The sequence below is a fragment of the Pseudonaja textilis genome, chromosome Z (genome assembly GCF_049901715.1).
Source record: "Pseudonaja textilis isolate UNSWEBS1 chromosome Z, rPseTex1.2, whole genome shotgun sequence".
NCBI lineage: Eukaryota > Metazoa > Chordata > Lepidosauria > Squamata > Elapidae > Pseudonaja > Pseudonaja textilis.
In genome coordinates this window covers 73693235-73765323 of record NC_142008.1, presented here as the reverse complement: position 1 = coordinate 73765323, position 72089 = coordinate 73693235, and positions in this window count along the sequence as shown.

The window sequence follows — 72089 nt, the reverse complement described above, 5'->3', positions numbered from 1 at the left end:
CAATATTTTTGTTCCTCAAGTGCTTGTGCACATTTCCCCACTGGGTTCTGTTTCTATAGTTAGGGCTCGCAGAGAGAGAAGGAGCCAGGTGTGGGTTGCTGTTACTAGAATGGTAAAATTGTGAGCAGGGATAGGTCCCTACTATGGTTCCCCTATTTTAAATCACACTTTTTAGTGCCTAGCTTTATGTATTTGTTGTGTATTTTAATACATCAAAGTTGTTATTGCCTTATTTTATAAAGCCAGAAGTATGCATCCTTTCTCCCTTTTTAATACATTTTTCTAGGTGAAAGTATGATAGTAAGGGTAAGGAGATTTTCTGCTCTTAATCTCTTAACATTGAGAAGGGTCTCAGGGATAAGGAGTACTGATCACTATGCAAAGTGTTGTTGAGCTTAGTCATCCTGGTGAGGTCAGCTACCATCAGGAAGAGCAACCATGAATTTGCAGGGCCCATCGATGCTAAACCAAAGCCACTGTGCAGATTTCAGAAACATAATATGTTAATAAATTTCAGAAAATGCAATATGATAATGTATATTCTGATATGACAAGCCTCTGCCCTTTGGAAAACTGTCACATGTTGTATAGTCTATTCTCATCCCTTTTGCTTTTATAGCATTTAGCTCAGGGAGTCCAGCATACTTATCAAATGAGGCAAACAGTTATGGTGATATTCTGTGACCGCAATTCAGCATCTGTCTTTACTGCCTTTAATATATCTAGACTCTAGAGTCTATTGTTGCTTCATTGAAAAACTCATGCTTACAGTGTTTTACACAGAGAACCTGTTCTTCCAGTTCTTTTAAAACTTCTGCCAAATTTTTCTTCATTCATTCTATAACAACTGAAGCACTATCTGCCTTATAATGCCTTTTAATATAATGCTAATGCAGATAATTCCTAAATATTGTTGCTGAAACATATCTTTTTTAGAGTCAATAGTAAGAAATTTCCTAGATTCCTTCATTTCTATTTGTGTTTGATGAAATTCTTTTCTCTAGCTAATGATTAGTAAATATTCTTAGTCTTAGGTCTGAGATAAGGAGAAAAGTTTTGCCTGAAGCAAATCTGTACAGATCTGCATAGCCTAATTTTTCTTCTTCTTCATAAAAGACAAAAAGCATTTTCCATTCAGTATCAGTTTGGGCATTAAATTGGAGCCTCTAATGTGCTGTAGTGACAGCTTATATAATGTCCCTTTTCCTATTTTCTTTAAATTCAGTTGAAGTAAATGTACAATTATTATCCAAACTAACATCACAACATTGGATACCCTTTACATTGCAAATAATTTAAGTAATATAGTTATTGTAGCCAGGGAGTTTTATGCAGCTATTAAAATGATTTCAAACCATTTAAATAAGAATCTACCACAATGAGGAAATGATTCTTGTGTAATGGTCCTCTGAAATGTATATGAATTCTTTATCAAAGTTTCTTAGTGAATTCCCGATGGGAGCTAAATGCTCTTAGAGTCTTATATTGCATAGCCTAGAAGGAGCCGCACTTCTTTACACATTATTGAATATCTGAATTGAACTCAATCGTACAGATTGGCCACAGATATCTTGCCAATACCTTCTTACAAAGAGTTCCAGGATATGCTTTGTAAGTCCCAGATGACACCTCCCTTCTAAAATTATAATGTATTTGCTTCATAATTGTATCTTGAATAGGCAGATCTTTTAGAATTGCATTAATCCTGTCTTGGAAGGGCATATACTACTAGCACAAAAGAATGGCATGGAGAACACTTTTTCAATGTCAGATTTCTTTTTTGACATGATGATATGGTTTGTTAATTTCAGAAAGTTTTTTCAGGAATTGTTGGAATATTTCAACAATAACAATTACAGATTTAATATGTTTATCCTATAAAACAACCTAGAAGAGTCCTCAATATTTGGGTATTTCACTTGCTGCAACTAGCTGTCAATATTAGGTCAGACTAAACTTTGTAAAACTTAAGATCCAACAAGAAAAGGTGTGGTTTAAATACCTATTCATGATACACTTATAAATCTCCACAGAGACCAACCTTGTATTGGGCTTTAATAATGATAACCCGCAAGGAAATCTCTTATCCTGACACAGAGGAAATCTCTAACCTAGGAGTACTTAAAGAACACCCATAAAACAGTGATGCAAATAACAATGCTCTTATCAGATTACTATGATCGTTCATGATATTTAAATCTTGTTTTTAGGCAAAAATGTATTTTCAGTAATATCACAACTTCATTAAATGAGAGACCTGATTTTGACAAATATTTGGGACTGCATACGATAATCATTTCTGTTAAGGATTTTTCATGTTATTTGCCTTTAGGTAAATATAGACTATTTTATGTAGAAATATATAGACAATTAATACCCATCTACTATAGACTGTGCACTTGCAGGCATACAAAGAATTCCTAGTTCCTATAGGAGATAAAAAGTTAAATCGATAGCATGGACAGGAGAAATACAGATAACATCTTAATATACTCTTTATTCAACTGCCAGTTATAGTAGGAAAACATAATAGAATGACCAAATGCTTTCCACCATTTCCAATTACAGGAATTCAAAAAAGTGAAATGATTAGTAATGTTTAGCATCAGTGCTCTTAGCATACAGCATAAGAAGCTAAAGCAACATAGACAATATTTACAGCCATCACAGAAAAAAGAGAATTTTGGGAAATTATCTCTTGTTTCTGGGGGATGGTTCCAAAGCCATTGGTAGGATTCAACCAGTACGAATCAGTTTGGGAGAACTGTTTGTTAACTTTCTGAGCAGTTCGGTGAACTGATTGTTGGAAGAAATCTCCTTCCAACAACCTTTTGTTTTTCCCACTTCAGGGCTAATTCTGTCAGGAAGGCAGGAAGGAAACATTCTGGTATGCCTCTGTGTTGGTTCTAAACTAATCCTTATCTTTATTGCCTTGCTTAAGTGTTTTCAGGAATTGCCTGTCCAGTTAAGCTTTGTTACATTGTAACAGTTAATGGTTATTGGCAGTACGCCCACATACTAGCTGGAGCCGCTTCTCTGGAGATTTTTGTTGGTTTTGCTGTTGTTTGCTGGTACTTCTATTAGGAGGTTGGCTTTTTAAAAACTTTTTATATTGCTTAGAATGTACTTCCAAAAGGTAGGATGCAAGCTTGGCACTCTGAATTTTTTACTGCCTTTCTGGGGGCATGTAAACTTTCTTTAAATCTGGATGATTTCCCTAGGATATCCTCTGAGGTGAGTGAGACCAGCTGGTATCTTTAAGTGGTGGAAATTGATCTAAGAATTGCTTCTCTAGGCTGTGACTGGGATGCTTTATCAGTTCATTGAGCACAGGAATGTGTCGTCTCCAGGGATTCTTCAGTCGTCCAGGTCATGATTGTCCCTAAGGTGCTTTTTTTCAAGAGCGCTGGAAGAAATATCCATCTGGTTCAGTTCCAAGTGGGGAGAAAGGCATTGGAAACATGGAGGCTCATTGAAAAGATGATTTATTGGTGAATAGGACTACATGGGTTTGAGGTCCTGAGCAGCTGACCAATTAGTTTGATGAGTACATGAATTTTTATATAGTTTGTTCTACAGCATTTTGTAATTTAGAAGCTTGTTTTGTGTGTATTGTTATTTGATTTTAATTAGTTTGTCTCACAAAAGCTGGCAATGAGTTGGGGTGTTTAATCTTGTTTAACAAATGTAATTAATCCTAGATGCTGGCTTGCTTGGGGTTTTAATCCTCTTGAATGGATTTCCAAATCTGCATTTTTAAAAGGTGATCGCCTCAGTTTCTTTGGGGCTATTAAGAAAGGCTAGTCTGTTTCCTACCTTTTAAGAACATGTTTTTCTACTTCTCATTTAGAGAAAATAGAATTTTCTGCTTTTCTAATATTTCTCAAAATATTTCATTCTTGGGGGGGGGAGTGCTAATTTTCTACAAGGGGCAACTGGACTTTCTTCGTTTCCAGAAAGTCCAGCTGTCTCTTGAAAAAGCACCTTTGGGACAGGAGTTTCTTTCATTGCTTCTGAGTGGCCAAGGCACATGATTTGCACACTGACTGATAGTAAGATTTTTTTTAAAAGAGGTAAGGGTGTGGATCCTTCAGTTAGTTTTAGTTTTCTCTCATGATAATAAGGCTTAGTAAATGGCACCAGGCTTGAAGTTTATTTAGATTGTGGCATGTACTAATTTTATTGTGATCCTGATAAGCTTGAGAGGGCAGAGATTTGAACTTGGGTCCCCGATATACTTTGTTCAAAGTTACAATGGCACTGAAAAAAGTGACTTATGATCATTTTTCACACTTATGACCATTGCAGCATCCCCATGGTCATGAGAGGTTGGGTGAGGCAAAGCTCCCCTCAACATGAGTGATGTCACATGACCACTCAACTGGTCATTAGGGCAGAGAACCGGTTGTTAAATTATTTGAATCCCACCATTGTCCAAAGCCCAAAATGCAAATGCCATACCAATATCCTGCTTGGATTTTGGGGTGAAGTTCCCTTCTGCCTATAGAAGGGAACAAAACTGCAGTGTTAGGTGAAAGAAGGAGAAAAGAAGCTCAGATGGGACTTATATATACCCCACTCCCCACACCAGAAAGAATGGCAGACAGTTCCATCCCTTTAACAATCCATCAGGTCGCTTAACAATGACAGCTTTCTAGGGAGAGCCAGAATTGCAACTATTCAACAAGGAAGCCTCGAGACACATGGGTGTCTTGTTTAACAACTGCAATGACTTACAATCTAAATTCCAGATTGAATTGTAAACTGAAGTTGACTATCTGTATCTATAGCACATTTGGAACTTGCAAGGTGAGACACTAATTCCCACAGATTAATATGTAAGATAACATGAAGAAAACCGTTTGCTACCCAAGTGAAAACTGCACGATCCCTTCTTTATATTCTGCATCATTTCCTGGAGTTGAGGAGCTATACCAGATCTAGAAAATCAAGGTGGAATGATGGAACCAAACACATCCCTATGTATTACAGAAATAGTATCTATATTCTATGATCAGGAGTTAGTTATCAGTGGGGCAAAGAGTTGTAGCAGTAGGAACAAAAGTGAGAAGGTCTAGCACTATTGCTCCATTACTGTGAATGCATGAAGAGCTTTCATTCAAAGAACTGGCATTTGTGAATGACTAGATTGTGGCACAGTTTAGATCCTCTGTAGAATTGAAAAGGCCTATACACCAAGGGTGGGAGTCAAATTTTTAACAACCGGTTCTGTGGGCATGGCTTAGGTGGTGGGTGTGGCTTGGTGGTCATCTGACTGGGTGGACATGGCTTGGTGGTCATGTTATTGGCTGGGTGTGGCCAACACAATGACACTCACATCAAGGCACGCATCTCCTTGCCTGGCCTCTCATGACTGGGGGGATACTGCAACAGTCGTAAGTGTGAAAAATGGTCATAATTCACTTTTTTCAGTGCCATTGTAATTTTGAATGGTCACTCTACACAAGCAAAGTACCAGCAAAGGAGGGGGAAAAAACTCCAGAGACGTTCCTGAGACAAGAAGTCAAGTCCTGCCAAGAATGTAATAAGGGTTAACGGAGGCAGTTTCTGTTAGCAACATCAGAATGTTTCTTTCCTGCCTTCCTTACAGGATTAGGCCAGTAATTTTTTCTAACAACCGGTTCTCTGAACTGCTTAGAATGTTAACAACCAGTTCTAGAGAATAGGTGTGAACTGGTAGAATCCCACCCCACTATACACCCAAGCATCAATAGGGAGAATTTGCAAAGAGAAGGATATGATATACTGGTAGAAACTTCACAAAACTTAAGATCCAAAAGATGTTGTCTATTCCAATGGCATCTATTATACCAGCATTCTGTATCTCAGTTAAAATGCAGACAATTTCTTTCTACTTTCATCTTGTTATCCTCATTCTGGATTATTTCTATTTTCTATCCCAAATGATCTCTCAGAATGCAGTTTAATTTGTGCAGGTTCCTTTTTCAACTGGATTGTGAGATGAATATTGAGAGAATAGTTGTGAACCAGGCCATGATTGCTCAGTGCTTCCTCTTCTCCTGTTTAATTTCTCTAGGCAAGGTGACTGTTTTCTCTGGCTTTGCTGCTATTTCCCTTCAACATATCATTACCCAAGAGAAGAATTATCTATCAATCTGGAAACTGCTTTATGAAAGGTCTGGCCTTCTCTAATCTCATTTGGCTCCCCCTTCTGACCCACCTTATATTAGCATTTCACAAATTAATATAAGTTGGAAACAAATAAATATATGAGAAGACAAAATAGAAGAAACAACCTTTGAAATGAAGGAGGAAGATACTATATCACAATGAGGCCCAGAAGGCACCTTCAAAACTGCTTGCTTTTCCTTTTATTCCAAATCTAGCATACACAGAAACCAGTGGAGGGAGTTCCTGTTGTTGCTATTGTTATTGTTTTATTATTGATTCAATGCTCATTTTAAAAAATATTTATTTTATTTTATTTTAAAACAAACAATCCATCTGCCATTTAAACAGCATCTCATCTGGGTACAAATATCTTGTGCAATAACAAATACAGTTTACATATGTTCATTGTACTGTTATTGATTTTCTATTCTTAATACTGATATACATAATATGTCTAATTATTATAATAATCCCTATCTTAATTTATTAGATTCTATTAGCCTGTTTTAATTTCTAATTCCCATATTTATTCTCAAAGCATCAATAAAAAGATTCCCATATCAAATAGTATTGTTTGTTCCTTCTCTTTAATTGCAAGTGTTAACCTATTCATTTCTGCACATTCTAATGTTTTCCAAATAACATTCTCATCAGTCAGAATCTCTTCACTTTTCCAGTTTTGTACAAATACAATCCTAGCTCCAATTAGTACATGAATAATGAAACATACATTCTTTTTATTATAATTTTCAGGTAGGATCCTCAACAAAAATATTTCAGGTTTTAAATCAATATGTTGCTGTATCATCTTTTCCAACCATGTATTTTTGTCCAATACTTTTCAGATTCTGCGCATGTTCACCACATATAATAATATAATCCGGGTATCTGGTGGCATTTCCAACATTTAGCTGATTTATCTTTAAACATCCTTGCCAATCTTGCTGACAAAAATGCCATCTATAGAACATCTTATATAAGTTTTCTTTTTTTAATAAATTTTTATTGGTTTTTAAAATGAACATAGACAAAAAAAACATAAAAACATCAAGCCACCTTCCCTATATATACATACAGTGTGCCAGTTGGTTTACAAATTGTTTTGTGCTTCCATTTCATAGTCTTCAATTACAATTACATTGTATATATTCTCATATTTTCAATCAAGTATTAAATACATTAATATCATTGTTAATCATTTGACTATAATTTTATTCATTCATGTTTTACAAAATAATCATATTTAACTTAAATTGTTTCATGACAGTTCATATTATCATCTCAAATCTATCCTACAATCATTTCGTAGATATAATAAGAAAAGAATACCTCTTTATATATTTATTATTTTCTAAGAAACTATATATTTCATTACCATGTTTTATTGTCTAACCATTGATAGAATAGATCCCAAATTTTATAAAATTGTTTATCATCTTGTTCTCTGATTTCAAATGTCAATCTACTCATTTCAGCACATTCCAATATTCTCTTAATGATTTCCTCCAGTGATGGTGTTTTCTCATTTTTCCAATTTTTAGCAAATACAATCCTAGCCACTGTTAATACATTTACAATCAGGTATTTCAATTCTTTACTATATATTTCAGGTAAAATTCCCAATAAAAATATCTCTGGTTTCAAATCTATATGCTTTTTTGTCATTTTTTCCAACCACGTGTGGATTTTAGTCCAATATTTTTTAGCATCCGCACAAGTCCACCACATATGGTAATATGAGCCAGGTACCTGATGACATTTCCAACATTTTTCAGATTCGTTCTTGAACATTCTTGCTATTCTTGTCGGGGGGAAATGCCACCTGTAAAACATCCTATACAAATTTTCTTTATATGCTGTTGACATTGTCATTTTATAATTTTGAGACCACAATTTTTGCCATTTCTCTCGATCAATCCCATATCCAAAATTCAAGCAATCATTGTTTCTTTAACTTGTTCTTCTAGTTTAATTTCTAATAAATATCCATACAATTTTTTAATCACCTTTTCATCAGTCCCTGTCAAAATCTTATCTAAATCAGGCAATTTATCATAGAACCTTCTGTTTTAGAATCTTCGTCATACCTTGAATGTATTTGCGCATATGAAAACCAATTCATCTTTATACCTTGTTCCTCTAATTTTTGTACAGATTTAAGTTCATCCTTTTCATTCAATATTTCACCATATCTAACTGTTTGTTCCTTTTTATAGGATAAGAAAATGCTTCAATAGTCGATAGCCAGACTGGAATTTTCAAATAACATTGTCTTTTAATCTTCTCCCAGTTTAACCACAGAGACTCCCGTATATCATGTCTTCTAAAGTACCCCTGTGTTTTAGTTCCTTTATACCATAAAAAAGCATGCCACCCCAACAACAGATCATGTCCTTCTAATGTCAACAATCTAATATTTCTTAATGTTATCCATTCCTTAACCCACATCAAATTTGTAGCTTGGTAGTACAACTCCCAATTAGGCAAACCAAATCCTCCTTTTATTCTAGCATCTTGCAAAAGTTTTAGCTTTATTCTCGCTTTCTTACCTTGCCATATATATTTGAACATAATTTTATTTAAATCTTCAAAGTAATCTTTTCCAAGCCTAATTGGAATTGTTTGGAACAAATATAAAATTCTGGGTAATATATTCATCTTGATTGTTGATATTCTCCCTATTAATGACAGCTGTAAATTTTCCTATTTCACCAAATCTAACGCTATCTGCTGCTTAAGTTTAATATAATTATTCTCTCTTAGTGTACTGCATCTTGCTGTCAAATGTATCCCCAAGTACTTAATCTTATTCGTGATCTGAATTTTCAATAGATCTGTCAGTTCTTCCTTTTGTCTTGATAGCATATTCTTTGTTAAGATCTTTGCCTTATCTTTATTTAATTTCAAACCAGCCACCTTTCCATACACCTCTATCTTTTCTATCAATTTTGATGCTGTTTCTAGTGGATCTTCTAAAATGAAAAGCAGATCATCTGCAAATACTTGCAACTTAAATTCTTCCTCTTTAATTTTCATCCCTTTTATATCCTTTTCTTCTCTAATATTTCTGTTTAGCACTTCCAAGGTTAATACAAACAACAGAGGTGATAGTGGGCACCCTTGTCTTGTTCCTTTTCTGATATCAGTAGAGTCTGTCAGTTCTCCCTCTATCATTACCTTTGCTGTTTGGTTATGATATATAGCTTCTATTGCTTGAATAAATTTTCTAGCAAAGCCCATCTGTTCCAGTTGTAATAACATGAATCGCCAATTCACATTATCAAATGCCTTCTGTGCATCTAGAAATATCAAAGCCATTTGTTTTTCAGGGTGTGCCTTGTACTATTCCAAAATATCAAAGATTACTCTCATATTATCTTTAATTTGTCTCTTTGGTAGAAATCCATTTTGATCAGGATGGATAAAATTGTTTAAGTATTTTTAAAGTCTTTCTGCCAATATTGAAGCAAAAATTTTATAATCTGTGTTTAGTAAGGAAATAATTCTTGATTTGTAATGGATCGGCCTCCTCTTTTGGGACAAGTGTAATATAAGCTTCTGACCATGATTTAGGTATCTTCTTCTTTAATATAACTTCATTCGTAACTTCTAGCAATGGAAGGTTCAACGATTCTTGTAGTGTTTTGTAAAATTCTGCTGGAAGTCTATCTGGGCCTGGAGCCTTTCCATTGTTTTGCTTCTGGAATGCTTCAGTTAACTCCATCATCGTTATATTGCTTTCTAACATTATTTCAATCTCTTTAGGTATCTGGAGTAAATTACCATTCTGTAAATACTGTTTAATTCTTTCCTCATCAATATTCTCTTGTGTGTATAGTTTCCCATAATAGCCTCGTATGTTTTCGTTCTTCTCTTTACTACCATAGCAAACTTGGCCTTGGTCATCTATTAATTGCAATATTTTCCTTGATTCTTTCTCCTTTCTCTATTTATATGCTAATCATCTACCTGGTTTGTTTGCATCTTTAAAATAGTTCTGTTTTGCACCTCTGGTTTTCTGTGCTATTTCTTCCTTTTCCATTAGTCCCATTTTATGTTTGATTATATCCATTTTTAACTTAATGTCCTTTTTCTGTGGCATGTTCTGTAGCTCTTTTTCAAGTCCTTTTTACTTATCCTCTAATGTCTTAGAGGCTAGTCTTTTCATGGTATTTCTTTTCCTTGTATAGTCTATTATCAAGCCTCTGGCATATGCCTTCATTGTATGCCATACGTTCTGGATTGATGTATCTTCTTTTTTGTTTTCTCTAAAGAAGAAAGCCAGTTCTTTCTCCATCCACTGTGTGAAGTCTTTTTCCTTTAATATAGTATTATTTAGCGTCCATCTAGTTCTTCTTCTTTGTCCTTTCCATTTATTTGTCATTGGATTGTGATCTGCCCAAGTACTTGTTTCAATATTTATTTCTTGAATATTAGCTAACAATTCTGTTGACATCCATATCATATCTATTCTGGACCATGATAAATGTCTACTTGAATAGGTGTATTGTTTAGTCTTAGCATTTCTTTCTCTCCATGTATCTTTTAAATTTATTTCATCTATCATTTAAAAAAAAGATTTAGGGAGAGTCTTTCTGCTTTGCTTTGTTGTTTTCTGTGCTGTATAGTCCAGTTTGTTATCTACAATTCCATTAAAATCTCCCATCATAACTATATTAGCATAGTCCAGTTCAATTATATTCATGTGTAATTTTTTATAAAATTCTTCTGGATTGTCATTCGGGGCATAGATTGCAATCAGGAGTGTTTCATATTATTGTCCATTATTTCCACCATTAGTATTCTTCCATCATCATCAGTATAGATCAATTTCGCTGGGATAATATCTTTAATGTATAAAGCCACTCCTCTTTTCTTGCATTGTGTCAAAGACATAAATAATTTCCCTAACTTTGGCTGTATCAACAATTGTTCATGTTGCTTTTTGATATGTACTTCTTGTAGGCAGATTATATCAAATTTTAATTTCTCTAATTTATGGAAAGTTTTCCTTCTTTTAACAGCTGAGTTAAGTCCATTTATATTAATTGTAATCAGTTTTTTCTCTTCCATTGTTATATTTTGAAGTTAGGTTTAGTAGCTCTCATAGATCTTGGTTCACATTGTTCTTTGGCTTCCACCTTTTCACCTACTGCACCTTCTTTTTCAATCACCATTTGGCAGTCCTCTTGGAATTCAATTAGTGATATTTCTTTTTCTGCCTCTTCCTCTTTCCCTCCAAAATATTCTGTGTAAAATGATTCAGCTTTCTCAATTGAGTCAATTCTATGTCTCTGTTCTTGCCATGTGAATATTAAACCTTCTGGAATCAGCCATCTATAATTCATCTCTTTTTTAAGTAGAATTTTAGTCAGAAATCGGTATTCTTTTCTCATCTCTCTCACTCTTCTGGGTACTTGTTTCAGAACCACAATCTCCTTATCTTTATATTTCAATGTTTTCTCTCTTGCCACTTGCAATATTTGTGTTTTAATGCTTTCTTTGTAAATCTAATGTGAACTTCTCTTGGTAAGCTATTTCTCATTGCATATCTTGTGAAGACTCAATAAACCTCGTCTATTCCATCCATCATCTTCTCTTTAGTTATTTCCAAAGATTCAGCCAAAATTTCTATCATTGTCTCAGCTAGGTTTTGTCCCTTTTCTTCCTCTATGTTTTGGAATCTGAGGTAAAATTCTGATCTGTCCATCTCCCATCTCAGCATCCCACTTTTATCTTGTTCAACCACAGTTAATCTGCTATCAATGTCTTCAATCTTCTTATCTCTTTATTTATCTTCTTCAATTTTTTGGAATCTCTCATCATACTTCATCATCATATGTTGAATGTTCTCCACTTTTTCATCAGTTTTCCCTGTTCTTTGTTCAATGTTCTCTGTTCTCTTTTCAATATTCTCTGTTCTAATTTGTATTTTTTGAATTCCTTGCATAATCATCTGCAGGGTCACTTTTTCCTATTCTTTTTCTTGCTGTAACATTGTATTGAACGTTGTCCTCCAGATGGTGAAGAGGAAGAAGTAGAAGTTGAGGAACCAGGGGCTGTTAGTTTCCTACTCATTTCAGAAAATTCAAAATCTTCAGGTTCTTCTAGACCTTAATCCACTTGTGAAATAACCAATTGCAATTCCAAATAAAAATAGTGGGGAAAAAGAAGCCATAATAATAATAATAATAATAATAATAATAATAATAATAATAATAATAATAATAATAATAATAATAATAATAATAATAATAATATTTAATCTTACCTTAATCCAATCGATTTGTTAGATAGCAGTAAAAACTCAAAAATGGAAGAAAAGAGCATAAACACACTCAAAAAAGAAAAAATTGTTAAATCCTGGAAAAGGCAGAAATGTAAAAGGTAAAAAACTAAAATGGAAAAAAGAAAAGTTCTTCAGGTTCTTCAACAGGATGCATAAAAAAAAGAAAGCCACAAAAATAAAAAACAACAATGTGTAAGGTAAATAGAAAAAAAATACAAGAGAGGGAGAGTGAAAAAAGTAAAGAGACTACTCCCTTAAAAAAAAAGGAGGGAAATCAAATACTGAAGCTTTTCCTTTAAAATAAAATGCAAACATAAAATTTGACTTCAAAAGACAAAAGGAAAGACAAAAATCAAGTTCCAAAAGGTCAAAAATCCAAATAGTTATTACGAAAAGTAAACTAGTAAGGAGGGGGTTTGTTAAAGTAAGAAATAGCACAGCTTAAAAAATAAAAGAGCACACTGCACTTTGTTAAATTGTCCAAGGCTTTTGTTAAGATTTATAACTCTCTTCTCCAGAATCTTGTCACCTTTTTTTTCTATAAGCTTCAACATCAGACTCCAGCTGCTGATAGAAACCCAGAAGAGCACCTGCAATAATACTCTCCCATGCTCTTCCCTCTATCTTATCAAACAGGCAATGTCCTTGAAAAGAAGTCTCAGTTCTTTCTCAGCTTTGTCTGGTTAAGAAAAAGAAATAAAATATTTCGAAACCTCTTGTTGGTGGTGTTACAGAGTTTCTTTTGTTTTCACTTTCCCCCTCCTTTTCTAAACAAAATATAATGAAAATTAATTAAAAAGGGAAAAAGATATTTAAAAAGATAACTAAAAGGGAGTCTCTATTATAAAATCAAAAAGAAGAGAAAGAATAAGTGGAAGAAGAAAAAACCAGTCCAGTTTCAAAATATAAAATTGTATGTAGAAAATCCAACAATAAGAAAAAAAAATATTACTTTGACATTCCTGTTTAAAATCGCCGCTTAATCACTTCTGTCAAAACTTTTACAGATTCTTTCTTTTCCTTAGGGTGTCCTTTCAAATCTTAAAATAAAGAAAAAGTTCTCACCAAACTGGCACACTTTCTCTTTTCATTCTCTTTCATTTCGGAGCTGTCCCAACTTCAGCAGCTTTAGTGGCTGCCCCTTTGCCGCTGGCAAAAAGAGTTTCTCCTGGATCTACCAGGGACTTTGTGGTATCCCTGGGATCGACAGGATGTGCTCTTTGCATTCACCATCTCTTCAGGATGGTTTAGATCCAAATGGACCATCCAGGAGCAAAGATATCGGCAGCAATCTCAGACCTCCAAGATCGCATGCCGTATCGTCGCGATGCCAGCTCCGCCCTCCAGCTTATATAAATTTTCTTTATATGCAGTTGACATTGTTAACTTATAGTTTCTATCCCACAGTCTCTGCCATTTATCTAGTTCTATTGTATAACCAATTTTTTTTACCCATGCTATCATTGTCTCCTTCACTTGTTCTTTCAATACCTAATAAATAACTATACAGTTTTTTTATCAATTTTTCTTCTGCTCCTATTAGTATTTTGTCCAATTCTGTCAATTCTTTATAAAAAAACATCCAACAGCGTCTTTTTCATATCTAGACTATATTTGCACAAATTAATACCAAACCATATTGATCTCTTGCTCATTTAAGTCTTGTTTGGTTTTGAGATCACCCTTATTATTCAAGATATCTTTGTAGCTAACAATACTTCCCATATTAATAATATTTGGATGAATAAGTGCTTCCATTGTTGAAAACCAAACTGGTATCTTCAAATAGTGCTGCACTCTAATTTTTTCCCATATTAGCAATAAAGCATTCCTTATACAATGTCTTTGAAAGTAACCATGTATCTTATTTTTCCCATACCATAAGAAGGCATGCCAACCTAATTGCAAGTCATGCCTCTCCAGAGTCAATAATCTTGTGTTCCTCAATACAGTCCATTCTTTCATCCATGTTAACACCATGGCCTGGTAGTATAATTCCCAATTTGGTAATCCAAAACCTCCTCTAATTCTTGTATCTTGTAGCATTTTAAATTTAATTCTTGCTTTTTTTTCTCTTGCCAAATATATTTTACTATTACTCTGTTACGGTCTTCAAAATATTTTTTCCAACTTTATCGGGATTGTTTGAAATAGGTACAATAATCTTGGCAAAATATTCATTTTAATTGCTGCTATTCTTCCTATTGTTTCAATTTATAATAATTATCTTCCTTAATTGTTACACACCTTGCTATTAACTGAATCTCTAAATATTTAACTTTCTTAATAATCTGGATATCTAGTCTTTTTGTTAAGTCCCCGTTCTGCTTCTCTGTAATGTTTTTCACTAGGATCTTAGTTTTTTTTCCGGTTTATTTTCAATCCTGTCACTTCATCATACTCTCCTATTATTTTTTTATTAACTTATTAACTTATTAACTGTTTCTTGTGGAACTTCTAGGATAAAAACTAAGTCATCTGCAAATGCCTGTAACTTAAACTTTTCCTTTTTTTATTTCCATACCTTTTATCTCCATATCTTGTCTAATATTTCTATTTAATACTTGTAGTGACAATACAAATAATAATGCTGACATGGAGCACCCCTGTCTTGTTCCTTTCTTAATGTTAACCTTTCTCCATTTACCATCACCTTTGCAGTTTGTTTATAATATATTGCCTTAATCATCTTAATAAATCTCTCCCCCAAATCCATGTCTTTCAATTATGCTAGCATAAATTGCCAGTTCACATTATCAAACACCTTCTGTGCATCTAGGAAGATCAGTGCCATTTGTTTCTCTGGATGTGCTTCATAGTATTCCAAAGTGTTCAAAATTATTCTCATATTATCTTTAATTTATCTCTTAGGTAAAAAGCTATTTAGATCTAGATGTATAAATTGGTTTAGGAATCTCTTTAGTCTTTCTGCAATTATCAAAGCAGATATTTTATAGTCCACATTCAATAAAAATATTAGTCTATAGTTTTTTTATCTGTTTTAGGTCTGAGTCTTCTTTTGGTATGAGAGTGATGTATGCTTCCATCCAACAATTTAGTACTTTCACCTCTATCAGCGGTTCATTAAAAATTTCCAACATTGGGTTGCTTAAGGAATCCTGCAATGTTTTATATAGCTCTGCTGGTTGCCTATCTGGGCCTGGTGTTTTGCCATTCTTTTGTTTTTTCTTTGCTTCTATTAATTCCATCATTTTCTTTCTTCTAATGATGCTTTAACTGTTTCTGGTACTGTAGGTAGATTTGCTTTTTCTAAGATTGTTTTATCTTTTCTTCTGGAATTGTCTCTTGATCATATAGTTTTTCATAATAGTTTTGAATTATTTTCTTTTTGTCATCATTGATTTGATGCTTAATTTGATTGACAATCTGGGACTGGTAAAAACTTAATAATACAAGTCCTAACAAAGGACCTAAGAGCTATTAAAGTAGCCTCTGAGTATATAGGCAGTTTGCAAATTCAGGATATACAGATCTAATAAGTTCAAAATTACCATTTATCTAGGCAGGCCTTTGGGTATTGCTTCAAGGCTCCTATTACTATTGGTATAACCATTGATTTCTTTCTCCATAGTCACTCAACTTCAATTTGCAAATCATGATATTTTGTTATTTTTTCTAGCTGTTTCACTTCAATTCCTGCATAACCTGTTATTGCAGTATCAATGAACCAGACTTTTTTCTGTTCCACAATAGTGTTGTAAGGCATGTGGCAGGCCATATGTCTGTCTGTTTGTATTCAAAAGTCCCACAGGATCCTGAGTTGCTCATTTTCAAGAACTTTGTCAGTTTGGTGTTCCCGGTCATTTTGCTTCATTCAAAGCCAAATTTTGGGCAAAGTTTCCAATGTATAATTTTTGCAACTTGATCATGATAGGTGTTTCTTATATGACAGAGTCCAGTCCAATGCTACTCCAAGATACTTTGGATGGGTATTATAATAGAATAAGTTATTGTTTAAGTAGACCTTCAGGACTTTATATGCTAGCTTGTTGTTAAGGTAGAAGCATAGTTATCATTTTCCTGTACTAGGAGTGACCCTTTAGTTAGTGAAGAATTTTCCCAAGATTTTAAGATCTTTGGATAGGAGGCTGTTTGCACTTCAATGTGTTTTTCTTGTACTGCTATGGACAGTATCCAAATTTGTGTCTACTTATCCCTGACATAGATGATATGTATAAGTTGAATAGTGCAGTGTGCCATTACAGAACCTATTGGAAGGCCATTGTTTAATCTATTTAATTTACTTATGTTGTCTTCCATTAGTATCTTAAACAACCTATCACTCAGGACGTTATTAATTAGTCAATAGAGATTTTTACAGGGAATAATATGGCAGTTTGTATCACAATCGGCCCTTCCAATGCTGCAGTTAGTTTTACAAACGTGGCCATGGTTTTGATGCATCACTGGAATTTTGCTTTAATATAGCTTAGCACCTGGTCTACCCAAATCCAGACTTGTCAAAAGCTGACTTTATTCCATGAGCAGATGTTTATCTATTATAGTACCTATCTTATTTATAATTAATCTTTACAGGAGTTTGTAGCAGGAGCTCAACAGAGCGATTGAACAATAGATTTTAACTCTGTTGTGTAGTTTGCCAGATTTTAGAACTTATATTATTTTAGCTTTTTTAAAAATTCTGATGGGAGGCAGCTATTGAAAACTAAGTCTCAGATTCAGTTCAATTCTGTGTGTGCTTCCTGGAGTTTATCTGGAATTCTGGATGAATTATATCAAAGCCTAGTGCTTTACCACATTTCAGACTATTAATGACAATGTCAATTTTCTTTGACATTGGGAAGGGACAAGAGTACTCAGAAAGAGTTCAGACTGACTGCCAAAAAGGTTTTACTCTTGGAGCTTTAGAAATAGATACAACTCAAGAAGCTATTTGGTCAAGTATTACATAAGGTGTAAGGTGTACATAATTGTGTGGGTTGTCTAGGTCAACCCAATTTCCTTTATAACCTCTAAGCTTCCTTGCTGGTTTTGCTGAAATTTAATTATTCTGTTTCATGTTCCCACGTCTTATGTTGAGCTGCATCCAAACTGTGGATAGGCATCATCAGCAATCTCCTGATTGTCACTCTGAAGGATAGTCTGCTAGAGTTCTTCAATCTCTTTATTACATCCTGGGATGTATTCTCTTTTAAATCCTCGAGGTTTATGTCTTTTAATTGAGAATTATTGCCTTCATAAATCTATGATAGTGCTGATTACTTGATGGAATACATTGTCTAGCTTTATCAAGATTTGATAAAGATTTGATATTCTAGCATCTTGCAAAAGTTTTAACTTTATTCTTGCTTTCTTACCTTGCCATATATATTTCAACACAATTTTATTTAAATCTTCAAAGTAGTCTTTTCCAAGCCTAATTGGAAAAGGATTTGGTTTGCCTAATTGGGAGTTGTACTACCAAGCTACAAATTTGATGTGGGTTAAGGAATGGATAACATTAAGAAATACTAGATTGTTGAAATTAGAAGGACATGATCTGTTGTTGGGGTGGCATGCTTTTTTATGGTATAAAGGAACTAAAACACAGGGGTATTTTAGAAGACATTATATACGGGAGTCTCTGTGGTTAAACTGGGAGAAGATTAAAATACAATGTTATTTGAAAATTCCAGTCTGGCTATCGACTATTGAAGCATTTTCTTCTCCTATAATATACAAAAAGGAACAAACAGTTAGATATGGTGAAATATTGAATGAAAAGGGTGAACTTAAATACAGAATTGTATTTGCTAAAAACTGGAAAAATGAGAAAACACCATCACAGAAGGAAATCATTAAGAAAATATTGGAATGTGCTGAGATGAGTAGATTGACATTTGAAATTAGAGAACAAGATGATAAAGATTTGATATTGAGCAAGGTACTACATACACTGTACTTGTGCATTTGATTTTTCTCGCCTAAATGTAGAACCTTACTTTTTTCACCATTGAATTTCATTTTGTTAGATAGTGCCCAATGTTCAATTTTGTCAAGATCCTTCTGTATCTTAAGCCTATCTTCTGGAGTGTTGACTATTCCTGCCAGCTTGGTGTCATCTGCAAATTTGAACTATCTATCCCCTTGTCCAAGTCACTGATGAAGATGTTGAAGAGTACTGGGCCTAAAACAGAGCCTTGGGTACTCCACTACATACTTCCCTCCATGTGGATGCAATTCCATTGACGACTACATGTTGAGTGTGGTTGGTCAGCCAGTTACGAATCCATCTGATACCTTAGAACCTAATCTAATATTATCATATATATATTAGCCAAGGCAAACCTGTAACTTTAGCTTGGCCTCTTCAGTCCAAGTCTTCACTCCCAAATGCACTCCCAAATGGGAATATACAGATAGATAAATAGATAGATAGATAGATAGATAGATAGATAGATAGATAGATAGATAGATAGATAGATAGATAGATAGATTCCCATTTGGGAGTGCATTTGGGAGTGAAGACTTGGACTGAAGAGGCCAAGCTAAATCTACAGGCTTGCCTTGGCTGATTGGAATGTGTTCAAAGACACCTCTGCAAACTTGGATGAACTCACCGATACTGTAACATCATATGTCAGTTTTTGTGAAGACCTATGTGTGCCAACTAGAAACCTGAGAATATGCAGTAATAATAAACCTTGGTTCACAGCTAAACTTAAGCAGCTACGTCGTACAAAAGAGGAAGGCTACAGAAAAGGCAATAGAATACTGAATAATCATGCCAAAAATATATTAACAAGGGAGATCAGAGCAGCAAAAAGAAGCTACTTTGAAAAGCTAAGGAATCAGTTCTCAACAAAGGAACCAGCAAATATGTGGACAATTCTAAAAAATATCTCTAGTTATAGCAAACCTTCTTCCCATGCTGAAGGAAATTAATAACTGACAGATGATCAGAATGTAAAACACTGTAGGTTTTAGAGAAAACTACTGCCACTCATCTCCACAATCCCCATCTCAGGCACACTAACAACAGCCAAGCCTCCTGAAACCTACCCCATCCCATTGGGCCCACCACCTCTGGTGATTACAGAGAATGAGATGCAAGGTCTATTTCAAAGACAAAAGCCAGGAAAAGCACCAGGGCCAGGCAAGATAACTCCTTGTTGCTTAAAAGCTTGTGTTGATCAACTGGCCCCCATCTTCACTTGCATCATTAATAAATCACTAGAAATGTGCTATGTTCCTTCTTGCTTCAAACACTCTACTATCATGCCAGTGCCAAAGAAATCTTCCATCAAGAAACTGAATGATTTCAGACCAGTTGCTCTAACATCTGTAGTTATGAAGACCTTTGAAAGGCTAGTGCTGGCCCACCTGAAAACCATCATGGATCCACGGTTAGACTCCTTGCAATTTGCCTACTAAGCAAATAGATCGACAGGTTAATATGTTAATATGACTCTGCACTACATCCTACAACATCTTGAATCTCCGAAGACCTACACAAGGGTCCTCTTTGTACACTTCTGTTCAGCATTCAATACCATCATTCCAGATATTCTTCTAACTAAACTAAACCAACTAGTACACCCATTTACATCCTATGGTTTTGCAACCTTGTGGCAAAGTCTTAGATGTGAACACTTTATGTTCACCCATTGATTTAATTTCTTTGTCAATGGCTTCTTTCTACTTCACTTGTTCAATTTTAGGTAATGCCAATACTTCCTTATAGTTTCTTGGTTCATACCACACATTACACACTTTTACTTTACTAGCAGAATACCTGTCAGGTGGAATTCCTTTGTTCTATCGCTCTGACCTGCGTGGCATTGACTGCTCTTGTGTTTCAACCCTCTCTTGTTTGATATCTGAGTCATCATCTTCTCCTGACTCCTTTTCTTGTTTTTTTCACTTTCTCCTCCCTGACACCGACACTTTCACTAAGTGAGTTACCATCACTAAGTGAATTACCATCACTAAGTGGATCATTCCAAAAATTGGCATCAATTCTGTTCCAATTTTGCTTTTCAAAGCTAGCAGACCTGGAAACCACTATTCTCTTGCTCCCATTGCTAAAGCGATAGCGCTTTGAGCCAGGTTCATAGCCCATAAACCTGAGCTTTCCAGCCTTTGGTTGACCTTTTCTCCTGATTGCTTTTGGACTATGCACCCATGCATTGCTTCCAAATACCCTTAAATGTGCCAGAGATGGCTTTCTCCCATATAACACTGCATCTGGAGTATCATTAGTTGAGGAACTTCACAGCCTATTGATTAAATAATTAGCAGTCAATATTGCTTCACCGAATATGCTCAGACCAAAATCCTCCAGCAGTGAGTTCTTTGTTGTTTGTAAGACACCATTCTGCCTTTCAACTATACCATTCTCAGCTGCTGTGTATGGATTAGTGCCTGTGTTTTATTCCTAATTGTTGCAACCATTGTTGAAAACTTGCTGATATGAATTCTGAACTTGTTTGCAGCTGACATGCCTGTTGTTTATATCTCCTTTCTATAAAGCTTACCTAATGCCTAAATATCTGTAGCTATTTTACTCTTTAGTAAATACTAGAAACCAAATCTGTTGTAGTCATCTACAATGACCAGTGCATACTTTGCTCTTCCCAAACTGGCTTGCATTGGCCTCACCAAATTTACATGTAGCAGCTGTAGACCTCTTGTTATCTGTCTTGGCTACTCTTGCTTACAGGAAATATCTTGGACTTTGATGATTTACATTCAGCACAGTCCAAGTATGCCTTACACCCTTTTAAGTTAAACTCGTCTCCAAACTGTTGCATCTTTTACAAAACTCTGAAGCTGGCATGTCCAAGCTTTCTGTGCAATAGATAAATGCATGAATCATGTTGTGCACATTTCCAAATGTTTGGGCACATTGAACCTTTTGTCCCTGCAATACATAAAGATCATACTGTTTTATGCCCTGTGCACATACACTTCCATTTCTTTTTATGAAACACTTCTTCTCATTTACAAACATGGTCTAAAACTCTTCTTTGTCTAGACTAGAGACAGTCAGTAAATTATGCTCCATTTCAGGGACACATAATATGTTGTTAAACTTTTCCTCCAGACATGAAATCAGCACACTGCCTGTTCCTGTGACTTCAGCTTTCTGGCCATTTGCTAAGGCTACTGCATCTCCACCAGCTGGATCCATTTTGAAAAACAATTTAGAATTATTAACAATTGTTTGACTTGCCCCATTGTCTATTAACCATTTGTCTCTGCTATTACAATAGCTAACTTTTGCAATCTGTTGTTTTTCCTTCCTTGCTAACAGTCTTTCTTTAAATGAATCTTATTACCAAAGATGAAACATTGGCTCTGCTTCTGTTCTGTTTCTTTCTTTGTAGAAAGTCTTTGCTGGACTGTAATCCAATCTCTTCTATTACTTTGGTCTCTGCAGAAATCCTATCTGTTGCTTTGGAATGTGCAGACATCTTGTCTGTTGCTTTTTTCTATCTGCCCTTGGGCCCCCACCTCAGGAATTTCTCCTTGTGGCAGAAACCAAACAGGCTTTCCATACATAAATCCTGTTCTGGTTTGCACTCAAAAATGGCTAAAACAATGTCCCATATTTCATCAAGACTATTTAATACCAACAGCTCCCTCTGAGATTCAGGAATCTGCATTCCATGCTGTTCCAACTCAATAAATAAAGTCTACATGTGCAGCAAATGCTCCTCCACACTCTTTTGTAGTAGCAACCAGGCTCTGTATAATTGTTTAGAAAATTTCACAATATTGCATGTTGATGCACTCACAGGCACACTTCTCAATTTCAGCCAAACCTCCTTTACAGTTTTTAAATCAGCTACATTCAAGAATTGTTCATCTTCTAAATTTAAGATAATGTAGGCCAGTGCCTTATCATGCTGCCTTTGATCTGCTGTTGCTAATGGTGCCTGGGGTGTATTAATAACAATATCCCAGAACTCCTTAGCCTTCAAAAAGCATTCAAATTTTGCATCCCAAATAATATAATTCTCCTGGCCCAATTGAAGCAGAGAGTTCACCTTGAAATTGACAGCCATCCTGCAAGCCTTCTCAGCCATTTTCTCTTTTCCTTATAACACAGGCTGTCCTTCAGTTTAATTACATTTCAGTTTTACTGTGTGCTTGGTATGCTCTCGACCTGTCAAATTTTGCAGCAATCCAACCAACACACAAGTAAATAATTCATCAGGATTCATTTATAGAAGAAACTTCTTTTTATACAATAATATACAGTATGATGCATGTATACAATACCCATGCAGCAGAAGCCAGAACCAGAACTCAATCCACAAATCATAATCACAGAATCAAAGACTGCAAGGAAAAACCAACATATATGTGTGTGTGTGTGTGTGTGTGTGTATATGTATATATATGTATATATCTTTGGTTATTTGGGTTTTCTCCCGCGTAAAATTGGAAGTATGTAGGCAACGTTTCGATGAAGTCTCATTCATCTTCAGGCTTGTGTCTTCAGCTTTGTGCTTCTCAAAGTAATGTGATCTTACAGCTGCTTCTTCCTTTTAACTGCTAGTGTGGAGTGTGACTTGATTGGGTGGGGGCTTAGCTGTGTTCTGATTGGCTGGGGGTGTGTTCTCATTGGTTGGGGGTTTGGCTGTGTTCTGATTGGTAGGGGGTTGGCTGTGTTCTGATTGGCTGGGGGTGTGTTCTGTTCAGGTGGGTGCTTGGTTGTGCTCAGGTTAGTCTTAGTTGCTGGGGGATTTGAGCTGGTGAGCTGTGATCCTGTTGTTTGGCTTTGCGTTCGTGGTCATGCCACATCTTCATGGTGGGCGTCAGTTTGCTTCATGTATGGGTCGGAGGTGATTTGAAGCAGGTAGTGATGCAGCTGCGGTATGGCTTCTGGTCCATGGTCGTGTCTCATCTTCTGTGTGGGTGTGAGTCTGCTTTCTATGTGGAAGTGTGATGGTGGTCACCTAGATACTTCCAATTTTGCGTGGGAGAAAACCCGAATAACCAAAGATCCACATACAAATACCCACGAGAACCTCGGAAAATATATATATATATATATATATATATATGTATGTATGTATGTATGTATGTATGTATATGTATATGCATATGTATATATACACATACACATACACACACACACACACACATATATATATATATATATATATATATATATATATATATATATATATATACATACATACATACATACATATACACATATATTTGTTTTCTTAAGTTTTTGTGGGGACTTACATGTATGGCATTCAGCTTTGTTTGGGTATTTTCCCACGTCATTGTAGTTGTGCTTTTAAAGTTATAGCAACGTTTCGGCAGAATCGCATCTGCCATCATCAGGCTTCTGTATAGTGTTAATCTGTGAGTCAGACTTTTACAGTTGTTTCAGTTTTAAATTTGGGGCTAGCCTACTGCTGTGCCAGAATGGTTTTTTCTTCATCCTGATTGGTTGGGAGTCTTGGTCTATGTTTACTGGTCTTGGAGTTTGCTGTGTTCTGCTTGATTGGTGTTTCTAATATCTTCTGTCTGTTTTGTGGCTCTTTTTGTATCTTGATTGGCTGGCAACATTGTGTTACTTTATTGGAGGCCTTTAGTGCAGATTGGCTCCGGGTAAATGGATGGCTATCATTAGTTAGGAAGCTAAGTTTCATCTGGGTGTCTGTTTGGGGTGTGTTTGAGCTGGAGGTATCAGGGGAGATCTGTTTGTGCCCAGGTGTTTGCCTGGCTGGTCGTGTGGAGATTTTTTTTGTTTGTGAGTGCAGGCTTCCAAATGATTGGCAGTCTGGTGGAATCATCTCTTCTATTCATGCTTTCTGGTCTTTTTTCAATCTCTATGGCTTCTCTGATGATTCTGTGGCTGGGGTTTTCTATAGTGGCTAGGGTTTTGGTGCCATTGAAGTTGATGCTATGACCTGTGGCTTTCATGTGTTGGACTAGTGAGGAAGTGTGTTCCAGCTTTTTGACTGCATTTTTGTGTTCATCCAGGCGAGTACTTATTCTTCTATTGGTCTGTCCAATGTATGTGGCTGGGCTTGATGCACAGGGTACTTCGTATATGTGTCTTGATGTGATGTCTGTGTAAGTAAGATACTACAGGCCGTTAGTACATAGGAGGTTAATGGAAAAGAGATCGAAACACAAACGACCCAGGAGATTACAACGCAGGACCCAGGATACCACAACAAAAGAACTCGCAAGCCCATCACACAGCCCATTACCCAAGCTGTTAAAACACGAGAGGCTAATGGAAAAAAGATCACTACAAAACAAATGACCCAGGAGATTACAGCACAAGATCCAGGATATCGCCACAACAAAACTGCCAGGCATGACATGACACATATAAAGACTGAACTATGCACCCTGACTAAAGTACTGACAGCCAACAGCTTCCACAAAAGCAAAATCACCAGCTTGATCCACAAAAACATACTGAGACATAATGGAGACCTAGAAGATGAACAGACCTATGGAACAACTGTCCTGCCCGACATAAGAGGTACTACAGACAAAATCAGTAAGATACTACACAGGCATCACATCAAGACTGCCTTCAAAACAGACAGAAAAATAGCAGCCATCCTAAGAAACCCCAAAGATAAAATTGACCTGGAAAACCAAGGCATATAGGAAGTCCCCTGTGCATCATGCCCTGCCACATACATTGGACAGACCAATAGAAGAATAAGTACCCGCCTAGATGAACACAAAAATGCAGTAAAAAAAAAGGGAGAAGGGAGGAGCTTGCGCCGTGACGATACGGTCTGCAATCGAGTTCCTCGATTGCAGCCGATATCTCCGTTACGGCCGGTCCAACGGACCTATGCTGTCCCGTGGGGACAGCTATCGTGAAAGGCGTACCCTGAGGACTCCGGGATATCGCAAAATCCCTGGAAGACCCGGGTGAAGCTCTTTTTGCTGGCGGCGGAGAGGCAGCCCCATGCTGCTGAAGTCGGGCGGCTCCAGAAAGAACGGGTCTGAGAGAGAGTTTGTCGGTTGGGTGAGAAACTTTTTTTATTTAATTTTTGAGTTTGGAAAGTTCGCTCTGTTTAATAGAAGAAATCTGTGTGATTTTTTTTTTTTGACAAAACTGAGTAAGCGGCGTTTTTTTTAAGGGAGACGTCAAAGAGAGAATTTATTTGCTTTTTTTTTTTTTGCTTCCGGACTTCATTGTTATTTACGGATAACTGGACTGTTCCTTTTATATTTATATGTTGTATTCTTCCTTCGGATTTTTCATTTTTAGGCTAGAGGCTCCCTTTGTTTATTTTTATTTTTTTGCTTTTATATGTTTGTGTATTCCTTGCCGGCTTTTCTTCTTTTTATGCTGTTCAGAGAGGAGGGGGAAAGTGAGAACTAAGAAACTTTGTAACACTGCCAACTAGAGGCTTGGAAACATTTTACTTGAACTGTGAAAAGACGAAATACTTCTCCCCAAGGACATCTTCTGATAAGATAGAGGAAAGCGCTTTGTAGAATATTATTACAGGTGTCTTTCTGGATATTTATGGCTTAGCTTTGAAGCTTGTGGGAAGGAGAGAGGGAGTCATATTTAGAGCCTTGGACAATTAAATAGAGTGCAGTGTATTGCTGTTTACTTTCTTTCTCTAATTCTTTTTTTTAGTTCCGCCACCCCCTCCACCAGCATTAAGGTCTTTATTTTTATTTTTAAGTTTGATTTATTTTCAAAGGAAGCCTCTGAATTTTTCTATTTTTACTTTATTTTGACTTATTTTACTTTATTTTTCCTCCTCTCTATTTGGATTCTGCTTTTTCTTTTTAATGCATATCAATGGACTATTTCTTTTTTTTTTTTCAATTGAGGTTTTTTCTTTCTTTTTGGCTGGATTAAGGTGTGGAATTTGAAGAAATTTATTCCTCTTGTTTTTTGTTTTGTTTTTCCTCTCTTTTTCTCTTTTCCTTCTTTTTGGCTTTGACTTTGTTTATTATTATTTTTACTGGGTTTTTATTTTTATGCTCTTTTGTGGACTATTTTTTTTTTAATTGGATTAAGGTCAGGAAGAATTTGAAGAATTTTTCTTTTGCTCTTTTCCTTTTTCTTTTTCATGTTTTTCTTCTTTTTCTCTCATTATTGATTCTTTTTATTATTGACCTTTTCATTTTGGATTATAATTGGCTACTCTTTTTGGATTAAAATTTGAAAGAATTTGAAGAGCTGGAACCATTTAAAATGAGTAAGAAACTTATATCTTCGGGTGCCTCTATGTCTACCTCTGCCTCCCCACCATCTGGACAGCGTTCAATTCAGACAATGTTAAAGCAAGATAAAGAAAAAGAACAAGAAAGAGCATCTTTTCAGATGATTATGCAAGGAATTCAAGATCTTAAGGTAAAAATAGATACCATTGAACAAAGAACAGGGAGGACGGAGGAAAAAGTGGAAAGTATTCAACAGATGATGACAAAATATGACGAGAGACTTCAAAAAGTTGAAGAAGGGGGCAAACGAAGAGAGAAGATTGGAAATATTGATAATAGACTAACAGTGATTGAGCAAGAAAAAAGTGGGATGTTGAAGTGGGAGTTGGATAGATCAGAATTCTACCTTAGATTTCAAAACATAGAAGAAGAAAAAGGACAAGATTTGGCTGCGATAATGGTAGGAATCTTGGCGGATGCGTTGGAGATAACAGAAGAGAAGATGATGGATGGAATAGATGAGATATATCGAGTTTTTACAAGATATGCGATGAGAAATAATCTGCCCAGAGAAGTCCATATTAGATTTACTAAAAAATCCATGAAAACACAAATTTTACAAGCGGCAAGAGAGAAGATATTGAAATACAAAGGTAAAGAAATTTTGGTTTTAAAACAAATACCTAGAAGAGTGAGAGAGATGAGAAGAGAATATCGATTCCTGAACAAAATGTTATTGAAAAAGGAGGTGACTTACAGATGGCTGATCCCAGAAGGATTGATGTTTATGTGGCAGGAACAGAGGCATAGAATTGATTCAATCGAGAAAGCAGAACTGTTCTACGCAGAAGTCTTTGGAGAGAGAGAAGGAGAGGCAGAAAAGGAGGTCCCATTAACTGAATCCCAAGAGGAACAAGTGGAGATTGAAAAAGAAGAAGGTGCAGTAGGCGGACAAGTGGATATTAAAGATCAGCGTGAATCAAGACCCACGAGAGTGGTTAAATCTAAATATAAAATATAATCATGGAAGAGAAAAAACTGATTACAATGAATATAAATGGACTGAATTCAGCTGCTAAGAGAAGGAAGATTTTCCATAAATTAAAGAAACTAAAGTTTGATATAATTTGTCTACAAGAAGTACATATTAAAAAGCAACATGAACAATTGTTATTACAACCAAAATTAGGGAAATTGTTTACCTCTTTGACTCAATGTAAGAAAAGAGGGGTGGTCTTATATATTAAAGGGGTTATTCCAGCTAAAATGATTTATTCAGATGATGATGGGAGAATATTAATGGTGGAAATAATGGACAATAATAGAAAGATACTTTTGATTGCAATTTATGCCCCGAATGACAAACAGGAAGAATTCTATAAAAAATTACATACCAAGATGGCTGGACTGGACTATGCTAATATAATTATGATGGGAGACTTTAATGGAATTGTGGATAATAAACTTGACTATATTGCAACAGCAGCAAAGTATAATAGAAAAACTCTTCCTAAATCCTTTTTAAAATGACAGAGGAATTAACTCTAAAAGACATATGGAGAGAAAGAAATGTTAAACTTAAGCAATATACTTTCTATTCAAATAGACATTTATCATGGTCCAGACTTGATATGATTTGGATTTCAACAGACTTAATATCTAGCGCTCAAGAAGTAAATATTGAAACAAGTACTTGGTAGGATCATAATCCATTGACAATTAAATGGAAGGGACAAAAAAAAAGATCGAGATGGACGTTAAACAATACTATTTTAAAGGAGAAAGAATTTACACAGTGGATGGAGAAAGAACTGGCCTTTTTCTTTAAAGAAAATAGAAAAGAAGACACTTCAATACAGAATGTTTGGGATACAATGAAGGCTTATGCCAGAGGCTTGATAATAGACTATACAAGAAAAAGAATATTAGGAAAAGGCAAGCTTTTAAAGCCTTGGAGGATGAATATAAAGGACTCGAAAAAGAACTGCAGAAAATGCCACAGAAAAAAATATGTTAAATTGAAATTGGATATAATTAAACATAAAATGGACTTAATAGACAAAGAAGAACTGGCACAGAAAATTAGGAGTGTTAAACAGAATTATTTTGAAGATGCAAATAAGCCAGGTAGATGGTTAGCATATAAGCTGAGAAAGGAGAAAGAGTCAAGGAAAATATTGCAGTTAATAGATGACCAAGGTAAAACTTGTCATGGCAGCAAAGAGAAAAAGAAATTATTTATGACTTCTACAAACATCTGTATAAGAAAGAAGATATTGATGAGGAGAAAGTTAAACAATACTTGCAGAATGCAAATTTACCTAAGATACCTAAGGAGATTGAAGAAATGTTAGGAAGCAATATAACAATGATGGAGTTAAGTCAAGCACTTAAGAAACAAAATAATGGAAAGGCACCAGGTCCAGATGGGTTTCCTGTAGAATTTTATAAAACCTTTCAAGAATCATTGTGTATTCCACTGCTAGAAGTTATGAATGAAGTTATGCTAAAAAGATAATACCTAAAACATGGTCAGAGGCTTATATTACACTTATTCCAAAAGAGGAGGCGGATTTACTTCAAATCAAGAATTATAGACCGATTTCCTTATTAAATGCAGATTATAAAATTTTCGCTTCAATTTTAGCAGAAAGACTTAAAAAATATCTGAATAACTTTATCCACTCAGATCAAAATGGATTTTTGCCAAAACGACAGATTAGAGACAATATGAGAGTAATTCTGGACACCTTGGAATATTATGAGGCCCATCCTGAAAAACAAATGGCTTTGATATTTTTAGATGCTCAAAAGGCATTTGATAATGTAAATTGGAGATTTATGTTACTTTTAATGGAACAGATGGGCTTTGCTAGAAGATTTATTCAAGCAATAGAAGCAATTTACAATGAACAAACAGCTAAGGTAATGATGGAGGGAGAACTCACAGATCCTATTAATATAAGAAAAGGCACAAGACAAGGTTGCCCTCTTTCTCCCTTGTTATTTGTATTGACTTTGGAAGTGTTGAATAGAAATATCAGAGAAGATAAAACTATAAAAGGAATGAAAATTAAAAAGGAAGAATTTAAATTACAAGCCTTTGCAGATGACCTAGTCTTTATCCTGGAAGATCCTATAGAAACAGCCTTGAAGCTGTTGGAAAAGATAGAGGCATATGGGGAGGTGGCCGGTCTGAAAATAAACAAAGATAAAACAAAGATTTTGTCAAAGAATATGTTGCTGAGACAAAGAGAAGAATTGGCAGAATTGTTAAAAATTCAAGCTACAAATAAGGTTAAGTATTTGGGGATATACTTGACGTCGAGATGTAGTACATTAAAGGAGAACAATTATATTAAACTTAAACAACAGATAGCCCAAGACTTGAAAAAATGGGAAAACCTACAATTGTCATTAATAGGAAGGATTTCAACAATTAAGATGAACATTCTACCCAGAATTTTATTTTGTTTCAAACAATACCAATTAGGCTTGGAAAAGAATATTTTGAGGATTTAAATAAAATTGTTTTGAAGTATATATGGCAAGGCAAGAAAGCAAGGATAAAGTTAAAGCTTTTTACAGGATGCTAGATTTAGAGGAGGGTTTGGCCTGCCTAATTGGGAGTTGTACTACCAAGCTGCAAACTTGATGTGGGTTAAAGAATGGATAACATTAAGGAAAACTAGATTGTTGACATTAGAAGGTCATGATTTGTTGTTGGGTTGGCATGCTTTTTATGGTATAAGGGAACCAAAACACAGGGGTATTTTAGAAGACATTATATACGGAGTCTCTGTGGTTGAATTGGGAGAAGACAAGAAAACAATGTTATTTGAAAATTCCAGTTTGGTTATCGACGATAGTAGCGTTTTCTTATCCTATAATCTATAAAAAGGAACAAACAGTTAGCTATGGGGAATTACTAGATGAAAAGGGTGAACTGAAATCGATGCAAAAATTAGAGGAACAAGGTATACAGATGAATTGGTTTTCATATCTGCAAATACATTCAAAGTATTATGAGGATTCCAAAGCAGAGGGATTTTATGATAAACAAACTGATTTAGATAAGATTTTGATGGGTACTGATGAAAAGGTGATTAAAAACTATATGGTTACTTATTAGAAATTAAGCTGGAGGAAGAACAAGTTAAAGAAACTATGATTGCCTGGGGGAGGAATTTTGGATATGGGATTGACTTAGAGAAATGGCAGAAATTATGGTTGCAAAATTATAAAATGACAATGTCTACAGCCTTTAAAGAAAATTTGTATAAGATGTTTTACAGGTGGCATTTTCCCCCGACAAGGATAGCAAGAATGTTCAAGAACAAATCCGAAAAATGCTGGAAATGTCATCAGAAACCTGGTTCATACTACCATATGTGGTGGACTTGTGAGGACGCTAGAAAATATTGGACTAAAATCCACATGTGGTTGGAAAAAATGACAAAGAAGCACATAGACTTGAAACCGGAGTTTTTTTTTATTGGGAATCTTACCAGATGCCTATAGTAAAGAGTTGAAATATTTGATTGTAAATGTATTGACTGCGGCTAGGATTGTATTTGCAAAAAATTGGAAAAACGAGAAAATTCCATTGCAGGAAGAAGTCATAAAGAAAATACTGGAATGTGCTGAAATGAGTAGATTGACTTTTGAAATCAGAGAGCAAGAAGATAAACAATTTTATATAGTTTGGGATCTTTTCTATCAATGGTTGAATGATGAAATACAAAAATAGAAATGTTAGACAATAAGGAATAATATTGATTTTATTTTCCTTTTCTCTTTTTTGGTATTGGATATTATATGTATATAATAGTTTTCTGTTTCCTTTTTTTTCTCTTATTTAGGATAGAATTGGTACGATTATATGATTTGTTTTAGAATAAATTACTTAAAATATAGTTATCTCACAAAGGCATGATCGAATAAAAGTTTAGTCAAATTTCTTTTTTTAATAGTGATATTATGATTTATAAGTTTGTATTGACAATAAGAGTTATTATACAAGGTAATTGTAATTGTGACTATGAGAGGAGTGCACAAAACTGATGAACCAACCGACTCACTGTTTGTATATAAATATGGGGGAGCTGATGTTTTTATGTTTTGTCTGTTTGTTTGTATGTCAAAAAACAATAAAAAAATTAAAAAAAAAATGCAGTAAAAAAGCCAGAACACACTTCCACACTAGTCCAACACCTGAAAGCAACAGGTCATAGCATCGACTTCAATGGCACCAAACCCTAGCCACTATAGAAAACCCCAGCCACAAAATTATCAGAGAAGCCATAGAGATTGAAAAAAGACCTGAAAGCATGAATAGAAGAGATGATTCCACCAGCCTGTCAATTATTTGGAAGCCTGCACTCACAAAAAATAATCTCCACACCACAAGCCAGGCAAACACCTGGGCACAAACAGATCCCCCCCTGATACCTCTCCCAGCTCAAACACACCCCAAACAGGCACCCAGATGAAACCTAGCTTCCTAATAAATGATAGCCATCCATTTACTTGGAGCCAAGCCGCACTAAAAGCCTCCAATACAGGAACACAATGTTGCCAGCCAATCAAGACAAAAAAAAAGCCACCAAACAGACAGAAGATATTAGAAACACCAATCAAGCAGAACGCAACAAACTCCAAGACCAATAAACACAGACCAAGACTCCCAACCAATCAGGATTAAGAAAAAACCATTCTGGCATATCAGTAGGCTAGCCCCAAATTTAAAGCTGAAATGGCTGTGAAAGTCTGACTCACAGACGAACACAATACAGAAGCCTGATGGTGGCAGATGAGATTTTGCCGAAAAGTTGGTCCAACTTTAAAAGCACAACTATAATGACGTGGGAAAATACCCGAACAAAGCTGAATACCATACATACATACATACATACATACATACATGCGTGCGTGCGTGCGTGCATGTATGTGTATGTGTATGTGTATGTGTATATGTATATGTATGTTTTCTTAAGTTTTCGCAGGTATTTATATGTATGATATTCAGCTTTGTTCAGGTATTTTCCCACGTCATTATAGTTGTGCTTTTAAAGTTATACACACACACACACACACACACACACAGAGAGAGAGAGAGAGAGAGAGATCAGTCAAGCTAAGCCATGACCAGGCTTCAAGTTGTCTGACATGGCTCACAACAGATCTTGTTTCTTAGTCACCAAAAATTCCCATTGGGAACAACTTGACTTGTTGTTATGGCTATCCCAGCTCATAATTTCTTACACACTGACAGATAATTCCCTGATTAAATTAATCATTTTTTGATGTTGGATAGAATGCTTAATCTTTGAATGCTTCAGATAAGTATGTTGTAGGAACAGGACAAATGTATCCTGATATACATATTTTCCTTATCAATGTATCTTCTTTCCTTTAAAGTTATTAAAGGAAGAATAGCCAGCCAGCTTTATATGTTGCCATAATCAGTGTGTGTGTGTGTGTGTGTGTTTGTATGTATATACCCCCATATACACAGACATGTACATTATGGGACACAAAGCGCAATGTTATCTTGGAATGTGTAATGTAAGTCTATACAATGCAGATCTTCCAGATATTTTTAATCTGTTCTTTCTTTCATTGCTATCCCAAAAAATATGCAAAAGAATATTACATAAACTATAGGAAAGAAAAAAAATCACTGAAAGCTTTAACTATATATTTGATTGATTTATTTAATGTATATAGCTATCCAAATCTGGATAACATACAGTAGACCAACAAGAAAGTAAGGAAACAAAAAGCAAATATACTTAGAATTACAATACCAGCAATTAATAGGCAGCAAGGAATACAAATTGCCTTACACCCATTGAAATGGGGCCTCATCCCAATTTTAAATTTAATTGGACTGAATTTCCATTTACCAATGATTCTAAATATTGGTGGCAAAGAAGAGGAAAGTCAAATGCATTTATAACTTTTTTGTGAAACAAAATAATCTCTTTTACAATCAGTGTACAGACAAGAACTTAATTGTCCACCGTTGTTGCAATTTTCTGAATCAGGTGATTAATGTTTAGATTAATGTTACCAAAGATAATTTTACCAAAATATAGTTAAATAATTAGTCTGAAAAAAATCTATACGCTGTTATTAATTGGTTTCTTTCAATTCACACCATTATTTACCAATAAACATATTTTGCCAATATTAGAATGCTCTTTAGATTCAAATTGAAGATTGAGACATCAATGAACTCTTTATGTACAGTCATTAACTGGGAATCCACATAACAGCAGCTGCATCTAGTCCATAATTTAACATCTTAAAGGGTTTGCTGAGGTCCAGGTGTGCTATCTCTAGCTCATTTCCCTGACTAGTATCAAAGAAGGATTTAATGTTGCAATGATTTCTGTGTAACAAATCCATTCTGTTTCCTCTTATTGGTAGCATACCTATCCAAGTATGCAGCTTGATAATATGTTCAAAGACTATAGTTTTCTCCATCTTTCTGTTCTTATTTTTAAAAACATATTCAACTTCTTTTCCCTTTCAATCTTTTGGGATTTCACTCATCTGCCACAAGTTCTCAAAGGTGGTTTGCCAACCACAGGGTGAGTTTTGTCTCCTCTTAAATATAGTATTAATCAAGTAGCTTCTGCAGCTACTCAGAGGAGCTTCACTCAGAGGACAACCATATCCAACAATCTACATCAATGAATAAGATTTTTCAGGAAAAGGTGCATTCAAAGATAGTATTCTCTCTTTATGTAAGCAGTGTAATTAAATGCTATTTTTGTTGGCTTCTTCCTCTCCCCCATCCCTTTTTATCTCTTTCTATTTAAAAACTCATCGTGTTCCTTTGGGAAGAAGAACTAAGCATTTCTTACTGAATTTTTTTCAAGTTTCTTGAAAGCACAATGATATCAAATAAGCCTTGTGCCCATAATTTTAATTTTAATCACAGCATGCTTGTTGTCTATAGATGTATTTATTACAGTATGTTAAACAACTTTGTTCATAATTGCAACAGATTTGCAATAACATGAAGAAATTTGAATTAAAGAAAGTTATAATTGCTTTTGAGGGTTTTTAAAAAATTCCCTTGATATCTGTAATGCTAGTCTCACAATCTAGGAATGTAAATAGCTTTATTTATATGCACCATATTCTTTATCAGTAATGAGTAACCCACCTACTAAGCTCATATTGAATTATTATTTATATACTGTGCATTCCATAACTTTTACCAGTTTATACATTTCCATAAACAATTCAACAAAATTATAGTATAAAATTTTCAGTCTGTTCTTGCATCTGCAGTACAGCAGAATACTAGAAATTTAAAACAAAATGTACACATTTTTTTTTATCCAAGTTAAAGCACTATCCTAAAGTGGGTACAAGATGATTTTTGAAAGACTACAATTTACAGGAAAGATACAGAAAAGCATTGTACCCTAGCTCACTAACTTCAAATCTTGTGCATGAGAAGGCTTCCCCTATCCCAAGTGGGATCAGCTCCAGCAGAATTAGATGACCCTGAGAATGCTTGGATATTTAGACACAAAGGGCTTTGTCAATGAACAATATCATTTTGTGTTATATCTGGAAGGGTACTAAAGGGGATACACTACCACATAAGTAGTGTTGTATGGTTATGACAGCTGTTATCTGCCAATAACTGTGTAACTGTGCCAACTACAGTTTCCTACAGTTTCAAAGGCTGTTATAAATGGAACACATTCTGATAAATCCTAGAAGGATGAGGGCATGCATTGTTAAGAAGGCCTGAAAATGGTACAGCAAATGTTCTCCAAAACTGTTTCATTCTGTTTATCTACAAGATCCAGGATAAACTTTTAATGAGTTAGATCAGTGATTCCCAAACTTTTTCAGTCCACCGGCCCCTTGGTACTACAACTCATCCTCGGTGCCCCCACCCAGGGGTGGGATTCAAATTTCTGTGGGCTTGGTCTAATTTGAGGGTGTGGCTTACTGGTCACGTGACTGGGTGGGTGTGGCTTGCTGGCTGGGTGTGGCTTGCTGGTCACATGACCGAATAGGTGTGGTTTGGTGGTAATGTGACTGGGTGGGCATAGCCAGGTGACTGGCAAACCAAATACAAGTGGTCCACACTTAATGGCCGGTTGTTTAGCAAGTGTTCTAATTTATGACTAGCCTCCCCAGAGCTACTTGACCTGTTTTTGGAGTTCTGACAGCCATGCACACAGATACACACACACACACACACTCCCTTCTAGCCACAAAACCTGGGTGGACGTGGCCAGCTCGATGTCACTCACTCCCATCAAGTCACATGATCCTCCAGCCATCCTCCAGCACCCCCAGCCATGCCTACCCAGGTTTTGTGGCTCTCGGTGCTTTCAATGGAAAAAGGGTATTTTTTTCTGTCTCTCTCTCTCTGTGTGTGTCTCTCTCTCTCTCTTTTTCCTCCCTCTTTTTCTCTCTCCCATCTCTCTTTTCTCTCCCTCTTCTTCCCTTGCATCTCTTTCTCTCTCTCTCTCTCTCTCTCCCTCTCCCTCTCTCCCATCTCTCTTTCTCCCTCTCTGTCCCTCCCCTTTTCTCTCTCCCATCTCTTTCTCCCTCTCTCATCTCTCTCCCACCCTCCCTCTCTCCCTCTCCCTCCCTTCCTTTCATCTCTCCCTCCTTCTCCCCATCTCTCTCTTTCTCCCCCTTTCTCCCTCTCTCCCTTCCTCTCTCTCTCTCTCATCTCTTTCTCATCTCTCTGTTTCTCTCATCTTTCTCTCTCTCATCTCTCTCTCCCTCTCTCATCTCTCCTTCCCTCTCTCCCTCTCTCTCCCCCTCTCCCACCCCTACTTCCCACAAACCCAGGGAATAACTGTAAGGAAATACAGCCACTTTCTCTCTGTCAGACACAATAATAAACCTTGCATTGCAAGAGGAGTGACTGCCAGGTTATTACACCACAGCGCCATGATTGCCACCTTAGATTGCTGCACGCACTTCAGAGAAGCATCATCCAAGCAGCAGCATACTCACGCAGGCATGCACATACCTCCTGCAACTTAGTCCAAAGTGGCTGGAAAATACAGTCTGGGCACCCCCAAAGATGCTTTGTAGGCAAAGTATGGGATGACATCCCCCTCCCCATCACCAAGGCAGCATCTGCTGAATCCTTGCAAAACTGGGCAAAGGCAGAGAGTGGGGAGCAGAGCCAAATCAAGCTGAATCTCTCTCTCTCTGTGTGTGTGTCTCTATCTGGCTGCCCAGCTGCAGCAGGTGGCTACTTCCAGCCTTGGTTGGTGCTGGACACCTCAAGAGAGAGAGTTGCCAGAGGTGAGTGAGGCAGGGTTGCATGTGGTTCTGCATTGTAATATGCTCCAGGAGGAGGAGGGGACCCAGTCTCCCCCATTATGAAGCACACTAGGTTTCACTGTGCTGTGCAAAGTGCTGCAAGAGCAGCAGGCCTGCCATGGATGGGATATTGGTTCTTCCCCCATCTCACACCAAAAGGAAAACCAGCAGGGTTTCTCCTCTAGGATCAGTTCCAGAGACATTAGCAAAAAAGCAGAAAAAGCCAGCTTGGGCATCCTTGCTTTTGAGGGCCTTTTGCTTCAATGGGAAGCAAAAAGCCCAGCTGTTGGGGTTTGCAATCTACCTCCAGGAATCCTGGCAACCATTCATGCACAGCAAAGACAGAAGAAAAAGCATAGCAAAGACAGGAGGCGGGGGATGGATGGAAGAGGAAAAGCTGTAACCACAGAGCCAACACAGCCACTGTTTCTTCTTTGGCATTGTGCCTGGTTATAGGAAGCCCCCTACCCTTCCCTCTGCTTTCTGCTCCCTTCCCCCTACCCCCTCCCTCAATCCTACTTTGGCACAAAGGAGCGCACACTGTTGGGGCGATGTCGGAGCGCACCTTCTGACCCTCCAGCAATCGGCCCACAACTCTCTGCACTCTTCCAGGCCTGGCTTGCTGAGGAGGATGCCTCTGATGACCCCCCATGGCCCCAGCCATCACTGCCCAGCTTCCTCAAAGGCACGCCACATTTCAAAGGTGGCAGCTCATGTCTGGAGATGCCGAACATTGTCCCACTGTGAGAGCTGGGCCAGTCCTCTCCACCAGACTCATCAATGGGGAGCTTCTATCAGGCCAGCCTCCCCCCCAGGCTTTTGTGCTCGGCACTTCCCCACTCCATCCCCTTCTTTCACTCGGCCTCGCCAATGAGGGAGGAGGAAGCTTAGGGGATGGTCCCCACCCCACAAGATCTGCCCGTGCCATTCTCTCCCAGCTTTCTTTGCTGTCAGCAACAGCAAATGTACCACGACAAACTCTCTGAACCTTTGTGGATTATGGGCAGTGTGAAGTTGGGAAACCACCTGGATTTATTTTGAGATTAAGTGGATGGTTTTTTGATCTGCGGTTGGTTTCCAAAACATTGGGCATTTGGTAGATTGCAAATATTATTTGCTAAAAGAAGAAAAACAACAGGTGTTTTCAATTTTCTGGACTAACTCATAATCTGACCTTGTGGATTATAATAGTAGAGAACTGTGAAGCTGACCAGTGATTGGGGTGGGGGAAAGGACTTATTGGTTAATTTCTCTTGGTAATATTCTGAAGGTGAGAAGAGGAGCTGATTGGGGAATTTGGATTATTTTGAATTATTGTGGTTTATTCTTTTCAAATGATGATGATGGAACTAACAGAGGCAATTAAAAGACAAAAGAAAATAAAACACCAGGATGAGATGGGCTACTTGCCTAACTTCATAAGCATTTATTTGACATTCTAGGACTGTCAATGTTGGAAGTTTATAACAAAGTATTGTTAGAAGCTAAGATATTAAATACTTGGATGGAAGCAAATATTACTCTTATACTGAAAGAAGATTCAGATTTAATGCAGATTAAAAATTACAGGCCAATATCACTACTAAATGTTGATAATAAAATATATGCCTCAATAATAGTAGATATTAAAAAGATTGTCGAATGAATTCATACATTCAGATCAGAATGGATTCTTACCTAAGAGACAAATTAAAAATAATATGAGAATCATCCTGAACACGCTGGAATACTATGAAGCACAGTCTGAAAAACAAATGGTGTTGATCTTTTTAGATGTGCAGAAAGCATTTGATAATGTAAATTGGCAATTTATGTTATTACAATTAAAATATCTGGACTTTGGTGAAAGATTTATTAGTATGATTAAGGCAATATATTCTAAACAGACTGCAAAGGTGCAAATGGGGACAGGACAGAGAACTTCAATATAAAAAAAGATAAGGATGCCCATTGTCCCCTCTGCTATTTACATTGACATAGGAAGTGTTAAATAGAAATATTAGTCAGATATAGAAATAAAAGGTACGGAAATAAAAAAAAAGAAAAATATAAACTACAGGCATTTGCAGATGACCTGGTATTTATTTTAGAAGATCCACAAGAAACTGAACCCAAATTAATTTTAAAAAAAGATTATGGTGAAGTTTCAGGACTGAAAATAAATAAAGAGAAAACCAAAATACTAGCTAAAAATCTTACAGATAAACAGAAAAAGACTTATTGAAGAAGACAGATATCCTGACTTCCGGTTTGTGGTTCTTCAGTGCAGGCAGGATTCCGTGGCTCTGCACCGTTTCTGCCTGTGTTCACTGCCTGAGTGCCTCGAGCCATTTGGCTTCGGGGCTAAGCCACCTTTGTAGAAGGTGGTGAAGACTGGGGGGTTCTGGCAGGGACGAGAGACATCACATCTCTCTTCCCTAGCCGGCTAAATCTCCCTCTCCGACGGCAACTGAACGGCAATCTTTTATGGCCGCCATTTAGAAGAGCCCAGCCGGGAAAGAAATGTGCTGGAGGGGTTTGTGAAGAAATGAAACTGATTTTGCTGACCGGGACAAAGGAACAGTGAAAGTATCCTGGTATTTAACACCTACTAAAGACACATTGTTCCCAGACTGAGTAAGCAGCGAATGGATATCAAAGGAAAACTTTTTCTTTTCACTCTCCTTCCAAACGGAACAGCTTTGAGAGAAATCGGAAACCCGCATTGAAGGTATGCTAAATGCTAAAGACTATGCTAATGCCAAAGGGATATGGATTTCTAAATATTTAAAGAAAATTTTTTCTTCTGCTGTGAGTGGGAAGGAGAGAAAAAAAATTGAAACTGAAAATAAGGAGCAGACTGCCTAGAATTTTAAAGAGCCATTTGAACATTAATAAGACTTCAAAGGACATATTATAATTGGAATTTTGTGATTTAATAGCAACCCCAGAAAAAGAAATGGAAGAAGGAAAAAGTGCTAAATGAAATAGTTTACCTGGATTGTTTGGTGACTTTGCATCTTTTGGGAAACTTTTTTTTCTTTGTTTAAAAACACTGGGTGGTTGTTTTGGGAAAATTTTTTCCTCTTCATAATGGCACCACTTTTGGATGAATTTAAAACTGAATATCTAAAATATAAAAGGAAGAACAAGACTGGAAAGATACCTTGGACATTCTTTTTCAATCTCTAGAAATGGCGGTGCATTCCTATGGAGAATTGATTGCGCAGCAGGATAATTGGGACAAAGAAGGAACCATTTTTGATGAACATGTGACCCTATTGGGGGAGAAGAAGGAGGAAGAGGAAAAGGAAAAAGGGATTTTAAAACTTAAAAAACAACCAAAAAAGATAAAAATGAGTTGAAGGGTGGATATAAGATTAGGAAACAACAGGAAGGGGGAAAGCACAAGAAGGAAAGGGAGGTGGAAAGACAAAGGGGTGAACAGGGTAAGGAAAAGAAGAAGCAAGGGAGAAAGGAAGGGGTGAGAAGTCTCAATGATGGGAAGCAAGATTTGAAGAAACAAAATTTATTTATAGACAATGGGTAAATTTAATTGAAAAAGGGATTCTGTAAGGTACATAAGATTGTGTTATTATAGGCATTTATAGAATAAAATGTTTAAGATATAAATATATAAATAAGTATTAATAGGTACGATTAAAATCTTTCTTTTTCTTTATATAATATATTGTGTGACTTTAGGATGTGCTAAACAGAATCCCAATACAAGTTATGTGTGATATTAAGTATTATCAGGTTAGGGAAAGAGTTAAAGGCGTCATACTCTAATTAGCGTACAGGAGAGGTTTTGTTTAAAGAGAAAAAATGAATGGATAGTTGAGAACAGACAAAGAATGTTAAGTATTATGACTTGAACTGAGATGAGTAGAATAAAATTAAGAGAGTTAAAAAAAGGAAGAAGCTATATAGAAAATGGAAAACGGTAATAAGATATGGAATGATATATAAAAGGAACATGATTTTTGAAGAGGTGTCTGTATGATGAGTTTTAACCTGGGATCAAGCAACTTTCAGAAAAGATGTTTATGTTTTTATGTTTTATGTCTTGTTTGTTTGTTTGTTTTTATTGGAAGAGAATAATGAAAATGTATAAGACAGATGGATATAAAAAATGTATACAATCTAAAGTTAAAGAGATATAATTTGAATAAATAGAAGGAAAAGAAGTTATAAAAAGAAGTTTGGGATAAGATATGAAGATGAACAGATAAGGTAAATATATATATCAAATTGTGCTTGTTTGGAAATGTGATAACTTGGAATAATTCTGTCTTTAAATAAGTTGTTGTATTGGCTTTTTAGGAAAAAAAAATTCCTATGTCATTATATTTTATGTTTTGTTTGTCTGTGTATTGTTTTGGAAAATCAATAAAATTTGTTCAAAAAAAAAAAGACAGATATCCAGATATTTAAGAAAGTAAAAAATCTAGGAATCCAACTAACAGCAAGATTTGCAACTATTAAAGAAGATAATTATATTAAGCTAATGCAACAAATCAAATCAGACTTGGAGAAGTGGAAAAACTTACAATTATCTTTGATAGGAAGAGTAGCTACTAAAAAAAAGAATATTTTGCCGAGATTATTATACTTGTTCCAAACAATTCCAATAAAGCTAGAAAAAAATATTTTGAGGAATTAAATAAAATAATGTCAAAATATATTTGGCAAGGGAAAAAAGCAAGAATAAGTCTGAAAATGTTACAAAACTCTAAAACCAATTGGATTGCCAGATTGAGAGTTGCATTACCAGCCCTTGGTACTTACACGGATGAAAGAATGGATAAATCTGAAGCACAGACGATTATTAACTTTGGGGGGACATGATCTCCTCCTGGGGTGGCACACCTTTTTACAGTATGGGAAAAACAAAATATATAAATATTTTCAAAAACATTATGTTAGAAATGCATTATTGTTAGTGTGGGCAAAAATTAAAGTAAAACATTATTTGAAAATACCAGTCTGGTTTTCCACGATGGAGGCATTGATACATCCGAATGTTGTCAACGTGGAAAATATTATAAGATATAAGGACATCTTGAATGAAAAACGGGAACTTAAAATTAAGCAAGAACTGAATAGTCAAGAGATTGATTTAGCATGGTGGCTGCATGTGCAAATACAATCAAGATATGACAAAAAAGTGCTAAAATATATGGGTTTTATAAAGAATCAACAGAACTAGATCAGATACTAAGAGGGACAGATGAAAAATTAATTAAAAAATTTATAGCTACCTAGAGAGCATTAAAACGGAAGAAGAGCAAGTAAAGGAAACAATGATAGTATGGGCTAAAAATTGATTATACAGTATAGTTAGGTGGGATTCCAATTTTTTAACAATTGGTTCTGAGGGCATGCCTTGGTGAATGTGGCTTCGTGGTCATGTGGCTGGGTAGGCGTGGCTGTGGCCATGTGACTGGGTGTGTGTGACTATGTGGTCATGTGACTGGGTGGGCATGGCTATGTGGTCATGTGACTGGGTGGGTCAAAAGAGAAAAATTCACTTTAACAATGCTCTTGGAGCAGGGGGTTGGACTAGATGACCACCATTTTTAAATTAAAGAGTTACCTTCCAACAATAAAAAATACAAGTTTGCAAACTTCCTAAATAGTAACACAGCACATAATTTTGTATGTTAAATATCAAACCACAAAGTAGAATTATGCTTTGGAAATTGTGTAATTTATGCTCTGAAATTGAGCAAATGAATGAGATTTAAAGATAATGAAAGCTGTTCTCTACAAAATCCACTCTGAACTTACCACACTAAGCCAGGCATGAAAAAGCAGAGCAACTTATTTATTTTGAAGAGGAGGATATGAAGAAAGAAGATTGACTACAACAGTTTTAGGAGACTGCATAGTTTTGTTTACCTACCTAGAACATTCCCAAGGCAGTAATCAATACTGGATTAGCTGTTCCAAATGTTCTTTTGATTAAAGGGTGGCCTCCTAGACCCAAAATGGGACCTAGCAAGCCTCCCTAGAGCCTCCTGGGAACAAAAATGGAGGGTGGTGTGGTGTTTTTGGCCTAGCAAGCTTCCCTGGAGCCTCCTGGGAGCAAAAATGGAGGGGGCAGGAGAAGGCGCTGGACCCCCACCCCCATGTCCTGTTTTTGCTGCCAGGAGTCTACCCAACACTTACCTGGGAGCCAAATGGGTCTCGTGGGGACTAAGGGGAGGGGAGGGGTGGGCAGGGCCAGCTGGTCTTCGGAACTATTGGTTCACCGAATTGGATGTAAGATTAACATCTGGTTCACTTGAACTGGCCCAAACCGGCAGAATCCCACCCCTGGTTAGGTAAATAGCAGAAATTGTGGGATAGGAATTATAAATTAATTGCATACAAAAAATATCTATATAAAATGTTTTACAGAGGCACTTTCCATCAGCAAGACCGGCAAAGATGTCCGCTAAATGTTGAAAATGTAATCAGATATCGAGTTTGTACTGTCACATGTGGTGAGAAAGGTAAGACATGCAGAAAGGCAAAAAAAATGGACAAAAATACATACATGGTTAGAAAAAATGATAAAGCAATACATAGATCTAAAACCAGAAGAGATCCCTACAGCTGAAAATGCAATAAAAATATTAGAATGTGCAGAAGATTGTAATTCAGGCAAGATATTAAAAACAGTATTTATATTAAAATTCTGGATTTTAATTTAATTTAATCTTATTTTAAGGCTCTGCCCATCTTTTTAGCCTGGTTTTGTCTATTGTTTAGTGTACATTGCTTTAAAAACTTGACACAAGCAATGGTGCATCTCTTTTCTTACCTATCTTTAATCAGAGATTATCATCTATAGTCATTGGAATTGTTTCATTTTCTCTGTATCTCTTCTGCCTTTATATTTTACATCCATAATATAGCAATCAATTTCCCTAGCTCTTCCCAAAATCTCTTCCTCAAACATTTATCACTGTTTACTTATCTATTTTAGAAAATTCTGTTTCTTGTACCTCAGATTAACTACTTCAATCCTTCTTGATATTCAACAACTTTATTGCAAAATCTGAATTGAAATAAAATTAAAATAAATTATTTCAATTTGCTCCCATTTATAACTTTTCATTATATATCAACTCTTCTTGCGTGCTATATCAAAATGTAGCTTTTTTACAAGCAGGAGCTACCTGTTTTTGTTTTAATTTATTTTTCTCCAAAAATTCTTGCAATCTAATGATAATTGGAAACCCATAATTATCCTGTTCTATGAAATGCATGCCTACCTTATTAATTTTTTTAAAAAAAATATTAAAATAATTTGCAAGAAAGTCTTAGAATAGCAGATAAAGCATAATATAAATCCAAGCAATTGCTATTAATATGAAAGTGTTAATGCTATTGACTGATGCTGATACATTAATATTTGCCAGTGATAAATACAAGGACACATAGACATTACTATTTTGAAATGAAACTTTGTGGTACAAAGACCAGAAAGAGCGCTGGTGTTGAATATTTATAGACCACTTCAAATAACTTTTTGAAATATATAGTTCATTCTCCCCATGATAAATTCTGAGATGTAGGTTGCTATTATCTCAGTTCAGGATTGAGGAGGTTAATGAAGGTGGTTTTTTGAAAGACTATGCATGAATCATGAATGGCCTTGGATGTCCCAGACCTTAGTTGAACTGTGTATCAATCCAGCACTTTCGCAGATTGTACATTAGAAATTTAAAATTAATAAACCAAACCATATTTAGAAGTGGTCCATAAGCTCAAGTAATATAATTATTAATTAATTAAACTGGTATTACATTATTCGTAGTACCTGTCTTTTCTAGGTAAAAAACTATACAGATTCCCATCATAAAGCTAAATATTGAAATGACTAAAGACCTATCACGTTAACATCAGCAATGATGAAATGCTTCGAAAGACTGGTTCTCCAACACCTTAGGACATGCCTCCCACCAGACTTTGACAAACATCAGTTTGCCTACAGGGGGAACAGGTCCACAGACGACACCATAACTACTGCCTTACATTTTGTAGTGAGCATCTGGAAAAACCCAGAAACTATGTCAGGATGCTTTTCATTCACTACAGCTGGACCTTCACTGCTATCCTGCCAAGCACCCTTATTGAAAAGCTGACTGACTTGGATTTTCCCGCTTCCATCTGTGACTGGATCAAAGACTTTCTGAGGGACCGACCACAAGCAGTGAGGGCTGTGTCTGTCACATCCATCTCCCTGAAGCTTAGCAATGGCTCCCCACATGGCTGTGTGCTCAGTCCCTACCTGTACTCACTGTACACACATGATTGTGCATCGTCTGATCCATCCTTTGTGATCATTAAGTTCGCAGATGATACTACCGTATTGGGTCTCATTACAGGTGCAGAAAAAACACTATACAGTGGTTCAAAAATTATCCTCATATTGCCTAGAAAACAATCTGCACCTAAATATCAGCAAGACAAAGGAGATGGTGTTAGACTTGCAGAAGAAGAGAGAGGAACCCGCCCCACTTTACATCGAGGGGGGCTGTTTAGAGAGAGTTTCCTCCTTTAAATTCCTGGGAGTCTACCTCAGTGAACATCTCACCTGGAAAATCAACATAGGTGACCAGAAAGGCCCAAAAGAGACTCCATTTCCTTAGGGTCTTGCAAAAGAATAAAATGGAACAATGACTGATGACCTTCTTTTACCGGTCCACAATAGAAAGCGTCCTCACATATTACATTATCGTGTGGTATGCTGGCTTGACAGCTGTGGATAGAAAGACATTACAGAGGGTGATGAGCACAGTACAAAACATCACGGGCTGTTTCCTGGATGACATTGCTAGGGCTTGCTGCCTTAGAAGAATGAGGAAAATTCTCAGGGACGCACACCCTGGTCAGCCTCCTACCATCAGGTAGGAGATAGAGAAGCATAGCCAGCCAACCAACAGGCTGAAGAACAGTTTCTACCCATGGGCTGTCAGACTTCTAAATGGAAAATAATTTCATGTCAACATAATATTACAGACTTGCAGGGCTGGCGTGTTGTGTAACAAGGTCACATAGGGGAATAAGATTGGGTCTGAGTTAGGGACTTCTGTCCTCACTCTGAGTTGGGTGGTGTTTCATGAAGGGAGGTTCAGCCAATCTCATTGTACACATGTTGTACTCTCACAATAAAGGTAATAATAAGAGTGATTAAATAACTAGAATTTGCTATCAAACTTATATAATTTGAACAAAGATATTCAGCATCAGAAGCTTTTGATGTAGGATTTAAACTGAACATTTTCCCTATGACTTGCAGATAATCTTGACAATTTTAAGGATCAGGGTATTAAAATAATATAATAGTAATATACAATAATCTTTCTTTGAAATTGAAACAAGAGTTGAATGTTACCATTTCTTTACCTAATATAAATTAAAAAAATAATATAAATTAAAAAAAATGTATCAGCCATATACCACAAAAGATAATTTTTCAGAAAACAAGGATGGAAATTGGGGATGCTATTATTAATCAAAGACTAGCTGGTAGTCATAAAGAAAGAAAAAGAAAAACTTGTTAAAACTTTCAGTTGATTATATTCCAGTGAACAGAGCAATTGGGGATTGACAACTCTGAATATCCATTAAAATGTTTAAAAAGGCATTATATTCTTAGCCAAATTGTTACATTACAGAACTCCCTGCTACCAGATGGCCATTAATAATTATTTTCCCTTTATCTTACGTAAACTTTAACTTAATGAAATGCCTTGCAGCTTGTATAAATTTTCTTTGTATAAGAAATTCTTTTCAAAAAATTCTCTTTGTCCCACTGAACAATTACGCTTTTCTCTCTTGCGTTTATTGCAATAGTGATAATTGACCATCCCCATCCAAAAAAATTAGGTTCTAAATTGACATTTTCTCAATTATTAAAGTATATTTAATTCAACTTAATTATAAGTATAAATATATTACTTATTAATAATGAGTATAACAAATGATACACTATCTTGATATGATTGTGGGACATGCTCTGAAAGAAATGAGAGCTTCACCAGAGATTTAAATTTAAATATACTGAAGGTCTCATCAGGGAAGCCAGATGAGAGTGTCTATCTCATAAAAGAGCTGGTGAGGTGTAATTTACAGAAACCCATGTTGAATAGGTGGTTACTTAGGTCAACAATGACTCTGTTGGACATCCTGGACATCTGACAACAAATGAGCTCCTGAACTCAGAACTGTTCACTGAGCAAAGAGATCAGATCCACAGCTGCAGGACTAATGAAAGAAAAATGTGTCTACCCATTACAAATACAGAAAAATAGAAATACAAACCAATAATGATATGTTATTACAAATCAAGTCCAACAAGAAGAGGACATCTGAAAAGAACACACTAGAAAGAACAACTTCCAGTGTCAGAAACAACAAAATATAGTCCAGAAAATCAATTTATTATATAAAATAAAGTATTCACAAAAGCAGAATCCAAAGAACTGCAAAAATCTTACCCAGGGGAAAGAAATCAGTCTTGCCAGAAGTAGCTCAATTGTGGAAGCAAAATAGAGGGCATTAGTAGCAGAGGAGCCAGCTAAATTATTCAGTCATTTTCATTTCCAAACAAGGCATTTGGCTTCTCTAGCTTCTCCTCAGAAAGAACAAAGCCTTCTAAATTAAAAGAGAAAACAAATGTGTTTGGTGGGGGAGGGGGGGATAGGATAACAAGCACCAAGTTGGATGGAATTTGTTACTGTAATAATGGAAGGCACCTGATTGGAAACAAAACCTTGTTGAGAAGGGCTATGGAATCAACAATTACTTTTTGAAAAAAAAATATTTACACATTTTTTTTCTTCTTTAAAATATGTAAGTGCTTAATAAAAAGTGTATTGTTTGGATCAATTTGTTTATACAAAGTATTAATAAATTAATAGTAAAAGCAGGGGTGGGATTCTACCAGTTCTGACCAGTTCTATAGAACTCCTTGTTAACTTTCTAAACAGTTCAGAGAACCAGTAGTTCTTTTTGCTTTTTTCCTTATTACATTCTTGGCAGTATGCCTAGACTTACTGTTTCAGAAGGAGGTTTTCTTTCTTTCCTGATACTTTCTTAAAGGGGAAGGGTTGTTTTAAGTTTTTTACACTGCTGTTGGGAGGAAATACTCCCCTGGAAATACTTCCAGCCGAAATGCAATGATGAGCACTTTGAAGAAATAATTGAATAACAAAGCAGAGCTGTGGAAAGCAGCTTTTTAATGACAAGGAACCAAGATGAGTGACATTCAGCAAGGCTTCTTGGCTAGCTAGAAAGATTGACATTCAAATGAGAGTTTACATACCCTTTCTGAGTTTTGGTCTAAAACTGGTTTTTGGTGAAGTTTAATTCTGTGCTTGATTATGTTTAATCCTGTGTTTATTGATGGGATAATTTTCCCTATTCAGCTTTGTTTGGAAGGAAAAAGATTAATCTCTGTTCCTGAAAAGAAACTGGGTTGAGAAATCTGGTTAGTTCCTGTGTCTATTTGTTCTAGTAACTGGTTTAACAAGCAACAACTACTGCTGTGGTTTAATTATTTGTATTGTGTTTGAATTTTTTTCTGCCTCGTGGTTTCTTTTTCTGTCTGGGGAGGGGGTCTTCCTTCACTGCTTTAGTGGTATCTGGTACTGGATGATTTCCTTAGGATATTCTTGCGAGGTATGTGAGACAAGCTGGTATCTTTAAGTGGTGCAAATGGATCTCAGGATTGTTTCTCCTGGGTGTGTTCTTTTTGGGGAACTTAAATGACCTCTCTGCTAAAGAGTTTCACTTTATGAGCAAGAGTTAGCTGCTGATAGTTATCATTGCATTTTAACTATTTTAATTCCTCAAGATGCTCTGGCACCCTGCCTGATTTGTAACTCTGGCTTGCAGGTACTTTTAATCTAATGATTGGTATTTAGAGCAGCTTTTTGCAAGCAAAGAAGCTTTTTGTATTTTTGTACAGATAATCCTTGACTTACAACAGTTCATTTCATGACCATTCAAAGTTACAATGGCATTGAAAAAAGTGACTTATGACCATTTTTCACACTAATGACCATTGCAGCATCCCCACTGTCATGAGAGGCCAGATGAGGAGAAGCGCCTCTTGATGTGAGTGATGTCAAATTGGCCACACCCACCAACTAAGCCATGCCCACAGAACCAATTGTTAAAAAATTTGAATCCTACCCCTGAATAAAAGTAACAATTATAATAACATCCATAATTAAAATGCTACAATTTACCTTATTATAGTAAAAATTTTACTTCATTTACTTATATATTTCATTAATCTTTCATCCTCTAATTTCTACCTTTTATCCAAACATTGATAAAACATACCCCATGTTAAAAATATTGTTTCTCCCTTATCTTTTATTATTAATGTCCATCTCTGCACAGCCTAATATTTTTCTAATTATACTTTCATCAGTAGGTATATCCTCATTTTTCCAGTATTGTGCAAATATAATCCTCACTGCTGTCAACATGTATATTATTAAATATGTATTCCCTGTGTTGTAATTTTCTAGTAGTATACCTAACAAAAATATGTCTGGTTTTAAGTCTATATGTTGCTTTATCATTTTCTCTAATCATGTATTATTTTTGTCCAGAATATTTTTACTTTTGGACAATTGCACCACATATGAAACAAATATTTGATAGCACATAATCAATCACAGGGGTTTGAAAGTATACTGAATCTGCAAGAAAAGGAGTGACACATAATGCAATAAATTCTCACAGCCATATCCATACTGAAGTACTATGATACCAAAATGATAACATTTGCACCAGGACATTATGATATATGTTCCATGTTTTTATTTTACATTGCAATATTACAATATGGACTATATCGACATTTCATCACATATTCCACCACTATGTGATGATCCAGGGTGGGATACAAAAAAAAAAAAATAGTCACAGAAAACAGGTGACGCCCCTTTTATTCCTTCACTTTGCTTCCAAGCTCCGAATATCCTTGATGGAAGACAAAAAAACTCCCACACAAACAGTTACACAAAGAAGGAAAAAAGCAACACAAACCAGGCAAGATAAGGGCTGGAGAATGTCCACAGATAACACATTCTGGGAAGGACGCCAAACTCAGAGGGGAACTATAAACTACAGATATTTACACGCTTTGTTTCCAGTGTTCGCCACTACGCAGGTCCATACTCTAATTCAGTTGTCACAGCTGCAGCCCATGAAGAGGATCAAGGCCCTCTCCTCCTGAGTAGACCACATCTCTCCCTTATCCTCTCCTTCCTGCCTGCCCTAGGATGGATAGGGGATGGGCCTGGTTCCTCCTCTGACTGCTCAGCCAGCCTCTGCCCTTCCCCAGCCTCCTCCACAACCTCTGGAACCACACTTTCAGTCCCTGTCGGTTGTTTCTCCTCTCCCTTAGAGTCAGTCTCCACTAGCTACATTATTTATCTATTTATATTTCCTATTTCTTATGTGTTCTCAGGAAAATCCAGTCACAGTGCTTGAGGATAGAAACAGAGAGTGGCTTAGAAGTGCCAGTCAAAGAGCAGCAACAGAGAAAAAGGCAAAGTCACAGTGTGCAAACATCTCCTGGGCCACTGAGTTTGATTATCTTGTAATCAATCCTGCCAATCCAACTTCTTTTGTCCCACCTATAATTTTCAAATGATTTGGTGATTTTCTTTGATTACATGCTTGATGTTTTCTTTAATTTATCAAGATTCTTTTATAGGAGAATCACCGTAATATCTCATAATTTAATTAATTATGAAGTGTACTGTTTGACTAATGTGACTTCTTTCCTACAATGCAATCTGAGCACAACTTTACATTTTCCAATTTACTCAAGTCTCCATGTGGTCAAGAAGGCAGATTAATTCAGTTTAAAACTCAACATATGTATCACTGGAATACCTGAAAGATAAGATGATTCTTCTGGTCCTCCAATAGTATATGCACTGCTTTTTTAATTGAATGAAAAAAGGCAGTCCTTCTGCAGAAAAATATATGCATGTAGTTAGTAAAAAAAAATAATGATTCTGTAGGAAGGCCTCCCTCCCCAGATTAAAATATTCTATATTCTTAATATTAAAAAAGGCAAGAAAAAATATTTCCCGAAAAGAAGAAATGGGAGAAAAATCTTAACAAAGGCAGAAAGCAGCCCCAATCTTCCTGCCATAGGAAAACAGCCTCCAGCAGAAACTTGAAAAAGCCAGTCTTTTGGAATGGAGAATGGAATGACAATCTATTCATAAGCAAAGAGACTCAAAATAAGCAACATAATTAGGCAAGCCAGAGATGACAAAATTAGCTAAGAAACACACCTAGGGTTTGCATTTCTCCTTTTGCCTGTAGAGACAGCCATGACCCCTACATGACCCTGTAAGAATCTGGCAACATCCCTTAAAATATTAAAGGACATATTCTTACACATGAACAGGCATTTCAATAGCACAGAATGTATAAAAGCCCACCTATCTCAACACCAATTTGTCAGCCACTCCAGAAACATGCTGCTGTTACTGAAGTTTCTGGGACCCAAATAAATAGAGACCTTCTTTCCTGCCGCCAGCCTTATTTTATTTCCCTGGCTTGGAACCATATATCATCCATTCATCCTTTTAAGAAATATATTGTCTTTGGCCTGGATTCAAAGGAGTCTTGTCCATATGTCCATAAAAAAGAATTTCTTTATTATATACATAACATTCAGCACTAGATGGGGCTATTTATTCTATTTTTGTGCATTCTAGAAACATCTAATTGCCTATTAACCTCACATGGCTGTACCACAGATAAATTCTAACTTTGCAAGTTCCTAATATGCTCAGCTTAATAAAAGCTTTACAAAACTTTCAAATAAAGGATTTTTTTAAAAAAAGAATGACTAGGAAAAGAAACAGTATCAATATTGTTTCATTATTACTAATTTAATGCACACTCACATACACACAAACACATTGAGCATATTATGAACCTGATTTGCTGAAAATAGAGCACCAGGCAACACTGACTTTCAAGAATGCCATAAAAATGCTACTAAGGGAATAACAAAGTATTGGTGATGTTCAGTTTATCTTATTTGGTCATGCCAATGATAGCAACCATTTTGTGATTAAGCAAATCACACATAAAAGCTATTTTTAATTGTTCCACTAGTTAAATGCCCTCCCAATTAAAAACGTGGCCTAATTCAAATCAGTTTCATGAATTCAGCAGGGGTGGGATTTTACTGGTTCGGACCGGTTTGGGCGAACCCCTTGTTATGATTCTCCGCAGTTCAGAGAACGGGCAAATCATGCCATTGGCTGGCCCCACCCCAGCCCGCCTGGCCCCTCCCAGCCACTCCTTATCTTGCCTTGGCTGCTCGCCTAGAGTTATGCCCACAACTCAGGCTGCTCTTTGGTTCCTCGCCCAGGCCCAGCCTTAGATCTGCAGCGCCGCCTTGGCCCCATCCCGTGGGCATGTGCACAGGAGGTGGTGAGCGCACAGGGACTGGTGTCCCTGGGGACTACTTGCTGAACACTCCCCTTCACCCAGAATGCATTACCAGCCCAGCCCTCTCGTGCTTGGAGCCTCCTGCACTCACACTCAGGGGCCAGGGCCGAGGCAGAGGCAGCAGCATGGATCTAAGGCTTGCCATGAGTGGTGCTGGTGCCTTCATGCCCCACTTGCTGGCCTTTCCCTGGGACCGTCCCACCCACCCTCCCATGGGAAAGCAACATCACTACCTGTGCATGGAGGAAGAAAGAGGTAGGAAGGAGAGGGCATGGAGGGACCCAGGGGGCTTCTGCCTGCCAGCGTGCCATGGGCAGTAGTAGCCATAGGAGATCACAAGCCACAATGTCTGGGGGGGGTGAGGAGAAGAAAGCAAACGGTGGTGGTGAGTGGCTTCTAGCATTGCAGGGGAGGGGGGAAGCAGAACTGTCCTTTGGCATTAGGCCTGGAAGCAACAGAGGGAGGTGGGCAAAAAGGAAGCTCTGCAGGGTTTTTTTTTGAAGTGGGCAAAGGCTTCCCATTTTGATCCACTTCCCCTCTTGTTGCCTCTATGCCTGACAGACCTCTGTGTGACTCTTAGCTCTCCTCCCCAACCCTTGCATATGTGTGTTTGTGTGTGTGCGCGCGCCGAAGGTCTCCCCCCCTCAGCCCAGCCCAGCACTGTGACAATGGAGAGGAAAACATCGGGCTGAAAAAACAAGCATGGCAAAAAAGAGCTACTTTGCACTTTCTTTGCAGCCTAGCAGTGTGTGTGTGTGTGTGTGCGCGCGCGCGTGCACGCCTGCCTGAGGTCTCTTTCACCTGCTATCTCTTCCTCCTCTTTTTCCTCACTTTCCTCCTTTCCCCCTCCTGCACGGAAACAAGGCTCGTGCTCTTTTCTTTCTTGCGCAGCTTTGCAAGCCTGTTCCAACAAGGCTTGGAATGGGGGAAGGGAGAAAGTACCTTTCCCCTCTTAAGCACAGAACCATTCTCATTTGCACCTTTCCAAGACTGCTGGCTTAGTTGGTTTGGTCTCTCTCTTTTTCTCTCTCTCCCCCTCCCCTCCACCTCCTTCTCTCTTTTGAATAGTTTTGAATAGTTTTCTCAGTATTTCCTCAACGTGCTGGATATTTGGTTTGTTTTGCTGGAAGGGTGAGTTAGAATTGTTCCTTTTTCCCACCTTCCTTTCCATTTTCTTCTAAGCAGAAAGTCACAGGTTTAATCTGGAAGGGAATCACTGTGCTGAACCATTGAAAAGTGCAGGTGGTGGCCATTCCCTCTTTCTGCTTCGCCAGGTCTTTGATTGGGGGTTTCCTCTGGAGCAAAAGCAGAGAGCCTCTTCCAGTGAAGATTTCTCTATGTCTTCTAATTTTCTACCAGAGAAGAACAAAAGAGCCTCTTTCCGTGAAGGCTTTTCCAGTTCTTTCTGATTTTCTCCAGGAGCAAAAGAAAGCCCTTTCTAGTGAAATCTTCCCTGTGTGTTTATTTTGATTTTCCCCTGGACTGGAGCAAAATCATTTGGTGGCAGGCCTTAAATAACAATCCCATACTTATTTTACTCCATGTATGGCCCACCCACTATTTAATTTACCACGTCTGTCTGTGCCTCTTTCCCAAATTGTATACTTGTTTTCCCTCTCCTCCTTCCCTCCTCCCTCCCTCCCTCTCTCTCTCTCTCTCTCTCACACACACACACACACACACAGGTCCATGGTAAAATTGCCTTTCATGAAACCAATCCCTGGTGCCAGAAAGGTTGGGGACCTCTGAATTAGACCATGCAAGATCCCTACAGGAGACACCTTTTAAGAACTTAGCTATGATCCTAAACACTAAATCTATTGCACATAAAAAACAAGGAGGTCTGATCAATTATTACAACTTTTTATCTGAGTGGAAGGCCTGGGAAAGGTGTCAGCATAACAGAATAACACTTAGAATTGGGGGAGGAACTCTATACCATTTCAGAGAAATGGCTGTCCAGTCTTTTCTTAAAAACCTTCAGTGTCTGAGCACCCAGAACTTCTGGAGACAAGCAGTTCCACTGGTTAATTGTTCTCAGGAATTTGTCAGTAATTTCTCCTTAGTTTTGACACTGAAGGTTTTTAAGAAAACACTGGACAGCCATTTCTCTGAAATGGTATAGGGTTCCTCCCCCCCCTTCTAAGTGTTATTCTGTTATGCTGACACCTTTCCCAGGCCTTCCACTCAGATAAAAAGTTGTAATAATTGATCAGACCTCCTTGTTTTTTATGTGCAATAGATTTAGTTCTCTCATTGTTCAGTTTCCATCATTGCTTCTTGTTTTGCCTTCTGCTTCTTTGGAAAATACAATGTCCCCCCTTCTTTGTGGCAGCCCCTTAGAAGCCTGTTGCCTATCACATTCTTGGGTGAAGCATGTGAGCCATTTCCTCCTTTCAGTGTTCCATGAAAGTACATCTATAGTATGTAGATAATAAAGTCAAAAAAAGGTGAACAACATTTTTACAGAACTATAGATACGTTGAGGCTGGATGTAACAAGGAATGGCTGGAAGGGGAGGGGAGGGGGCAGGTGAGGCACCCCTTGATGTGAGTGACTGAATTGGCCACGTCCACCCAGTCACATGACCACCAGGCCATGACCACCCAGTCACATGACCACTAGACCACACCCACAAATTAGGCCATACCCACAGAAACAGTTGTTTTGAATTTGAATCCCACCTCTGGAATTTAGGTTTGTTCAATATAAACTTTTATCTGAAAGTATCTTTTAAAAACTTATTATATACTGTTGGAAGTTAAAGCCCACCCCTCTCCTAGGAAAATGAAATATTTTAGGATATACTAAAAAGGCAGAATATTTCCCCTAAAAAGAGAAGTAGAAACTCAGAAGCAGAAGCCTACCCCCACCTTTGTTAATGGGCAGACCATTAAGGCCTGGGCCAGAGTATTCTACGTAACAAAGCCCTCTACCCATCTCACCACATGGCTTGGGAAGATTGCATCAGACAGTACTCAGGTGAAGCTATATGGTCCAGATAAAATCTACAAAGTTAGCCAAGACCCCTGCCCTGGGAGTCTGACAGCCAATGTTTCTTACATTTCTTACACAGGAACAGGAAACACTAAGTGGAGCCCAACAAAGGGTAAAAAACAGTGGTGGTATGCTACTGCTTTGGTCTCGTTCTGCCAAGCCAGTAGTGGCGATGAGCAGTGGAGACCGAACCAGTTCTCTCCCCCGTCTGCTGCTGGGCCCACCCACCCGGGCTCCCATACTCACTTTTATTTTCTGTTTTTGAAGCGTAGCTGCTTTGTGCAGCATAGAAGAGTGATGCACAGCAGCTGCTGAAGTGATCGGGAGAGTGCAGACTTGCAGGAGGTGAATTGGAATGCCTCTGCGCCTGCACAAATGCCTCTGCACCTGTGCAAAGTGCTTGTGTGGTGTGCACGTGCATGTAAAATGTGTGCACATGTGAAAAGCATGCCCACCAAGCCACTGAATCAACGGTAAAAGTTTTTGAATCCCACCACTGGTATAAAACTAAGGGTCTCAGCATCTCAGCCCATCTTTTCCTTCACCCAACATCTTGAAGCATGTGATTGTCCTTTTCACTTTGGAGTTCCAAGCCATGTGGTCCTGTCCATCATTAAACCATCTTTCCAAATAGCCTCCATTTTCCAGTGTCTTTTTCCCCACTTGGAACTGAACCCAGAAGGATATTTCTTCCAACAGAACTTTTTTTTTTTTTTTTTTGCTTTGAGAGGTATATTTGAAGCAATAAGCAGTCTCAGTTTCATGTATGGCAGCTTCAGAGACAAAATAAAATGGCAGCTGTATTTTACCAGGCGCACTATCACATTAAAGCACTGTGAGGTGTTCATGCAAAAAGCAGCGGAAGTAATTGAATAAAAACAATCTGAAGTGCCACACTAATGACTGAAAACCAGGCAAAGCATATGTGCCTTCTTTGGTGAAAGAAATGGAGGATGGAAGGCAACTTTTGTGAAAAGAAAAGAGTACAAACAGCTCATTTAAAATGAAAGTTAAAATATAGCAATGTAAGCAACACAATCAAACTTTTGCTCATTTAGTAACTCCCAAGATTAAATTCTTCAAATGAAGAAGACACAGAAAACATAACATTTTTAAGCATCTCTTTCAAACTTTGAGAAATAAGTTTAGTGATTTGGTCTTATAAACCTGCTAGAACTGCAGGTGTTAATTCTTGTCTGCTGAAATGCCAGGGTGCATGTTGATTCAGGACTTCTAAGCATCTTAGAAAAATAAGAGCTATGGTTGAATGGGAAAAATAATTTAGTGCAAAACATTTTTATTTTATTTTGCAGGTTTTTTTCTAGTTCTCATAGATTCAGGCCATCTTAATATGATTTGCAGAAGTATCAGTCATTATCAGCAGGGTTTAACAAGATCTGTACCCTAGAGGCTGTGGAGGCTTACTGACAATCAGAACAGATAATACTAAGTAGATGGACTGATAATCTGTCTGCATAAAGATGATACTCATTAATCACTTAAATTTTAATTGATTTATTGATGTATGCTAATTTTTTCAGACTCCTAAACCAGAATTCAGCAGTAAATCACAGATCTTCTGACACTTAGGGCTTAGCTCACAGAACTAATGAGGCAGGTAAGGTCTGTGCTTTCTCATTTCCAAATACATCAGCATAAGCTGCCTGTTTGCAAGATTGGAGCTTGTACTTGCTAACTGACCAGTTTATGAGTCTCACATACCGAAGCATTAAAGATGAAATCATTATAGTTTTAATGATTACACAAAATCTGAGTTTGTAGCCAGTCCATTCCCACGACTGGGTAATATAGTACAATTGTGCAAAGTCCAAATAATTACCACTGGTCAATGCAAACAGTAAATTGTGAAGATTCATCTACTCTGTCATGGGGTATAAGTGTGCATGTCAGTCATCCTGAGACTGAACACTAATAGGAAGTTGGTTAGACCAAGTAGATTATATTTCCAAGTGATAACTTCATTTCAGTAAAGTTGCCCATAATCTCAAAAATTATTACATTTATTAAGGTCTGTACTTGCATGCTAGTGCCAATATGAGGAAACAGGAATAACTAGATCTTGATATATGCACCACATCTTTACATCTCACTTAAATTCTTGGTGCTCAACCCTGATGTCTTGGATGCAGGGATCATCTTGTTTTCCAGCAGCTCAGATCTGGAGTACTTGGGACATCTGTTTGCAAAATCTCCACTGTCCTTATAAATACAAAGGTTTGTAGATGCTTCAGAAGTGAAGTAATTCATCCATAAAGGTAGCAAAATTCTTGTCAATATAGCGTGTGACTTTAGTTTCCTGATGCAAAATAGTATTTAAAACATCTGTGTACAGACAAGAGAGAAAATAGTGTCAAGTCTCCATAGTTTTGATGATTTATTAAATTTATATGCTGATGACTCTTAATAACTCTGGGATGATGTTGGATAGTATTGATCCAAGTTAATGTGTACATTTAAGTTTTATCACATATGCCCTTTCATTGTTGTTATTGGTTTGAGTTCCGAGCTTGTAGCCAAGCTAGTTGCAAATATTTTATCCCCATTTGAAGACACATCTTCAGTGTGCTTTGGATTGTGCTTGTCTGGAGGAATACTGGCCTTTAAATACCTTTCCTGGTCTGATTTCAGGTTGTGTGATTGGCTGGCTGTAGCTGCTGAGTCATTGTCCTTGGTTTTAATATAATGTGTGTGTGTACATATGTGTGTGTGTGTGTGTGTGTGTGTGTTATTAAGTTTTCGTGGGTATTTATATGTATGGTATTCAGCTTTGTTTGGGTATTTTCCCACATCATTATAGTTGTGCTTTTAAAGTTGTTGTGACGTTTCGGCAGAATCTCATCTGCCATCATCAGTCTTATGTATTGGGTTCATCTGTGAGTCAGACTTTTACAGTTGTTTCAGGTTTAAATTTGGGGCTAGCCTACTGCTGTGCCAGAATGGTTTTTTCTTCATCCTGATTGGTTGGGAGTCTTGGTCTGTGTTTATTGGTCTTGGAGTTTGCTGTGTTCTGTTTGATTGGTGTTTCTAATATCTTCTGTCTGCTTTGTAGCGTTTTTCTTGTCTTGATTGGCTGGCAACATGGTGTTTTGTGTATTGGGGGCTTTTAGTGTGGCTTGGCTTCAGGCGAATGGCTGGCTATCATTTATTAGGAAGCTAGGTTTCATCTGGGTGGCTGGCTGGGCTGTGTTTGGGCTGGAGGTATTGAGCGGGGGAGGTCTGTTTGTACCCAGGTGTTTGTTTGGCTTGTGGTGTGGATATATTTTTGTTTATGAGTGCAGGCTTCCAGATAATTGACAGTCTGGTGGAGTCATCTATTCATGCTTTCAGGTCGTTTTTCAATCTCTATGGCTTCTCTGATAATTCTGTAGCTGGGTTTTTCTAGAGTGGTTAGGATTTTGGTGCCATTGAAGTCGATGCTATGACGTCTGTTGGACCAGTGAGGAAGTATGTTCCAGCTTTTTTACTGCATTTTTGTGTTCATCAAAGCGGGTACTTATTCTTCTATTGGTCTGTCCAATGTATGTGGCCAGGCATGATGCACAGAGGACTTCATATATGCCTTGGTTTTCCAGGTCAATTTTATCTTTGGGGTTTCTTAGGATGGCTGCTATTTTTCTGTCTGTTTCAAAGACAGTCTTGATGTGATGCCTGTGTAGTATCTTACTGATTTTGTCTGTTGTACCTCTTATGTAGGGTAGGACAGCTGTTCCATAGGTCTGTTATCTCACTGAGACATAATGGAGACCTAGAAGATGAACAAAAAGTCTCTATTTATTCAAATAATAAATTATGCTCACCAACAAATGCCTAGTTTATGACACAGATAGTTACAAACTATCCAGAAGACAGTCTAGGTTCTCTACTTTTGGTTTCTGCCACAGAGAAGACTAATAACAACTTAATGTTTTTTTTTAATTTATTCATAGCTTGATTGATTGGTTAACTTTGAGACTGCATAGCTAGATCTTCCTCAGAATGATTTAAAATTGGAAGAGCAGCATTTTATTTATCCCTGATGCTAAGTGTAGCTGGTACATGGATACTCATAATTAGTTACCAGTTTCAAACTTGTGACTGTAATGGAATGTGGGAATGACTTTGGAAACCAGAAAGAAGAGCTGTAGCCCTAAGCAAAAAGTATTTCAGCCCACATAAGCCAAGGGGGGATGAGAAGCAACTCAGAAGAGCCCTACCAGTTTTTTAAAAAGTATTTTTAAAGCGAGATGGTAGGGAAGTATTTTCAGACTTTAAGATTCTTCTTCTTCTTCTTCTTTTTCTTCAGCGTTTGTCTCGCGCTCGGGCGAGGTCCGCTAATGTCCTTGAGTACTGCTTCCACACCTCTCTGTCTGCCACGTGTGTCGGGTCTGCCTTCGCGATCTCTAGATCGGCCTTGATCGTGTCCATCCAGCGTTGTTTAGGTCTACCACGCGGTCTCGCTCCTCCGACAGTCACCTTCATTACAGATTTGATGATGGATTCTTCCTTGGCGCGGCTCACGTGGCCGAACCATCGTGAGCCGGGACTGCCTCATGACCGTGGGGATGGGCACGACGTTGAACCGTCTACGCACTTCTTCGCTTCTGGACGCGATTCGAGTAGGGTGAGGCCTACCGACCATCGGAGCATTCGCATCTCCATTATCTGGAGTCTGCTTTGAAACTTCTTTGGTGGGTCGGCCAGCACTCTGCGCCGTATGTAGCCACAGGCGCACCACAGAGTTATAGATTTTCGCCTTCAGGCGCATCGGCATCTTCTTGTCACAGAGGACGCCCGTGACGGACTTCCATTTGCCCCACGCTGCATTGATCCTGGCTGCCACCTCAGTTTGTAGTAGGCCTTCTTCCCAAGAGTAGTTCCCAGGTACTTGAAGGTGGAGCGCGCGGTAGCTCCTGCCCGTTCACGTGGATGGAGCCTGTCATTTCATTGTCAGTGGTCAGGTATTCGGACTTCTTTAGGTTCAGCCGGAGCCCGAACTGCTCGGCGGTCGTGCCACTGTTGGACCTCGGTGCTCTAGTTCAGCCTGCACAGGTTGGCCAGGAACACATCATCGGCGTAGAGCAGTCCATGGGGCGGGCGTGTAACACCGTGGTAAACATGTAATTGTGTCCATCACCAGAATGAACAGCAGTGGTGAGAGAGCAGAGCCCTGGTGTGCGCTGACGGTAATATTAAACTCCTCTGATATCCCAGCTGCCGCTTTACACGGCTTTTGTGACATCTGTATAGGAGTTGGACCCATTGTACGAGCAGCTCAGGCACGCACGTGGTCTCGTAGTGCGTACCAGATGAGATCGTGTGCGGGACTCGGTGAAGGCCTTTTCCAAGTCTAGGAAGGCGGTGTGGAGCGGGATTTTCTTCTCTCTGTGAGCCTCCATCAGCATCCGCACACCGAAGATGGCGTCGGTGGTGCCCAGTTCTTGATGAATCCAGCCTGGTTGACGCTGATGTCGACGGTGTCCCGATAATGCGCTTATCAAGGACGCGTTCAAAGATCTTCATAGTGTGTGACAGTAACCTGACCCGGTCTGTAGTTGGAGCAGTCCGCTGGGCTGCCCTTTCCCTTCCAGATCGGAACAGTGGTGCTGCGGTACCAGTCGTGTGGCACTTTTCCCGTGGAGCGATGTTGTTGAACAGCTCGCACAGCCACAATGCCGAGCCCGGTAGTGCCTTTTCCAGAAGTCGGCAGGGATGTCGTCTGGTCCTGTTGCCTTACCGTTTTCATGGCCTTGATGGCGTCGGCGACCAGCTGGCATAAATGCCTGAGACTGGGCCTTCAACTGGGTCACCTCGCGGGGTTCGTGGGTGTGGAACTCCTCGGTGGAGATCTTCTCGAAGTATTGCCGCCACCTCTCCGCAGCGTCTCTGGGGTTGACGATCAAATTTCCCCTTTAGCTCGTTGATCCCATGAAACTGGTCAATGTCCAGGGTCTTCCTGTGTCTGCTTTTGGCTAGGCGGTAGATCTCATTCTCGCCTTCTCGCGTGTTCAGCTTCTCGTAGATGTCCATCGTAGTGGGAGCTTCTGGCTGTCGCTTACTGCTTTCTTGGCTGCCTTTTTGGCCGCCTTGTATTCGCAGAGCTTCTCGCTGGTCTTGTCCTGAAGAAAGGCCTTGTAGAGCCGTTTCTTCAGGTGTACGGCATCTTGTACTTCCGGTGTCCAGAGCCATGTATCTCGTTCGATGCGTCTCGTCCTGGCTTGGTGCAACCAAGCTGTTGGCAGCCGGCAGTGTGAACAGTGCTCTTCAGCATGGACCACGCTTCCTGTGGCCCGTCGACCATCTGCGCGGAACTGCTCCGGTTTGATGAGGGTCCCGCCATCTTCTTCTGGTTCCACCACTTGATTCGTGGCTGGTCTGCATTTCTTTGTCAATCCTGGTCTTGGGCTTGCTGATCCTGATCTTCGCCATCAGCGGCCTGTGCTGACTGCTCGATTCTACGTCGGGTACGCCTTGGCGTTGAGCACGTTTTTTAGCGGCTCTTCGTCGTACGATGATGTAGTCGATCTGTGTGTGGTGGCTCCGTTTCTGCTATGGTAGGTGAGGAGTTGAGATTCGCCTAATGAAGCTAGGTATTCGTGATGGTCATATCATGGGAGTCGGCAAAGTCCAGGATCCTCTGGCCATTCTCATTCATTATCGCCTGTGCCGTGCCCACCGTGGCACTGGTGTCCGTTTTTGTCCGCCCCTACATGACCATTCAGGTGTCGCCGAGATGATGATGTCATCTTCGTGTGGGATCTGCCTGAGTTGGATGTCGAGCAGTTCCCAGAAGGTATCCTTCTCCTCCTCGTGACATCCGGTCTGAGGCGTAGGCGGACAAGATGTGTAGGCGCTGCCTCTCGGTCGCCACGACGATTATCATCAGTCGTTCTGTGAGGCGCTTCTTGCGACGGAACTTTGCCAGCTTGGACTGACAACCACAGCTACACCGCCGCGGTTTTCCTTACAGCTGGTGTATATGATCTTGTAGCCGTCTATAGTCATAGCCTTGTTGCCCTTCCAGCGAGTTTCCTGGAGGCAGCAGATGTCCAGCTTCCTGTCCCGCATGGCCCTGGCGATCTCGGTCGAAAGCGTCCAGTCAGCGAATCCAACGTTCCAGGTGGCCACCTTGAGCGTCTGGCAGTCCTCTGTTCCCGCTTGCGTTTTTCTACGGATCGGGTAGTCTCCGTCGCACACGGCCGCGTGCTTTCTCCACCGCGGTGCAGGTGCGCGTGCTTTCCTGCGTGGACCATTTCGTTGATTTTTGGCGCAGGCCAATGGTCTCCTGCGCCCGTCGGTTTCCCCGAACGCGGTAGCATTGGATGTGTGTTTTGTAGTGGGCGTTTCCATCATGTTGATGCGGCATTTGAGTACTCCAGCCGGCCTGTCGCGTGGGCCTGTCGTCGGAGGGTCTGCTCTCAGTTACGGTCAGCGTTTGGCTTCGCTACGCGCATCCAGGGGACACCACTTGGAGGTGGCAGACCGCTCGTCCCCTTTTTTCAGACTTTAAGATTATATTACTGTAACCTTATGAGTAAAGATAATTAGTACTCATAATTTGAATTTCTTATGCACTACTTCAAAGGGCTGAAAGTGACTGGAATTGCAAACCACATGGTTTAAACATCTTGTTGCCTGCTCGAGAGAAAGTGTAACACATACATAACTCACATACACATGCTATATACATACATATACATATACACAAACACATATACCATATGTTTCCCCAAAATACAACCTACCCCAAAAATAAAAACCTAGTTGATTTTTCATGCTGCTAAAAATAAGCCCCTACCCCAAAATAAGCCTCTATTTTGAAGCATCAGCAGCAGGGAATGTCAGTGGGCATATCCAGAATAGGGAAATGGCAAAAGTGTGCATGGAGACAGACCTACCTGGAAGTGGCCATCTGCCCACTGTCCATCTTTGCTTCAAGCTGCAGGTATGACAGGACAGGTGAGCCAGATCATGCCTCCCCACCCTACGCTTGTGCCTCTGCCTGTTGCTGGTGCCCCCACTGCAAGGAAAGGGAAGGCAAGAGTGAGGGGTAACACACTTGCACAGCATGGTAACAGCATGGTGGACACCAACTGACAGCATGGTGACTTTCATGACAGCATGGTCACACCATGACACCACGCTGTGGCCAACTGTGCAGAATTCCTCGCAATGCGCCTCCCCACGCCATCCAATCTCTGGTCCTCCAGCTCCAGCTTGCATACTCTGCATGCAAAGATATCCGGGTGGGATTGCAGCTGCAAACAATGGGGCTTTCTATGATCCTCATTTCAGAAGGAAGGAGAAGGATGGAAAGCAAGAACAGTTGTCAGAAGACTGGCTTATTGCTGGCTGCTCCCGGGCTTGCTCACGATGAATGCGCACTGAAGGAAGAGTCTATTTCTTGCAGATTTATCTGGCCCTCCCATCCCTTTGAACCTCGGCCTCCCTCCTCAGAGGATGATGGAGGGCTGGGCTGGGCTGGGCTGTGGTTCAACGATGAGGACTGGACCTAAGTCCCAGAATTCCTTTGATCGGTAATGTTTCTGTTCACCATTCCAATTCAGGTAGTTCTCAATAACTCATGGTGGACCGGGTCCTTTCAGCCCGCTACAGCTTCCTCTGTTTCAAAGACATCTTGATGTGATGCCTGCAATGTAGTATCTCACTGATTTTGTCTGTTGTACCTCTTATGGTAGGGTAGGACAGCTGTTCCATAGGTCTTGTTATCTCACTGAGACATAATGAGACCTAGAAGATGAACAAAAAGTCTCCTATTTATTCAAATAATAAATTATGCTCACCAACAAATGCCTAGTTTATGACACAGATAGTTACAAACCATCCAGAAGACAGTCTAGGTTCCCTCTACTTTTTGGTTTCTGCCACAGAGAAGACTAATAACAACTTAATGTTTTTTTTTTAATTTATTCATAGCTTGATTGATTGGTTAACTTTGAGACTGCATAGCTAGATCTTCCTCAGAATGATTTAAAATTGGAAGAGCAGCATTTTATTTATCCCTGATGCTAAGTGTAGCTGGTACATGGATACTCATAATTAGTTACCAGTTTCAAACTTGTGACTGTAATGGAATGTGGGAATGACTTGGAAACCATGAAAGAAGAGCTGTAGCCCTAAGCAAAAAGTATTTCAGCGCCAAGGGGGATGAGAAGTAACTCTTGTGAAGAGCCCTACCAGTTTTTGCAAAAAGTATTTTTAAAGCGAGATGGTAGAAGTATTTTCAGACTTTAAGATTCTTCTTCTTCTTCTTCTTTTCTTCACGTTTGTCTCGCGCTTCTCGGGCGAGGTCCGCTAATGTCCTTGAGTACTGCTTCCACACCTCTCTGTCTGCCACGTGTCGGGTCTGCCTTCGCGATCTCTAGATCGGCCTTGATCGTGTCCATCCAGCGTTGCTTAGGTCTACCACGCGGTCTCGCTCCTCCGACAGTCACCTTCATTGCAGATTTGATGATGGATTCTTCCTTGGCGCTGCTCACGTGGCCAACCACGTCGAGCCGGGACTGCCTCATGACCGTGGGGATGGGCACGACGTTGAACCGCTCACGCACTTCTTCGCTCCTGACGCGATCGAGTAGGGTGAGGCCCACCACCATCGGAGCATTCGCATTCCATTATCTGGAGTCTGCTTTCGACTTCTTTGGTCGCCGGCCAGCACTCTGCGCCGTATATGGCCACGGGCGCACCACAGAGTTATAGATTTTCGCCTTTCAGGCGCATCCGTGCATCTTCTTGTCACAGAGGACGCCCGTGGACGGACTTCCATTTGCCCCACGCTGCGTTGATCCTGGCTGCCACCTCAGTTTGTAGTAGGCCTTCTTCCCCAAGAGTAGTTCCCAGGTACTTGAAGGTGGAGGCGCCGCTGTAGCTCCTGCCCGCTTCACGTGGATGGAGCCTGTCATTTCATTGTCAGTGGTCAGGTATTCGGACTCTCTTTAGGTTCAGCCGAGCCCGAACTGCTCGAGGCGGTCGTGCCACTGTTGGACTCGGTGCTCTAGTTCAGCCTTGCACAGGTTGGCCAGGAACACATCATCGGGCGAGAGCAGCAGTCCATGGGGCGGGCGTGTACAGGTCGTGTGTAATTGTGTCCATCACCAGAATGAACAGCAGTGGTGAGAGAGCAGAGCCCTGGTGTACGCCGACGGTGATATTAAACTCCCTCTGATATCCCAGCTGCCGCTTACACGCTTTTGTGACATCTGTATAGGAGTTGGACCCATTGTACGAGCAGCTCAGGCACGCCGTGATGTCTGCAGTGCGTACCAGATGAGATCGTGCGGGACTCGGTCGAAGGCCTTTTCCAAGTCCAGGAAGGCGGTGTGGAGCGGGATTTTCTTTCTCTCTGTGAGCCTCCATCAGCATCCGCACACCGAAGATGGCGTCGGTGGTGCCGCAGTTCTTGATGAATCCAGCCTGGTTGACGCTGATGTCGACGATGTCCCGAATGCGCTTTATCAAGGACGCGTTCAAAGATCTTCATAGTGTGTGACAGTAACTGACCGGTCAGGTAGTTGGAGCAGTCCGCTGGGCTGCCCTTTCCCTTCCAGATCGAACAGTGGTGCTGCGGTACCAGTCGTGGTGGCACTTTTCCCGTGGGAGACGATGTTGTTGAACAGCTCGCACAGCCACAATGCCGAGCCCGGTAGTGCCTTTTTCCAGAAGTCGGCAGGGATGTCGCCTGGTCCTGTTGCTTTACCGCTTTTCATGGCCTTGATGGCGTCGGGGCGACCTCGCTGGCATAAATGCCTGAGACTGGGCCTTCAACTGGGTCACCTCGCGGGTTCTGGGTGGGTGTGGGAACTCCTCGGTGGAGATCTTCTCGAAGTATTGCCGCCACCTCTCGCAGCGCCTCTGGGGTTGACGATCAAATTTCCCCTTTCGCTGTTGATCCCATGAAACTGGTCAATGTCCAGGGTCTTCCTGTGTCTGCTTTTGCTAGGCGGTAGATCTCATTCTCGCCTTCTCGCGTGTTCAGCTTCTCGTAGATGTCATCGTAGTGGGAGCTTCTGGCTGTCGCTACTGCTTTCTTGGCTGCCTTTTGGCCGCCTTGTATTCGCAGAGCTTCGCTGGTCTTGTCCTGAAGAAAGGCCTTGTAGAGCCGTTTTCTTCAGGTGTACGGCATCTTGTACTTCCGGTGTCCAGAGCCATGTATCTGCTCGATGCGTCTCCGTCCTGGCTTGGTGCAACCAAGCTGTTGGCAGCCGCAGTGTGAACAGTGCTCTTCAGCATGGACCACGCTTCCTGTGGCCCGGTCGACCATCTGCAGGAACTGCTCCGGTTTGATGAGGGGTCCCGCCATCTTCTTCTGGTTCCACCACTTGATTCGTGGCTGGTCTGCATTTCTTTTGTCAATCCTGGTCTTGGGCTTGCTGATCCTGGATCTTCGCCATCAGCGGCCTGTGCTGACTGCTCGATTCGCACGGGTACGCCTTGGCGTTGAGCACGTTTTTAGCGGCTCTTCGTGTACGATGATGTAGTCGATCTGTGTGTGGTGGCTCCTGCTTCTGCTATGGTAGGTGAGGAGTTGAGATTCTCGCCTAATGAAGCAGGTATTCGTGATGGTCATATCATGGGAGTCGGCAAAGTCCAGGATCCTCTGGCCATTCTCATTCAGTATCGCTCTGTGCCGTGCCCACCGTGGCACTGGTGTCCGTTTTGTCCCGCCCTACATGACCATTCAGGTCGCCCGAGATGATGATGTCGCTTCGTGGTGGATCTGCCTGAGTTGGATGTCGAGCAGTTCCCAGAAGGTATCCTTCTCCTCCTCGTGACATCCGGTCTGAGGGGCGAGGCGGACAAGATGTGTAGGCGCTGCCTCTCGGTCGCTACGACGATTATCATCAGTCGTTCTGTGAGGCGCTTTAACTTCTGCGACGGAACTTTGCCAGCTTGGACTGACAACCACAGCTACACCGCCGCGGTTTTCCTTACAGCTGGTGTATATGATCTTGTAGCCGTCTATAGTCATAGCCTTGTTGCCCTTCCAGCGAGTTTCCTGGAGGCAGCAGATGTCCAGCTTCCTGTCCCGCATGGCCCTGACGATCTCGGTCGAGCGTCCAGTCAGCGAATCCACGCTCCAGGTGGCCACCTTGAGCGTCTGGCAGTCCTCTGTTCCCCGCTTGCGTTTTTTCACACGGCCGTGCTTTCCGCGTGGACCATTTCGCTGATTTTTGGCGCAGGCCAATGGTCTCCTGCGCCCGTCGGTTCCCCCCGAACGCGGTAGCATTGATGTGTGTTTTGTAGTGGACGTTTCCATCATGTTGATGCGGCATTTGAGTACTCCAGCCGGCCTGTCGCGTGGGCCTGTCGTCGGAGGGTCTGCTCTCAGTTACGGTCAGCGTTTGACGGCTTCGCGCATCCAGGGGACACCACTTGGAGGTGGCAGACCGCTCGTCCCCCTTTTTCAGACTTTAAGATTATATTACTGTAACCTTATAGTAAAGATAATTAGTACTCATAATTTGAATTTCTTATATGCACTACTTCAAAGGGCTGAAAGTGACTGAATTGCAAACCACATGGTTTAAACATCTTGTTGCCTGCTCTCGAGAGAAAGTGTAACACATACATAACTCACATATACATATGCTATATACATACATATACATATACACAAACACATATACCATGTTTCCCCAAAAATACAACCTACCCCAAAAATAAAACCTAGGTTGATTTTTCATGCTGCTAGCAAAATAAGCCCTACCCCCAAAATAAGCTCTATTTTGAAGCATCAGCAGCAGGGAATGTCAGTGGGCATATCCAGAATAGGAAATGGCAAGTGTGCATGGAGCCAGACAGTACCTGGAAGTGGCCATCTGCCCACTCTGTCCATCTTTGCTTGCTTGTAGGTATGACAGGACAGGTAGGCCAGATCATGTGCCTCCCCACCCACGCTTGTGCCTCTGCCTGTTGCTGGTGCCCCCACTGCAAGGAAAGGGAAGGCAAGAGGAGGGGTAACACAATTACAGCATGGTAACAGCATGGTGACACCATGACAGCATGGTGACACCATGACAGCATGGTCACACCATGGTAACACCACGCTGTGGCCACTGTGCATTCGCCCCACGCCATCCAATCTGGTCCTCCAGCTCAGCTGCATACTCTGCATGCAAAGATAGGCGGTGGGATTGCAGCTGCAAACAATGGGGCTTTTTATCCCTCATTTCAGAAGGAAGGAGAAGGATGGAAAGCAAGAACAGTTGCTCAAGAGCTGGCTTATTGCTGGCTGCTCCCCGGGCTTGCTCACGAGAATGCGGCACAGAAGGAAGAGTCTATTTCTTGCAGATTTATCCTGGCCCTCCCATCCCCTTTGAACCTGGCCTCCCTCCTCAGAGGATGATGGAGGGCTGGGCTGGGCTGAAGCAGACAAAAAACATGGTGGGGGGGAGAAGCTGCACAGCTCAGTATGAGTGGCTTGTCCCTCTCTCCACAAGACCTCTCAGGAGGCATGGCATACAAAAAGTAAAGTGTAAAAGCCTCTCCTTTCAAGTCAGCAGAAGCACCTGAATCAAAACAAAGCATTGTGAGTCTGGATGCCCTTCCCCTTTGTTACCCCCTTTTGGGAAGCATTTCACCACTGCTAGTGTTACTCAGATTACATCCTGACATGTTTTGGAAAGGAGAAGGCACAGCTGCTGTAGTCCATGCTGGGGTTTGCATAGCGGGGGTGAGAGATGAAAGGATTTATTTTTATGTCCCTTCCAAAATGTGCTTGGACAGCACAGGCAGCAGGCAGAGAATGATCTGATCAAATCTGTATGTGTGTACATATGTGTGTGTGGATGTGTGTGTGAGAGAAACCGATCCAACATGGCCTGCAGGAACACAAATCTGCACCACCCTCATGGCCCACCCACCTGCTGGCCCTCACCCTTCGGCCAAGCGCAAACCTTACCTTGAATAGAGCCACGCAAGCTGGAAGTGGAAGGTAAGACCAACGGCGTAGGAGGGAAATCCACCCTTGGTTGGCTTGCTGACATTGGTAGGAAAGTTGGTCCCATATTTCAGAGATGCAGTAGTCACAGGACTGGCCTTTGGTCATGCCAAAGCAGCTCCGGATGGCCAAAGGACCAGTCTTGTGACTACTGAGGTTGGAAATCTCCTTGCCGCCCAGGATGAGATAATGGTACTGTTGCGGCAAGAGGGGGGCATAGTTAAACCACCACATCTCTGTTCCAAGCTGAGGGTTGCAGCCAATTTCCCTGCTTGGTTGGTCTTCTGGGAAGACATGGCTCGGGGATAAAGAGACTTCCTTCTGCGCGAGCAGGTAAGTCAAACTGGTGCTTTGGGCTCAAAGGCCTTCTTCCTCCAGCCTTGGGAGGAGTGCCACTTCCTACTCCGCCCCCCTTTGGGTAAGCCTAGCCAGGCGCCATGTGTTGAGTCTGGCAGTGGACAAGGAAATTCTGCTCCCTCCCCCATTTCCTGCAAGGCCCATTGGCAAAGTACCCCTCTCGTGCACCTGCCATTGCAGTTGGGTGTGTGAGGGGAACACACTCCACATGGGGAAGGGAGATATGCTGCATGCCCATTGTGCTGAGCCAAAGGGCACTGGTAGGAAGGGGAGCAGCAGCAGCTGGCTGGCAAAGTGGTGATGCTGGTGGGTGGATTGACGCATGCAGGGAGGTGGATTGATGCATGTAAGGAGGGGAGCGCATGGGAGATGGCAGCGTCAGAACCTTCCCTGGCTCTTCCCCAAATTGCCTCATACCAGCCGAATCCCCTGTTCCGAATGCTGCCCCTGCCACCCACCTTGCTTGGAATGCTTGATACTTTGGACAAGATGGTGGCAGCAGCCCTGCCCTGAATGCCGCTGCCACCACTACTCCCCACCTTGCTTGGGACATCTCCCAGGGTCAGGAGTTCAGCCAAGCTACCTACAAAGTCTCTCTCTGTGTCTCAAGGAGCACTTGTGGAGAGAAGTAGCTGGAATCACTCTCCTCTCTCAAGAGCCCGGCTGAAGTTTCCCTCACTGCTTCTGCAAGCGTTGCTCGAGAGAGACGATTTTGCAGATAGCTTGGCCAAACTCTTGTCCCTGGGAGTCAAAGCGCTGAAGCGTAAGCGGTGTAAGAAATTTCAGCTGGGCTCCTTGAGTGAAGGTGGTCCATGAGATTTAAAATTATGCGTTTGGTGGCCCCTGAGGTCCAAAAGGTTGGCGATCCCTGCTCTATAGGGAGATTTGAATGGTAAGCAAACTGAAATGAGTCGACTGCTGGAGGTAATTGAGATACAATAATGTCCTTTATCAGCCTTTAAAAACATTTCATGTAAGTGCAACTGGATGATAATCATTGAGGTACTAATTGTAGATTATTTTGGCAGTGGCAAAATAATGGCCATCTTAAAGGGCAATGATACCACTGCCTGGTACAATGAAATATAGAAAGTATCTGTAGAAACACAAGCCAACTCATCTGCAGATTCTCTAAGAAAGGAAAACAAGAAATCCAAGAAGAAACCAGCACAAAGATCTTTCTGGCAAATTGAAAGAAAAAAAGACAAGTACAAAAAAGGACATACAACTAAGGCAGAATATCAGCAGATAGCCAGAATTTGCAAAGACAAAGTCAGGATAGCAAAGGCTCAGAACGAACAAACACTTGCAATAAAAGTTAAAGATAATTTTAAAAAAGTTTCTTCCAGCATAAATAACAAGAAAAAAAATCAAGGAAACAGTCGGTCCACTAAAGAGAGAAGACGGCAAGGAAGTAACAGACAACAGAGAGAAAGCAAAACTGCTCAACTGCTTCTTTGCATTGGTCTTCACGCAAAAAGAAACTATAGCTCAACCCATCAAAAGGCAGACCAGAAATAAAAGTTAAAATAAGCAAAAAATAGTAAGAGAACACCTGTCTGATCTTGATGAACATAAATCACTGGGGCCTGATGGATTACATCCCAGAGTTTTAAAGGAGCTGACAGAGGTCATCTCAGAATCACTGCACCATATCTTTCAAAAATCCTGGAGCACCAGAGAGTTCCAGAGGACTGGAAAAGAGTGGTGTGGTTCCCATCTTCAAAAAAGGAGAAAAAAAAAACAGACCCAGGAAACTATAAACCAATCAGCCTAGCATCAATACCCGGGAAGATACTGGAAAAGATAATAAAAAACAGATCTGCCAACATCTAGAAACAAGTAAAATAATAACTAGCAGTCAGCATGGGGTTGTTAAGAACAGATCATGCCAAACCATCTTATTTCATTCTTCAACATAGTGACTAAATTAGTAGACCAGCAAAATACTGTAGACATAATATATTTAGATTTCAGCAAGGCATTCGACAAAGTAGACCACAACCTACTTCTTAGTAAGCTAGAAAAAAGTGAAACACCACCACTAGATGGACTTGCAACTGGCTGACAAACCGTACTCAACAAGTAATCCTTAATGGGTGTAAGTCTACACGGAGGGAAGTAAACAGTGGGGTGCCACAAGGTTCCATCTTAGGCCCAGTACTCTTCAATATCTTCATTAATAACTTAGATGAGGGAATAGAAGGGGAACTCACCAAATTTGCAGATGATACTAAGCTGGCAGGAATAGCTAACACCCAAGAAGATAGGCTCAAGATCCAAATGGATATTGACAGACTAGAACACTGGGCCGTATCTAACAAAATTAAATTCAATAAAGAAAAGTAAAGTCCTACACTTAGGCAAGAATACCCAAAAGTGCAC